The sequence below is a fragment of the Camellia sinensis genome, chromosome 15 (genome assembly GCF_055761805.1).
Source record: "Camellia sinensis isolate YWXY chromosome 15, ASM5576180v1, whole genome shotgun sequence".
Lineage (NCBI taxonomy): Eukaryota > Viridiplantae > Streptophyta > Magnoliopsida > Ericales > Theaceae > Camellia > Camellia sinensis.
Window position 1 is genome coordinate 46,864,676 of NC_138975.1, and position 60,948 is coordinate 46,925,623.

At 38.7% G+C, this 60,948-nt stretch overlaps 2 protein-coding genes across 2 annotated transcripts; both read left to right on the forward strand.

Moving 5' to 3' along the window:
* The first annotated feature begins 28,931 nt into the window (after positions 1 to 28,931).
* On the forward strand, positions 28,932 to 47,594 carry LOC114255948 (uncharacterized). Its single transcript, XM_028195485.2, has 9 exons — positions 28,932 to 28,991; positions 29,515 to 29,566; positions 29,888 to 31,269; positions 37,091 to 37,180; positions 38,104 to 38,388; positions 39,092 to 39,142; positions 39,264 to 39,326; positions 39,418 to 39,672; positions 47,017 to 47,594. Exons 3-9 carry the CDS (start codon positions 29,901 to 29,903, stop codon positions 47,235 to 47,237), a joined length of 2,334 nt encoding a protein of 777 aa, XP_028051286.2. The 5' UTR covers positions 28,932 to 28,991; positions 29,515 to 29,566; positions 29,888 to 29,900; the 3' UTR covers positions 47,238 to 47,594.
* Positions 47,595 to 59,313: 11,719 nt separating this feature from the next.
* Positions 59,314 to 59,787, forward strand: LOC114255955 (uncharacterized). The gene has a single exon (XM_028195489.2). It carries the CDS (start codon positions 59,314 to 59,316, stop codon positions 59,785 to 59,787), a length of 474 nt encoding a protein of 157 aa, XP_028051290.2.
* The last annotated feature ends 1,161 nt before the right edge of the window (positions 59,788 to 60,948 follow it).

Here is a 60,948-nt window from a genome sequence, read left to right on the forward strand (position 1 = left end):
ACTAGGGGCAAGGGCCATAAGCTCTCTCGTCCTCCAGGCAGTGAGGTACCTAGCCAGGTGTGAAGCACAAATCAGGAATGAAGTTAGGTATTCTACCCCCTCCTCTGGGCAGATTTAATCATGTCCAAACTGGCATCTAAATTAGAAGAAAAGGTAGAACACGCAGTGCGTGAGGCTAATCAACTGTATGCCAGGCTGCTAAGTCATGTTGTAACTCATCTTAGTCAAATTAAGCCAGGGGCAACACCAAGCTATGTCAGCTGCAGACCTACTGCACATCCAGTTGCACCACATCCCTCATTGGGAAAGTCCACTAGTCATTGGCGGAAGAAATAAGCTCGAGCTGAATACTCGAGGCAAGGGTCCACCACTTTCAGCTTATCCATGAGCCAAACTTGGAAAGGGATGAAAAATAAGAGAGATTAAATAATAGAGAGACGTGCGTGGAGAGAAAAGTAAAGAAAGGGTTTGGAGAGAAAATAGAGCATAAGTGTCGAGTGATGTTCGAGGCATATATCAGAAATGGTGGGAAATAATACCTGAAGAAGTAGTGGACTCCCTGCAAATCTGGTGGTCTCTCGCCGATGAAAAGTATCTAATTCCATCAGGGTCTCGGCCAATGATACAACTCTTGCCCTCTTTCAGGCATTGGGCCACTTCGATCAACTGAATGCTAGTTCCACCGTAACTAGGGGCAAGAAAGAAATGCGTGAGCATACATAAACAGAGGGCATGTTGTCGAAAACCTCGCTAGAGAGGGTCTCTTCTGTCATTGATGTCAGAAAACCGATGAATCAAGCTGGGTATATCTAGTTCTCAGTCATGGGCTAAAGATCGAGTTTCGTACAAAGTGAGCCCACATAACCATCTCAAAGCCTGGGCGTGGCCAAAATGGGGCTGAGGCGTGATTTCCTCATCGCACCGGGTTTCCATCAATGCCCGAAATTCTGCAAGAGTCGGGCACATTTCCTGTGTTCCGAAGCGAAATACATGCATAATTAGGTCCTAGCATTGGGCTACGGCATAGAGAAACGGCAAGCAAAGCAGAGTATGGCTCAACAAAAAAAGTGTGCTTATGCTGAAAGCTCGCAAATTTACCTTTTTCGTGTCATTTATAGTGGTTATCTAATCTGTGAGCTTCTCATCAAGAAATATCTCCATTTGTGGAAGAAACAACAGCAAAAATGAGGTTCTGGTGAAGAAATCACAAAAAAAGACCTTTTGTAGAAGATAAGGCTGTGAGTGGAGGCTAGTTGTCAGTTGTCTGATGGATTCATCATAAGTGGCCAACAACCCACTTTTAGTGGTCGCCAACCCACCTTTTGTGGCCGACAACCCACATTTTCTAGCCTGCCGTCCACTTGTGGGTCTGGCAGGTTGGGTAGTCTAGTTTTGTCATGGTCTTTGTGTTTTGAGGTCTTGTTTTGAGTTTTTTGATTTTAGCAAGTGTGCATATCTGTGTTTAAGTTGTTTTTGCTTTGTTTTGCTTTATTTATCGAGTTGTATTTTGTATTTTGGTCGTCGGTCGGCTCATTAGCCAATTATGAACATCGTGCCAATACAAGTTTTTATTTTTGGTTTCAAATTCAACTCCATTTTTTTTTTTTTACTTTTCAGACGCACCTAACATAAATACACCTAAAAAGTAAAAAAATTGTAAAAAAAATCTTTTAAAAATTCACTAAATACCAAAAATACAAAAAAAATACAATAATTTAGTATATTTTTTGTATTTTTATGTATTTATTAATTTTTAAAAATATTTTTTCACAATTTTTTATTTTTTAGATACATCTAAGTAAGGTGCATCTAAAAAAGTAAAAAAAAATGTTTAAAATTTTAAAATATCCACTAAAAACAAAAAAAACACGAAAATAAAAAAACTCAATTTTCAAAAGCTTTAATCCAGAAAACTCAAACCAAACATACTGAATAACTTTTTTCATAAAACTACAGGGTTTTTCCCCAGTCATAGTTTTTTTACAAAAGAGAGCACAAGTTGTCAAAAGAAAAATAAAAGCATATCTGAAGCTATACATGTGCTAAACTATGCAAAAAAGTACAAAAATCGGCGCCAGTCATCTCAGTCTCGAGAGGTCCTCTTCGTCCTCTTCCTCAGAGGGGACTCAGGGGCACTGTCTTCGTCAGCACTGCTATTAGAACCAAACTCTGAACCAGAACTAGTCTCATCATCTCTGCTCCCTTTCTCAGAGCCAGCCTCGGCGTCATCTCCACTCATTGACCCCGAGCAAGCATCATTGTCTCCGTCCTCGGACTCAGAATGTTGGCTCACTGCCTCGCTCTCCTCAGAGTCGCGAGTCTCGGTATCATCCCTGCTCAACGTGGGCTCGGACTCGCTGCTCTGGCTCCAAGCACCCTTGCCTCTTCCTCGACCTCGACCTTGGCACTCATGTCAGCCACGTGCTGGGACTTGTCTACCTCTTATTCCTGTCGCCAGAGAGGGTGTCGCTGCTGCTGGCGTCCTTGGTACAAATGGGATCTGGAAAACAAGTGTCGACATATCAGATACAGTGTATGTATGCGGAATGAGTGCAAAAGGTACAATATAAGTACAATGTGTGAGTACAAAGTGTCCATACAGTGAATCAGTGCGGTGTGGAGTGGTGTGAATGTTACGGTATGTGTATTAGTGGATCAGTAGGAATGTGATAATGTGGTGCACAACAGTATGAGGTAAGAGTGAAATGTATACGGAAAGTAGAAAAAAATACTTGGATGCCGTGGAGATCAAGCAATGTCTCTCTTCTCTGTACTATGCCAATCAGAGAAGCAACCAGCTAGAGCAGGCCCTCTATATACTCCGTCGGTGCCTGCAAGTGCATTTGAATGATTAATATTGGGCATAATTAATATCTGGAAAGAGAGAGTTCAGTTACAAGCTGTAAAGTGTGGTCCACACCTGAGATACAGCACAGGCTCTGACATATACATGCCCAGCCTCAGGTAGCTCTATAGGGATTTGATAGGCTGACTCGGTCGGCTGCCAACATGTAAGCGCAGTCAGAATCACTGGCCAACCATCCGCCTACACAACGGGAGGGGCTTCTCTAACACCGACCTCGGCCTCCTGAGCAACCTCACCTGCTAAAGTAGCACCTGCTGCATCGCCTACGCGAACGCCCAACAGAGGGGCATGAGATAAATCTGGATGCAAGTCGGATAATCGCCCTCTGCTCTGAAGTAATCGGCATCCAACCCCACCATAAACTGAATAACAGGCCCAGTCGAGAGGCTATCTGCTGTCCTCATGGATGCCGGAGGTGGCATAAGAACGACTGGTATGGGTGAGCCCAAGATCTGGCGTATAAAATGCTTACCCAAAAACCAGGCTCGGCAAACTTGGCCCTCTAACAAAATCTGGAATCGGGATGTGGCCCCAGCCTCGGCGTACTAGTCCCTCACTCCAGCCGGCATCGTCGCCTAAGACTGCCACATAATCTGCAAACAGAGAATGTACAGATTGTTAGTTGTTTTAGTTATCGAAGTATGAATCAGAATTGTAGTAAAGCAAAAATGACTGTGAGTTTCGGATTTCCTCGTCAGCAACCACCGTATCGAAGTATCGGCAGTAAAAGGTGAAAGTCATGTCATCACGGCCCTGAAGCCGTCACCGGCTGTCGTATCGCTGTAAGTAAGGCACTATAGGGGGGGATTTCATCTGCAGGCTCTGGAGCCAGAGCTGGAAAATAGGCATAAACCCATAACTGCAAGAAAAGGACAACAGTGTTATCAACAATACATGAACATATATAAAGCAGAAAACACAATGCATGAACAGATATAAAACAGAAAGTGCAAAGCAAAAAGCACAAGTTGTGAACAGATGTTGAATAGAAAGTACAAAAGCAGAAAGGTGTGGTGCATACCTCTCAGGCTCTCCATTAGCCTCCAACCCGCTCTCTCCTTATGCGGGAAGTAGAGCTCATATAGCCATAGAGTGTGGCGAGGCCAGCTCCACCCCAGTCGTAGAACTGAACTAGAGGCAATGTCACGAGGGCGCTCAGAAAGTACAAGCTTATGGTGTTCCACCTGTTCACAAACAAGGTGGTACCGAGTAAGAACATCAAAAAGCCCCGAACATACTACTTTACCTCCTCTGGTGTCTCGAGCTCACTCCTGCGAAAATGCTTGGAGAACTAGCTGTACCTTACCATCGCGGGCCTGTATAGAGGTGGGCGTGCTCCCAACAGGTGGATCCAAGTCACCTCCCACTCGTCCACGTCCACGTCGAAGGGGATCGGATCACCCCATACTCCTAAGCCTGTGAGCATGGAGAAGTCAAATGGAGTAATCGTCATCTCTCCAACAGAAGAGAGGTGGAAAGAGTTAATGGTGTCCCACTACCTCTCTACCAGCGCCTCGAGTAGAGACCGACTCGCCAGGTGTCAGGAAAGTCCGATGCAGAATAGACCAAAGCCAACCTCGTCGACGAGGTTGCGAACCTTGGGAGGGAGCTCATAATACCAATCTCTTGCTGTCAAGGCTTCGCACCCCTTGTGTGAATGGGAGTTTCCTTGTGGCAAAGAAAAAGTGAATTAGATGAAAGACAGTGATAAAAAGCATTCAGATGAAAGGCAATGTGAGAAATACAATCAAATGAAAGGCAGGAATACATGCAAAATAAAGTTTGTACCGCAGAAGTGCCACAGAAAAGGTGGGAGTGAGGCTCTCTCAACAAGACGTCCTCCGGCACACCACCAGCAAAATCGTCAAAGCGCCTGATGCCTCTAGGCGGTATCATATGTGTGCGAGGGTGATAAGTCACGGGATCAAATGGTCGTATCCTCAATGGAAATGGCTTAGGCTTGAGTCCTGGAGCGAACTCTAACTCAAAGTCAGTCGCAATGCCCTCTGCTGCCTCACCGGCTCCTCAACCTTAACAGGGAGTGATAGTGGAGGTGGAACCTCAAGGGAGCACCATCATGTGGAATATCATCTGCCATCTGGAAAGTAGGTGAAAAATGGGTGAAAAATGAAGAAAAATGGAGAAAATAGGGAAAACTTGGAAAACGTCAACCTTAGGAGAGAGAAAATGAGAGAAAAAGTTAAAACCCAGGAAAGTTCGCTAAACCCGAGAGAAACTCGAGGGAAAGAAGGCCAAAGTGATGAAAATGCAAAAAGATCAACGAAAACAAAATCTGATCGGTTCAAAGTGTAGAGAATCAAAGAGGGTTTACAAAAAAAAGTTTGCGTGGGGCGTTGGAAAACACGTATAAAGCACAAATCTAGAGAGATGAAGCGCTTAAAGAGAGAGAATGAAGGATTTCAGTCTTAGGTGAGTGAGGAAATAAAGTGTGGAGGTGTGAATATAAAGACCCGAGGCAAAAAGACAATTTTGCCCCGATTTTTGCATTAGTGGCTGGCAGGCCACTAATGGTGCCCGGCAGTCTTCATTGGTGGCCTAGTTCTATTGTGTGCCTCTTTTGCCCAAGCAGTGTATGGGAGGTTCTCTTTTGGGGTCTAGATTGGTCTTTGAGGAGCTTGAAACTGTGTTCCGATTACGTCGTTTCCAATACTCGTTGTATTCTGGAGCGCAAATGTTCTCCACTTGCCATTATGAACAGGGTGTATCCTTTTTGAGCATGTTGCGAAGCCTCTGAGGAGTAGATCGGGGGTTTTTGCTGAATATCATTTTTATTCGTTCTGTTAAATTACATATTTGTCCTCTTCTGTTGCATAGAATGTGCATTTTCATATACACTTATGTTGCATGCGTGTCCTGTATTGTTCATGACTCATGCATAGAATATGCTTTTAATTTCGCATAGAAGATGCTTTGTTTCTTGCATGGAACATGCTTTCGATTAACATTATACGTCGGTTATCAATCTTGCATGGAACATGTGTTGTCACTGTATTGATTTGTAATCTTGTTCATTTTGATTTGTAATCTTGTTCACTTGTTCAGTTTGTGCATCTATCGCACTTGTTCACTTTGTGTATCTATCGCACTTGCTCACTTTGTGCATTTATCGCACTTGTTCACGTTGTGCATCTATCGTACACTTTCACTACATTGTGTTTATTATGTAATCTCATTACCTTTTTAGAGTATCTCAAGACACGTGTAACGCAACCCTGGGCGGGCTTTATCTTGGGACACATGAAACGCAACCCCGGGTGGGTTTTCTACTCTTTGCACGATTTTAGCATAATAAGAGTATCTCAAGACGCGTGAAACACAACCTTGGGTGGGCTTTATCTCGAGACACGCAAAACCTGACCCCAGGCGATTTTTCTCATCTTCTCATGATTTTATCGTGATTAAAGTATCTCTGGATGCATGAAATACGACCTTAAGAGGGCTTTATCTTGGGATGCGTGAAACGCGACCCCTGGCGGGTTTTCTACTCTTCTTACGATTTCAGCGTGATTAGAGTATCTCAGGATGCATGAAACGCGACCCTGGACAGGCTTTATCTCAGGATGCGTGAAACATGACCCCGAGCGATTTTCTCTTATTCTCACAATTTCAGCGTAATTAGAGTATCTCAGGACGCGTGAAACGCGACCCTGAGCGGTGTTTTTCTCTAATCTTTTCATGGTTTCGGCATGGTTAGAGTGTGCATTTAGTTTTTCCCGTGTGAAACCTATTTCGATTTAAGCCTGAGGAACCTTCATATATTGTTATCTTGTTATTACTTATTGCATCTGTTATTGCTTATTGCATTATTCTGCATGATCATGAGTTTTGAAAATAGCCGGCTTTGCGAGGCGTGTGAGTCCAGCTTTCAAAGTTTTTTTCATGCATATCATTTGCATCCTGCCCCAGAACTACGTTGGTTTGATTCCCTGCAAAGGGATACGTAGGCAGTTTGTGAGCTCAACAAATTTTATTTATGTCTTGATTGTTTGCCCAAGTCTTACGGCCTTGTCAAAATGGGTCGTCTTTGGGCTTTGTCATTCACTCACATCATGTCATGACTTTGAGTTTTGTCAAAGAAGGGGAACTGTAGACACCCCATTTTTGACCGCTCTTAAGACTTGGGTGTCACTGATGATCACTCAATGATGAATGTGTGCACTCACCAAATGCTCGAAGTCTTCAGCAGAATGCCTCAGCTTTGAGCCTCAAAACCTTATGAATCTCTTGCCTTGTTTTTGGACCAGAACAGCATATTTTCGAGCCTAAACATCCTGTGACTTGCAGACTCACTAGTGTGGACTGCTGACCACTATTGTGGACTGCCGGCCACTTATGTGTTTTTTAAGATATGTTCTGCCAGCTATCCCCCCATGTGCATGCACCATTCCAGCTGTATGTATACAGATATTTCAGAGATAGATACATGATTTTCTATATATAGATGACCTCCCCTCTTGGTTTCAAGGTTGGAAAAAGTGAAGAGTAAGAAAATATTTTTGGAAGAGCAAAATTCTCGCTCTCTCTCTATAATTCTCTCTCTCTCTTGCAACTTACAAAGCCTTTGCTCAAACACTCTAAACCAAACCTAGAGAGTTCCTTACTGAGGTGTTTGGGCTTGAATTTGAGCTCTTGAGGAACTTGAGAGTGTGCGATTGGTGGTTTATAACTCAAGGGTTCATTCTTCTTTAAGAGGTATACCTTCTAGTGTTTTTTGTACCATCTTTACACTACTTGTTTTCTATCATTTCTTGTTGTTTTTGAGCTATTTAAAACCTGTATTTTTGGGTTGAAACTTGTGGTTTAATGCCATTAAAGGTAGAAGGGTTGATGACCCTTCTTTGAACCTTACTTCTAAGGCCTTTGCTCTTGTGTTTCCCACATTCTCATCAACTTTTTTTGAGCTTTTTACCATTGATTTTCAGAGGCAGAAATCATGTTTTGAAGTCCCAAAAGTGGAGGGGTTATCCTCCCCTCCTTGTGCTTGTGTGCTAGTATTAATTCCTCAATATTTTAGCTTATTGTTTTAGCCTTTTTTTTTTCTGTCTCCATTCCAGCACTTTTTTGGACTATTTTAGGACCATTTTTACTTGTTCATTGTATTTGGGCTTTGTGTAGCATACTTAGAGTGTAATGGTGTAGACATCTCATTTTTTACGGTCCTTACAACTTGGACACCATTGCATGCACACCCGATGATGAATTTACATGCACGCCAAGTACTCGAAGTCCTCAGCAGAAAACCGTAGCTCTGAGCCTTTCAAACCCTACGCCCCTATTACCTCATTTTTTGAACCAAGCCTTGGTCTTTTAAGCCTGTAGCTCCTGGTGGCCTACCGGCCACCTTTTGAGGCTGCTGGTCATCACTGTTAGACTGCCGGCCACCAGTGATTGACGGCTGGCCGCCAGTGTATTTTGCATATATTTTATGTCAGCTGTGCCAACTGTTTGCACAGATGCATGCATCTATCCCCACGTGTAGGGCTGGATCTCCTTGAGGGAATTTCATATTTTCTATATATAGGGACCCTTTCTCTCTTGTAGCAAGGTTAGAAAATTTTGAACTCAAAATTTTTTCTCTCTCTCTACAAATTCTCTACACTTTTGCCTACAATTCCTTAACCTTTGCCTATACACCCTCAACCAAATCTCACCATCTTTGAGCTGAGGTATTTTTAAGCTTGGTTTGAGCTCTAGAGGGTGTTGTTTGCTTGGTTTTGTTGCTTGGAGTTGCTCTTCTCTTCAAAGGTATAAGGCTTTATTTGTAACTTTGTTTTATTTGCTTCTATTCCTACTATTTTTCCATTGTTTTGGGCTATTAAAACTTTGTGTGTTTTGAGTTGAAGCTTGGGTTTAAGGCTATTAAAGGTTGAGGGGTTGATAGCCCTTCCTTGCACTTTGTTTTGGAGGCCTTTGCCCTTGTGTTTCCCACCCTTTTACTATTTTTTTCCAAGATTTTAAACACTAATTTTCAGAGCTATTTCAGTGGCCAAAATCATGTTTTGAAATCCAAATTTGAAGGGGTTAGCCTCCCCTCCTTGTGTCTTATTTGCTAGCCTAGTTAGCTTTATGTGTTAGCTTATTTTTCTAGTCATTTGTAGCTTAATTCTAGCATGTTTAGGCTCTGATTTGGACTATTTTAAATTTTTTTTGGGTTGGTTAAGTCATTTGAGTCTTATATTGCATGCTTATAGTGTAAGTGTCCTCACAAGCTTGGTGTTTTAGGCCTTTAGACAACACTTGTTTGAGTTGATTACATGCTTTAGTGTTTTTCTCACTTAATTTTAGCAAGCATAATCTCTGCAACCTCCCTCATTTCTTCACTCTTTGTTTGCTTTGATGCTTGTTTCAACCTTAGGATTGTTTAAGCTTGAGATTGAGGTTCATGCTTAATGGTTTAATCCTCTTTGGGGGGTTCATTATCAACAGCATGACACCTTTCTCTTGCCTTAAATACCCTTTCTTTGACACTTCCTTCTCTTTTAGAGGACTTAACTCACCAATGGACTTAATTGGTTAAAGAATGGTTGGTAAATTAAAATGAGTAACTAAAAGTTGAAACTAAAAGTGAGCAAGATAATAACTTGTTGTGTTCAATCGGACGTTAATTGAACACATGGAAGCTTGAGCCATTTCATACTTATTAGTGATGAAATGATTCAAGGTTCCCAGGTCAACTTTTTCCCTTGATCATTTATGAAAGAGAGGAGGTTTGTGTCTTGTTTTGCATTTATTGACCTTGCACACTTGGTTTCACAAGCCATCATGTAATGAAATTGCATCCATTGATAGCGTGTGAACCAAAGCTTGCTACTCCTTTGATTTTCCCATGAAAATGAGGGGTAGGTTATGCAAACAAACCCTTGAAATACCCTGTATATGCTCTGTTTGCCCTCTGTTGTAGGAAGATGAACCTATGCATCAATGGCCGGCATGCCACATTTCATAGCTGACAGACAACCATCCACGGCTGGCAACCTTCAACCATGGCCAGCTAGTGGCCGGCAACCTTTACCAGTGGCCGGCCAGCCACTGATGCAAAGCTCAAAAATGTGTTGGTAAGGTGGAGCAGATTTGTTCTGGAAGTGTTCAACTGTGCAAATAGAGGCATTCGGAAGCAAAACGGTGGTCTTTCGGGTGGCATCCGAGCATGCGCATGCACATCCCTCGTTTCCTGAGGCATAGTAGTTAGTTGTTTAGTTTAATTACTTATCTTAATCATACCTGCGTTGTAATTATTTAATCATTTAATTAGTTAGTTAACTAGTTAATTAATTCAAGTGTTGTAATAATTAGCTTAATTAGCTTAGCTTGGTTAGCCAGTTATCTTAATTTATTCCGACTCTCCTTCGTAAGAGCGCAATGTTATAATAATGTGTTTGTCTTCTAACCCCATGTCTTTCTCCCTTTTATTTACCAGCCTATGATGGTTAGATTAAGGACATCACGTTTCAATTAGCATATCGCATGTTTGCATCCATTCATTTGTCTTACATACACCGAGGCTCAGTTCATCATTCAAATGTGCATTGTCGTTTATTACCTCGTTGAATACGTGTTTAAACGCATGCTATGAAATTGTTGCAAATAACATGTTAAGTAGCCGAGCCTATTTTAGTTGCATTTTTGCATGCGTTACATTAGCCATCTTGTATAGTTAGGTATCATGCATATTTTTTTAACTCTTTTGTTTTATCTTAGCTTGGAGTACTAGGTGAGTTTTTAGTACTTTAGCATACTTGCATGAGTGTGAGTGACTGCCATGAGGCTAAGTGCTTACTTGTTAAACTGTGTTGAGTGTCTGTGGATGAAAGCTTGTTGCTTGAATTGAATGATTCGATATATGTACATTTAAGACCATTTTGTCAAAGGGAAAATTCATAAGCTTTTAGCCCACTTTGTTAAGTGGCAAACTCAAATCCTTTTCGAAAAACAAACATGAAATTGAATTGTTCCAATTCGGGCAAACTAGTCTCTACCTTGTGTGCACGCATCACATAGTAAATGCTAGCCTAATAAACCGGAACAAGAGCATATAATGAACATAAGATTCATATTGTGATTAGTAAAGACCGATCTTTGATCAAGCGAGCGGGGGTGCTCAAATGTATTCATGACCTTCCCCTCTCGTACCTAAGTTCTCGGGCCGAGACAATCTTGGTGATGACGGACACGTGGCATTTGGCACGAGTCATGGGTTTCCTAAATTTCCCAAAATATTTAGGTAGCGACTCTGTATCTGGCAAAGCAGTCCATTTTTGACAATTTGATTCAAAATCGATTTTCTAAAAGATTTGTCAGATTTGGACTGTTTAGTGTTTATCAATTTCACATTGCACTTGTGAGATTAGATTCAGAACCGCAGGAGTCTGAACTGTAGGGCCTATATTTCGAACTTCTGAAAGGGGGCGCGAAAAAGACGAGCTACAAATGGTCCTCATATGTTTGGTGGTTTAGGCCTTAGCTACTAACTTATTTGAGTTAATAGTGTTTATTTCTTGTTTTCCATACTTGTTTTCACCTCTACTCACCTCTGCAACCTCCCTCATTTCTTGGCTTTTTCTTTATTTTGAAAGTTGTTTCAAACTAGTTGCTTGTTTAAGCTTAAGATTGAGGTTGTTGTGCTTAATGGTTTAATCCCTTTGGGGGTTTATTACCAACAATTAATGATTTGCGAATCAAAGCCTACCCTTCCTTTGACCTGTTTTCTGATAAGGAGAGACAGTGTGGACAAACATCCCCTGAGAATACTCTGGTTTGTGCTCTGTTGCTGCAGGAAAGAATCAACACCAATGGCCGGCAAACCACTTTTTCTGGATGGCAACCCACTATTAGTGGCCTGCCAGCCACTACTTTTGGGTTGTCAGCCACTTTTTCCAGGCAGGCAATGCCCTTTTTCCAACAGAGCAGAGTAGAAGCGGAGGCGAAAAACAGTGCATTTTTTCCAACTGTACAATAGAGGCATTCCAGTAGCAAAACGGAGAGCATTATCAGATGGAAATTTGCATCCATGCATGAGCCCTCCCTCAATCCTTGGGATCCGCGAAGTGATGTTGTAATAATATCAGTGTTGTGTTTGAAGTAGTAAGTTTGCAATTAATTAGTTAGAATAGCTATGTGTTGTACTTATTTAATTAGCTAAAATAGTTAGTTAAATTTTGTTATTGTAATAATTAGTTAAGTAGCTTAGCTAGTGTAGCTAATTTATTAATTTAGGTTTGTAATAGTTAATTAATTCGTAGTAATTAGCTAGGCTATTCATTCAGACTCTCTTGCGCGAGGGCAAACTTGTAATAATATCTATGTCTTCCAACCCTATGTCTTTCTCCCTTTTATTTATTTGTTTATAATGGGTAGTTTTGAAGATTATGTTTTTTTTACCATACTCCATGATTTGCATCCACTTGTCTTGCATAAATCGAGGCTCGGTTCATCATTCTAACAAGGTATTGTCGTTTACATACTTTGTTGACTACATGTTTAGAACGCATATGTAGACGCGCCCGCGTGAGGCCTTCGTGCTACAGTTCGAACTCGTCTTGTGTCACGGTTCTTAATCTGAACCAAAGAGTCCAAATCCGGCAAATCATTTTGAGAAACAAATTTTTGAAAAGAAGTGCCAAACATGGACTGCTTTGCCAGATACAGAGTCGCCACCTAAATATTTTTTAAGGGGAAATTTAGGAAACCCTGACTCGGTGCCAAAGGCCACGTATCCGTCATCACCAAAGTTGCCTCGGCTCGGGAACTTGGGTACGATTGGGGAAGGTCAGCTATGAGCACCCCCTCTCGCCCGATCCGAAGATCGGCCTCTACTAACCGTGATATCCGTTTTTGAAAACGTTATGTGTTCTTATTCCGATTATTAGCCTAGAATTACTATGTTATGCGCACAGTAAACAAGTATAGACTAGATTGCCTAATTTGGAAATAAGCATTGCATATCCGTTTGCTTTGGAAAAATGTTTTAGAATTTGCTACTCGCAAGTAGGCTAAAACACGGATTTCAATGAGCCATTCCAACTCAGACAATCCAACCTTCACCCACAGGCATTCAAGCAGTTTATATCACATAAGCAGCTAGCCTCATGGTAATCATGCTATCATGGCAACACTCACACACATGCAAGGATGCTAAAGCATAAATACTTACATCGTACTCCGTGCCAAAACAAAGAACTCGTTAGCAATCAATGCATGATCCAAGTCCATGTTTACATGTCTAATGCAACACATACGGAATGTCACTAGAGTAGGCTCGGCTATTCTATGAATGACATGTGAAAATGCACAAGTAGCATGTATTCAAGTTAGATTTGAAGTACTAATGCAGTTAGCATGATGCGCCGAGCCCGGTGCATGCAATACTGATGAATGATGCACGCATGCATAGCATAAGGTATGCTAAATTAAACATGTCCTAATACTAACCATCAAAGCGGGTAAGTAAGAGGGAGAAAGAAATGGAGGTTGGGAGACATACACACACTCACCCACACTTATTACAAATTCGCCCTCGTTCGGAGGGACCAAAAGAATAATACAAATTAACTATCTCACAAGCTAATTAATCATTACAAATCAAACATGCATGCAAATGATCTCCAACACTTCAAGCATTAAAGAGCAATTCTCAAGCACACTTAAGAGGATGCAAACATGGACATATAGCATGCAAATTAAGCTCTAAAAATCATGCTATAAGAGGTGCCAAACCAACTTAAACAAAACAAACATTATCATGCAAATGGTCCAAGCATTTAAAGCAAGTCAAAGGGGACTTAAACCATGGCTAAGCCAACCAAGCCTCACAAGGCCAAGAAGGCTTAAAACAAGTCCAAGGCAGGCCTAGACCATGCAAAGGGACCCCCTAGATGGCATCTAAGTGGCTGAAATTCAAAGGGTATGCACAATGACCAAAACATGGAGCATGCAAGACAAGTTTTCAAAGCTTCAAAGAGGCATCCAAGGCAAGCATACAAGCATGTTAGAGGGACTGATATAACATGGCAAATGGTCCCAACCTACTAAATTAAGGCAAGGATGCATACTATACATTCACACACTTAAGGCCAACAAACCAAAAATGCAAAGGGGCTATATGATGCATGCCATGGTCAACCAAAATGGCTAAGGACAGACCTTAAACATGGCAAAATAAACAAGAAAGCTTCACAAATCTAGGCCTAAAACATGCTAGAACAATGGTTTACAACCTAAGGCATGTTAAGGCCTAAACATGGCATTGCAAGGTAGGTATGCTAAGCATGCATGGTGTACCAAAACCAACATACAACAATGCTATTTCATGGCAAAATAAGCATAAATAACAGCCAAGGCATGGTCAACATGAGGCTTAGCTAGGTGCTCATTCAAGAGGCAAAAATGGCCATTTTCAAGGACAATAAGGAGAGGGGGTGGCCCTCCCCTTTTTGGGACTTCAAGGCACCATCCTTACCACTGAAATCCCTCAAGATTTCAGTGGTGAGGAGGCCCAAACACCAAAGTCCCGGAGCTCACTCAAAATAGCACAAAATGGAGGCTTACAAGGCTTAAGAGGGGTCAAACAACCCCAAACCACAAAACACTCTAAACAAACTATTTAGAGGGCCTAAAAACAGAACTTTTATGTGTTATATGCAAAGCTGAAAAACAGTTGCAAGGTAGGTAAAAATACAATGCAAAAATGGAGAATAAAGGGACAAACTTCTTACCCTTGAAGACCTTCTTCACAAATGGTGGACCAGCTGTTTCCTTGAGCTTAAACCAGCCCCAATACTCCAAGAACAGACCTCTGGCCCTTCAAGAACCAAGAAAAGGTGTAACACTATGTGTTTGTGTGCAATAGTAAGCCTAAACACACACACTAAACACAAGAGGAAGAGAGATATAGAGCTAGGATATAGACAAACCCTAACCCTAGAACTCAAACCCTAAAATGGCTATCTAAAATGTCTAACCCCTTCAACAAGAGAGAAGACCTCTCTTTATAGAGCTTTTTGTCTTGTAAAGCTTACAAGACAAGCTTCTAAAGAGAGAGATCCCTGTGTATGGAGGGGAGCCAAATGCAAGACAGCTGTATTAAAATATCTGCAAAAGCAGATGAACAGTAGTCGGCTGCTCAAAATTGCCATTTTGACAAAATGGACTGCCGACCGGCAACAAAGAATGCCGACCAGCAATGTACATTGCCGATGGCAACAAAACACTAGCCGGTGGCCTCTGGCCATGGCCGGTGATGTGTGGGGATGCCTCACAAGGCATTCCCTGCCCCTCCAAGGCTAAACACAAGTGTTTGGTGCAAAACCAGACACTAAACAGTCGAGTTCGGAGATCCTGAGGCAAGGCGCGTAGCCGAGACCTCCGGGAACTCCAAACGAACACAAACATGGATGATCACCGGGTGTTCAAACGGTGACGTCCAAGTCTTGAGGACGGTAAAAAATGGGGTGTCTACAGCATACTATCAAATTGATGCACATGTCATAATTAGTAGCCGAGCCTATTAGTTGTATCATTGCATGTGTTGCGTTAGTCATGTTTTCTAACTCTTTTGCTTGTTTTGGCTCGCCTCGAAGTACTAGGTGAGTATTTTTGTGTTTTAGCATATCGCATGAGTGTGGTTGTTTCCATGACTAACATGCTTACCATGAGGCTAATTGCTTAATTGATAAATTGCTTAAATGCTTGTGGCTGAAGGCTAATTGCTTAAATTGAAATAATTGAAATAATGTTTATATGCGATCACTTTTTCAAGTGGTACATATTCAAACACTTTTCAAAATAAATATGAAATCAAAGTGTTTTAATTTTTTTGCAAATTAGTCTATACTTGTGTACGCATCACTTAGTAAGTTAGCCTAATAATCAGAATAAAAGTATATAATGTAAATAAGATTCACATCATGATTAGTAGAGGCCGATCTTTGATCGGGTGAGTAGGAGTGCTCAATTTATGACATTTTCCTCTCGTACCTAAGTTCCCGAGCTGAGACAATCTTGGTGATAACAAACACGCGGCCTTTGGCACGAGTCATGGGTTTGCTAAATTTCCCAAAAATATTTAGGTGGTGACTCTGTATTTGGTAATACAGTCAATTTTTGACATTTTGATTCAAAATTGATTTTGCAAAAGATTTGTCAGATTTGGATTCTTTTGTGCTTATCTATTTCACATTATACTTATGGAATCAGATTTAGAACTACGGGAGTTCGAACTGTAAGGCTATCGTATTCGAAAGGAGCACAAAAAGTCGAGCTACACTAGGTCTCAGTATATATATACGGATCACCTGGAAAACAAATCTCCTATTAGAAAAATTATTCAATACTCCTAGAGTGCTTAGAGCGTCACATGTTCATATTTTAAAATTAATTATCATATATCATAACCTCATAACTCTTTATATTCTTCAATCCCGGTAAAAAATTATTTGTTTCTAATTTTTTGAAAATACTTTTTAGAAAATTTTACTTTTTGTTTTCTGTACGAGGAGGAAATAATTCTCCTCGTATAATCCTGTTGACCAAGTCCACGCTCCTCCGTACGACGTCGCTTTGTCACCTGAAAACACAAACGTGAGCTAGCCGGCGGGTGTGTGCCGGAAACCTCTCCGATGCCTAAGTCAGTAAGCTTGACAAATAGACAAAGTTTTTTGCTCTCAGAAAGAATTATGTTCAATTACCTCCTCCAAGGTGATGTTTGTGGGCTTTTATAAGTTTCCCGTGGCACAATCCTAGTAGGACTTGTATTTCTACTTGCAGAGTCTTCCTAGGATTCATACTCCTAAGGATAATGCTTATCCTTTTACAGTCTCCCCCACTGCTTAAACCAAGTGGGATGGTTTTCTCCATGGCCGAACTACCATTTGACCGAAGCAAAGTAGGCCGAACTATCCTTAGTTCGGCCCTTCCCTTTACTCTTCCGTATATCGGTTTCTCATCTGTTCAACCCATGGTGTGTTTGGACCGAACCAACGACTCTCGACCGGTATAACTCCCAAACCGGTATACCTCTAAGGTTGATACAACTTCAAGGCCGGTCTAACTTCAAGTTGCTCCCAAACCGAAGTACATTTACAATCCTCTAACCGAAGTAACTTTATCATTTGTGAGCCGAAGTAATTTCACCTCCTTGGGCCGGAGTAACTTTGTCTCTCCAAGGCCGGAGTAACCTTGCTCTCCTGGGCTGAAGTATCCATTACGGCCTTTTTATTTAGTCCTTCGCGTTTTGGGCCTCAAAGCCCAACTCGCAGCTCGGCCCAATTTTTCCCAAAAATTACCCTCTCAATTGCCCCTTAATTCCATCTGCACAACATGATTGGGATTACCAGTCCACTGGCCGAGCTAGAGTTTATTAAGCCTTTTCAGCCGAGCTAAAAACCCTTTAGCCTCTCCAGCCGAGTGAAAAACCGTCGGGCTCTCCAACCGAGCTAATTTTACTTCGGGATTCACTATGTCCGGTCAAAACGTCTCTTCAATCACAGCGACTATAAGCTTCCCTTTCCAATGACACGTGGCAGATCCTGATAGGCTGAGGACGGCTGTCACGCCGTCTTTCGTACTTCGTGAATTTTGAACAGTCCCGCCCAAATTTTGGGCTTTCTAACAAAAACAATCCCTGAGGCTAGGGTCCCTTCACTTTTGCTATTCCTTCATCTTTTCTCCCTGCTCTCTTGCTGTTCGTGTTCTTCTTTTTACTGCAACAGATTTTCAACTTCAGTCCCTTCTTCTTTAACCTGGTAAGCAAATCCACTTTCCCTTCATGTTTTTTTTGCTTTCACATTTGTTTTATGCACCTGTATATCTTGTTTCGTATGTTTTTTGCAAACATTTTGTCCATTTCTGGTTTGCTTCTGTATTTTCATGAAAAAATCATAGAACTTGTACGTGTATGAACTGTTATGTAGAAAAACCAGTCTTAGATCCAAAATCACATAGCAACCGAACTAGGATCCTGTTTGCCCCAAATACGTAGATCTCTGTAGTCAATAACTGAACTAGAACTTAAAAGTTTCAAAGGGTTACCAGAGCCTGACTCACTTTAGCCGAAATAAGATCATCGAGTTTTGAATATAGCAAACTAGGAACCTCGGTTGTCAACCGAACTAAGCTTTTGGGGCCAAGCCGGCTTTCTTGGTTCCTAAACCGAACTCAGAAAGCCGCCCCTAGAGGCTTAACCGAAGTAACTCTATTCACACTGCAACCGATTTAGGCCTTGGGGCTAAACCAGCTTTCTTAGTTTTTTAGACCGAACTAAGAAAGCTGCCCCTAGACGTTAAACCGGTCTACCGAGCAAACTGCTCAAACCGAGCTACCAAACCTTTTGTTGAACCGAGATAGAACTAGTTTTTTGAGGCCGAAGTAGGGCTTTTATACCTTGCTTTTAAATTGTAGCACGGTCCGTTGATCAGTGCTTTAACCCCCTCTGTTTTTTACTTTGCAGACTTAGGTTACCCAGGCACTCCTGCGTGCGCTCAACCGAGCTACTGAGCACGATTTTTGCACCGATATAAATTATAAGTAAATTATTCATCAGATGGGTAAGTATAGGTATCTAGTTGAGACCCCTGGTGGCATGGCCGAATTTAGGAAAGATTACCAAATTCCTGATGACGTCCATCTGACGTTGGCCAAAAAAGATGTTATTCCTTGGGAAAATGAAGGCTTCGTCCCTTTTACCCTTCAATCCATAATAGAAACCGGACTACGGTTTCCTGTCCAACCGTTGATCTGCGAATTTCTTAGGCAGACTAGGTTATGCCCCACTCAACTGTCCACCAATACATACCGCATTATTATGGGAATAGCCGCACTAAACCACCAAACTGGACAAAACCTCGGCCTGGCCGAAATTTTCCATCAATACTCCATAGGCTCAAAAGATGCTGGGTGGGTCTATTACCTTAGGATTCGCCGCCGCCGAGAGAAGATAGTTAAACATACACCGGACAAAGATCTTAATGATGATGATTTCTTCTGGGTCTCTGGGAACTTTGAGGATTTTCAAGCCCAAATTCCTAGCCGACCTATAAATTGGAAAAAGGGAGAGCCTGGTAATTTAACTTCGGTCTTCTTTCTTGTCAGTTATCTCGGTTTTTTTAGTCTATTGACCGAACTAACACTTCTCTTTTTTGCAGATTTCGCCCACCTCCGTTCCCTATATAGCTATCCCAACCTTGCGATTTTGCGAGCCGCACTACGGTGTCAAGAAAGGAGTTGGGCTAAGCTTCTAAACTTCGAGCCGACCTATCGGTATAGCGGTCGCCGAAAAGCAAGAGTAACCGATTTCCTTCTTGAGGAAGCACCAGAACCGGACCCAACCTTACCAGAAATACGACTTGTTCCATTAACTGTTGAAGAAGAGATGGCAAAGAAAAGCAGAGTTAGGGCTCTTCTGACCGCAACCACCAGAGCCGAAGTACCACCAACGATTGAGGCGCAGCCTGCCGTTGTGGCCCTCCCTTCTCAACGGCCTTCTTCATCTCGCCCTTCAAAACGCGCCCGATCTACATCGACCGAACAACAACTTGTCGATGAGGTTGAATCCATCCCCCAGAGTCCTCAGCCTTCCCCCCAACCGGAGCAAACTGTCCGAGCTGAATCTCCGAAGTGGGCTCCGCCGCTGTCCTTCAACGACCGAGACATCAAAGCTACTGACTCGGTCGTGGCTGAAAAAGATCACCAATTGGCTTTTAACCTGGCCAAAAGTGTGTGCCTCCCCAAGGACATGGAGCACCACTTGAAGCAATTGAACACCGAAATGAAGTCAATTCGGTCTGCTTCCAAGTCCATGATTTTGGTAAATAGTTCTGTCCATTTTTTCTTGTTTGAATTTTTCAACTTTTACTTCGGCTTAAGAGAAGTCTCTGTTTTGCCAGGCCTTACAGAAGAACAACATCACTTACAGGAAAGTCCAAGAACTCCGAAAAGCCACAAGGCAGGCAATGGCTGAAGCCGAAGCAAAAGCGGCCGAGCTAGAAGAAGTCGAAAAGAAAATGGCCGAGCTACAAGCGGAGAACGGCCGTCTTGCCGATCTGGTTAGTTCGGCCGAGGCAGAAAGGCAGAAAACGGCCATTGTGATGAAAGACAAATATCTGCGTGAGCTGCTAAAGCTAGAAAAGAGAAAGGATACCGAAATAAGCCAACTAAAAAAGAGTGTGGAGGGAGCCGAAAAGCAGGGTTACAAGCAGGGCTATAAGAAGGCAGAGAAAGCCTATGTGAAACAATGCGATGCTGCCAAGGAGTTGTTCTTCAAATGTGGCTGGAGGGCGGCTGTTGAGCAGCTTGGTCATGATCAACAGACCGAGGTCTTCAACCCTCCAGACTACTTTATACCGAAGTCCCTCGCAGAGTATGCCGATACCCTGCAGCAAGAGTTTCTGGAAGACTCAGATTCCGATGACTCCTCTTCTGAAGATACTCCGGTCGATAATGTGGACCAGCCAGTTCGGTCGGTGCCCACTGTTGAAGACCTAACTGTTGATCTTCCCAGTGAAACCGTGGTTCCAGCCGAAGCGACTCTCACTATTGTGAATGAGCTCCCTCTAGAAACCGGTCTTCAAGTTGGTGGTGATGCAGGTTTTGATGCTGATATTGAAGAACTTTTTTCCTGATTTTGTACTTTTTTTTTTTTTTTTTTTTCTTCTTCTTCTTCTTCTTTGTAACCGAACTATGCCCCTTTGTAATGACTTTTCTTTGAATGAAAATTCTACTCAACTCTTACTCCGGTTTTGATGTGTATGCTTGCACTTGTAATGTCTTCTATTTACTTCAAGTGTTATTTCAGTTTTGGCTGGTTAAACTATGCTTACTAGCCAACCACTCCTTAGCTGATATAATCACTTCGGCTGAGGAGTATAAAGTGTTGGTTTATTCCAGCCAACCACTCTTCAGCCATGCACTTACTTCGGCTGAAGAGTAACAAGAGTTGGTTTATTCCAGCCAACCACTCTTCAGCCATACCCTTACTTCGGCTGAAGAGTAACAAGTGTTGGTTTATTCCAGCCAACCACTCTTCAGCCATGCACTTACTTCGGCTGAGGAGTTAACAAGTGTTGGTTTATTCCAGTCAACCACTCTTCAGCCATACCCTTACTTCGGCTGAAGAGTAACAAGTGTTGGTTTATTCCAGCCAACCACTCTTCAGCCATACCTTTACTTCGGCTAAAGAGTAACAAGTGTTGGTTTATTCCAGCCAACCACTCTTCAGCCATGCACTTACTTCGGCTGAAGAGTTAACAAGTGTTGGTTTATTCCAGCCAACCATCGAAGTTAGTTTTTCCAGCTAACTTATAGTATTTGGTTATTCCGACCAAATGTCCTGCAGCCTGGATCCTTATCCTGGGCTTAGGAAGGGTGTTGGTTTATTCCAGCCAACCCCTAAGTTAGTTTTTCCGGCTAACTTAGTATAAAATGCTTGCAATGCGCCTAATCTTTACTAAAGCTAACTTTTACAAGGAACAACTTCTGCTAAAAAGAATTTCTCATTTTATTGAAGGGAGAGAAAAGTACATATGTTTGAAAAAAAAACTAAAAGTAAAATAACTTGAGATTGGCCGTATTCTATGGCCTAGGGATTGCCTTGCCATCCTTGTCTTCTAGGTGGTATGCCCCTTTGCCTGCTAACCCAACCACCTTATAAGGACCTTCCCAATTTGGGCCTAACTTGCCGTCTCCTGGGATCAAGGTGTTTCCCATTACTTTGCGTAGTACCCAATCCCCAATCTTAAATTGTCTTAGATGCACCTTTTTGCTGTACTTTCTGATTAACTCTCGTTGGTATGAGGCGATGTGGACTAGTGCTCTTTCTCTTCTTTCTTCTGCAAGGTTGAGTTCTAAGGCTATGGCTTCTCCATTTAAGTCTGGATCAAAATTTTCGCTTCGAATTGTGGGGAGGCCAACTTCTAGTGGGATCACTGCTTCCATTCCATAGGCCAAGGAGAATGGTGTTTCTCAAGTTGATCGCCGAGGCGTGGTGCGGTAAGCCCATAAGACGTGAGGAAGTTCATCTGCCCACTTGCCTTTTGCTTTCTCTAGCCTTTTCTTTAGTCCATCCAAGACGAGTTTATTTGATGCTTCAGCCTGCCCATTTGCTTGAGGATATGCCGGTGTGGAATTGTAGAACTCTATCTTGTATTCTTCACAAAAGCTTCTAAAGATTCTGCCGTCGAACTGAGTTCCATTGTCTGAGATCAGTGCTTTTGGTATGCCAAACCGAGTGATAATATTCTGCCAAACAAACTTCTTCACATCTTTTTCTTTGATTGACGCCAATGCTTCTGCTTCCACCCACTTTGTGAAGTAGTCTGTTGCTGCGAGAAAGAATTTTCTGCCCCCGGGTGCTGTTGGAAGTGGTCCTACTATGTCCAAGCCCCACATTGCGAAAGGCCATGGGCTAGTTAATGGTAGGAGTTCTCTTGCTGGTTGATGTATTTGGTGTGCGAATTTTTGGCATTTCTCACACTTCTTCACATATTTCTCTGAGTCTGCTTGCATATATGGCCACCAATATCCTTGCGAAATAGCCCTGTAAGCGAGCGACCTTCCCCCTTGATAACTTCCACACACCCCTTCGTGTATTTCGAACAAGAATGCTTCTACTTTGCTGGGATGAACGCACTTGAGGTAAGGCCCAGAGAATGACTTCTTGTATAATGCCAAAGATGGAGATAGCCAAAATCACTGCGACTTTGCCCTTATTTTGTTGGCTTCTTTTTTCTCTTCTGGTAGGATGCCGTCTTTTAGGAACAGGATGATGGGATCCATCCATGAAGGGCCTAATTCTGTGCAACATACTTCTTCTGCTTCGGGGTCTTCTATGCTTGGTCTTGGTAAGAAGTCGATGAGTAGTGGATGAGGGATTGTTGTATCTGCTATTGAGGCAAGGCCTGCTAGTTCGTCCGCTCGGCTGTTTTCCTCCCTGCCAATTTGTTCTATCCTTACTACATCAAACTTCTTGATCTCTGTTCTGACTAACTCTTGGTACTTGGCCATTCTGTCATCCTTTGCTTCGTATTCGCCAGAAATTTGGTTTACCACCAGCAGAGAGTCACTATATACCATTAGTTCGGTTGCCTTCATGAAGTGTGCTGACTTGAGTCCTGCGAGAAGCGCCTCATACTCCGCTTCATTATTGGATGCTGGGAAGCCAAGGTTGATTGCTTGCTCAATAACCAGGCCATCTGGAGAGATGAGGACTATGCCAAGCCCTGCACCATGTCGGTTGGATGCTCCATCCACAAAGAGCTTCCACATCTCTCCAACGAATAGTTTCCAGCAAGTGGAAGGATCAGATGATGTCGTGAGGTCAAGAATGGTGTTTTCTTCAAGGTCCATGTTGGCTGTCTGTCCTTCGCCCTCTGTTTGAACTGTTGGTGAGCCTTTGTTTGTCTCTTCCTTGTTGTCCGTAATATGGTCTGCCTTGGTGCTTGATTGACTACCTTCTGCTAGGGGTTGCGCTATTCCGGCGTCAACTTCCGTCCCTAGTTCGGTTGTGTCAGTTAGGTCGACTGGGCAGATATGATGACTTCCAGGAGTAAACTCTGCGACGAAGTCTGCCAAAGATTGGGCTTTTATTGCGGTCTTGGGTTGGAATTTGATGTCGAATTGTCCCAACTCTACTACCCACTTCAAAATTTGCCCACTAAAGTTCGCCCTTTCAAACAGAGCTTTTAGTGGAAAGGCTGTGAGGACGACTATGGTATGGGCGTGAAAGTAGTGCGCCAATTTTCTGGATGCCATCATTAATGCTAATGCTAGTTTCTCCAAGGGCAAGTACCTTGTTTCGGCTCCCAACAATGTCTTGCTGACATAAAAGATGGGCAGGTGTTGTATTCCTTCTGCACGAACCAACACTGCGCTGACTGCGTGCTGAGAGACTGCCAGGTACAAAAAGAGTTCTTCACCAGGTACCGGAGTAACAAGTAGTGGTGGGGAAGACATGTACTCCTTCAAGCTTTCCAGAGCTCGGTCGCATTCTTCATCCCACTCAAACTTGGCTTTTAAGGCTTGGAAGAATGGTCGTAGTCTGTCTGATGACCTGCTTATAAACCGGTTGAGTGCAGCCGCCATACCAGTGAGATGCTGCACTTCTTTGACTGAGTTTGGTCTCTCCAACTCCTGGATTGCTTTAATCTGAGAGGGATCTGCTTCTATACCTCGGTTGGTCACCAAGAAGCCCAAGAATTTGCCAGATCCAACTCCGAATGCGCATTTGGATGCATTGAGGCGCAACTTGTGTTTCTTCAGGATCTGGAACATCTCGCCTAGATCTTTAAGATGGTCATTCTCATCCTTGCTTTTGACCACCATGTCGTCGATGTAAGCCTCCATTGTTCTGCCTAACAATGGTTCGAACATCTTGGTGACCATCCTTTGGAATGTCGCCCCTGCGTTCTTTAGGCCAAAGGGCATGACCTTGTAGCAATATAACCCCCTTGGTGTTGTGAAGGATGTGACCTCCTGGTCTGGTTCATGCATGGCGATCTGGTGGTAGCCTCTGTATGCATCCAGAAAGCTAAGTCGGTTATGCCCTGCCGTTAAGTCCACCAGTTGATCTATCCTTGGTAGAGGAAAGCTATCTTTTGGGCATGCCTTGTTGACTGTTTTGTAGTCGACGCAGACACGCCATTTACCATTCTTTTTTGGTACTACAACTGTGTTGGAGATCCATCTTGGGTAGTGCACTTCTCTAATTGCTCTTGCCTCCAGCAGGTTGCCTACTTCTTCTGCCACTATTTCGGCGTGGTGGAGTGCCGATCTGCGTGTGCGTTGGATGACTGGTCTGGCAGATGGGTGGACATTGAGTTGGTGACTGATGAAGTTTGGGTCAATACCTGGCATGTCGTAGGGCGTCCAGGCAAACACTTCGATATTAGAGGTCAAGAATTCCAAGACCTCTAATCTCTCAGTGCTGGACAACGATGAGCCAAGCAAGAAGAACTTATCTGGGTTCTTCTCATCTATTTTTACCTCCACCAAGTCCTCTACCGCTTTCTGATCAGCCTCTTTGCCGACGTCCGCGAATAGTTTATTACTTTCTGGTTCTTCCACCGAATAAACGTATCCTTTGGCAGCTCGGCTTCCATTCGCTGTGGCGAAGCATTGTTTTGACATGATCTAATCGCCATAGACTTCTTCAATTATGCCGGTTTCGTTGGGGAACCGCATTACCTGATGGTAAAATGACGCTACCGAACGCATGGCATGTAGCCATGTTCTGCCCAAGATGATGTTGTATGTGGAGGGGACCTTCAATACCCAGAACTCCACTTGTTTTGTTACACTTCCTGCTCTGACTGGAAGGATTATTTTGCCGACAGGCCACTCTGGCATGGAGTTGAATCCAATCAGGGGAGAAACTGCAGGCGCCAAGTCTTTGTCTTGCAGCTTCAGCTGCTTGAATGTGTCGTAGTACATGATCTCACATGAACTACCCTGGTCAATCAGAATCCGCTTGACATCAAAATCCTTGACTCGGAGAGTGACGACCAGCGCATCATTGTGAGGACAGTATATTCGATCCAAGTCCTTATCCGAAAAGGACATGACATTCGTTGCCTCTGTCTTCCCCTTTTTGGCGGCAGGTTGGGTACTTAATACTTCCCTAAAGTGTTCAGCCTTCTTGATTGATCCCTTGAGCTCGCATACACGCTCAGGTTCAAAGACTCCATGTATTACATTGATGATGCCTTGTGGTGGGGCGTCGATTGGTATTCTGTTGGGATGGTTATTATGATCTTGGGGGGCCGGTTGCGTTCCTCCTTCGATGTATTCGTCCAAGTGGCCTGCTGCCACCAATTCTTCCAAGTGCTGTCTCAGTGGCATGCAATTCTCAGTTCTGTGCCCCTTTTCTTGGTGGAAGGTGCACCGTGATCTGTCGTCGTAATTTTTCTGAGCTTCCCCTAGCTTGGCTGGCCACTTGACAAAAGGCTCATCTTTTATTTCGCTCAGAATCCGATATATTGGTTTTTTGAACACCGTTGTTATGGCAGTGCGGATTCTCAACCATCTTTTGTCTGGGTCTTCTCTGTTATCTCGTCTGCTACGCCCGTTTTTATTCTGCCGATCTACTGTATTGACCTTTGCTGAGGTCTTCTTTTCTGGTATTGTGGTTGTACTAGATTTTGCTTTTGCACGTGCGCCATCTTCTTCTACCCTGATGTGCTGATGCACTCTTTCCATCAGGGCCTCCATGGTGAGGGGTGGCGTCATGGTAATCGAATCCCTTAGTCTGTTCCCTACTGGAAGGCCTCTTTTATATTGCGCAATGGCTAGATTGGTGGGGCAGTCTCCAATCTGGTTGAATGTCTCCCAGTAGCGACTGTTGTAAGATCTGAGGGTCTCTTTTTCATCCATGTCGATGGAGAGTAACTGGTCTATCTCCACCGGCGTTTTAGTGTTTGTTCGAAACCTCGTTACGAACACTTCTGCCAATTGGGCCCAGGAGGCTATGCTGCCCTCTGGGAGTTTTTCGAACCAAGTCAAGCCTAGGTCGCCAAGGCTTGACGGGAAGAGTATGCACATTAAGGCCTCGTTTCGCCTGTACACAGCCATGACTTGGCGAAAGTGGCTCAGGTGTGAATACGGGTCCGTCTTCCCTTCATAGGTAGTGAATTTCGGCTGAAGGAAGCCTGATGGTAGGGGCGCGTTTTCGATTGCTGGAACAAACGGCGAAGTCTGTAGTCTTGCCAATGCTTTGTCCGTTGGTTCGTAGGCCGGTTGTGGTATTGGCATTCCAACCTCGACGCTTCCATGCGTCCGAGGAGCCAACCGTTGTAAGGCCGAAACTCGGTGTGGATCCCTTGCCCTGGCATCCTCCTTACATCGTGCTTTTTCTTCGAGCACGGTTCGTAAGTCGGATGACCTGGGCAGCTCTGTTTGTCTAGATCTGGTTCGGTGTGAATGTGAAGGCCAATACGTGCTTCCTTCAGTGTATGATCTTTCGGATCTCGTCCTCTCAGACCTTGAGTGACGAGTCCTGGAAGATAAGGAATGAGTGTCGCCTGTCCTGAGGCTTCTGCTCTCTCCTTGGGAGGGTGTAGTATTCCTACTACGATTCTCTGAGTGGCGAGAGGGCGTCTTGTGCTTGCGCCCCTCTCCTGTCGCCACATCTTTAGTCTTCATCTGGCGTTTTAATGCTTCCATGTCCGCCGCCATCTTCCGAATTAGTTCATCTTGTTCCTTTACGCGATCTTCCAGGGCTTGAGGATCAATCCTCCTCCTTTGCCTGTCAGGACTTTGGGAGTGACGAGGGCTGCTATTCCGCCTTCCCCTGCCACTCCTCCTGGAGTTATGTTGTTGGGGCTCCAGATCTGCCATAGGAGGGACAGAGGGTAATCCTTCACGCCTTGCGCCCCCATCTGGAGTTAGTCCGTCGACGGCGGACTGCGGTAGTTCTTCAATGTGTGCCATTGATTTGAGAGAAAGGAGAAGCTTAGTCAAGAGGTTTTTGTTCTTGTCTATTCTTCCCACAGACAGCGCCAATTGTACGGGGAGGAAATAATTCTCCTCGTATAATCCTGTTGACCAAGTCCACGCTCCTCCGTACGACGTCGCTTTGTCACCTGAAAACACAAACGTGAGCTAGCCGGCAGGTGTGTGCCGGAAACCTCTCCGATGCCTAAGTCAGTAAGCTTGACAAATAGACAAAGTTTTTTGCTCTCAGAAAGAATTATGTTCAATTACCTCCTCCAAGGTGATGTTTGTGGGCTTTTATAAGTTTCCCGTGGCACAATCCTAGTAGGACTTGTATTTCTACTTGCAGAGTCTTCCTAGGATTCATACTCCTAAGGATAATGTTATCCTTTTACACTCTCCCCCACTGCTTAAACCAAGTGGGATGGTTTTCTCCATGGCCGAACTACCATTTGACCGAAGCAAAGTAGGCCGAACTATCCTTAGTTCGGCCCTTCCCTTTACTCTTCCTTATATCGGTTTCTCATCTGTTCAACCTATGGTGTGTTTGGACCGAACCAACGACTCTCGACCGGTATAACTCCCAAACCGGTATACCTCTAAGGTCGATACAACTTCAAGGCCGGTCTAACTTCAAGTTGCTCCCAGACCGAAGTACATTTACAATCCTCTAACCGAAGTAACTTTATCATTTGTGAGCCGAAGTAATTTCACCTCCTTGGGCCGAAGTAACTTTGTCTCTCCAAGGCCGGAGTAACCTTGCTCTCCTGGGCCGGAGTATCCATTACGGCCTTTTTATTTAGTCCTTCGCGTTTTGGGCCTCAAAGCCCAACTCGCAGCTCGGCCCAATTTTTCCCAAAAATTACCCTCTCATTTTCCATATTTTTTTTGTTTTTATTGAATTTTTTTAATATTTTAAGTAATTTTTTTAATTTTTAAACACATCTAACATAAATACACTTAAAAAGTATAATTTTTGTGATTTTTTTAAAAGATTCACTAATACCAAAAATACAAAAATACCAAAAAAAATGAAAATTCAATATATTTTCTTATTTTTGTGTATTTATTAATTTTTTAAAATATTTTTTTACAAATAATTTACTTTTTAAATACATCTAAATAAAGTAAATTTAAAAAATTTTAAAAAATATTTAAAATTTTAAAAATATTCACTAAAAATTAAAAAATACAAAAAAAATTTAATTTAAAAAAAATTAAATTCAAACTGAAATTAAATACATTAGTTAGGGTTGGTTTGGGATGTTCTAAAAAAGTGCATTTTTTGACTTATTGGCTTATATGGGTTGGGTTTGGATTGGGTTTGATGTGATGTGTTAGAGAGGTGATGTGATTTAAATAAGATGATGTGACTTAAATAGAATAGTTACTTTTTAACTTTTTGTATTATTTAGTTGATGCCAAACTTGGCCTTAATATTATTTTTTTCATCAATTACTTGAAACACGTGATCGTATGCTAAGAACACCCAATAATCATTCCACACGTCAGCAGAGCAACTCATGCTCCCAAGGCGCCCTGTGACGCGCACGTGGCACTATGATGGGTCCCATACCGAACCCTTTAAAACTCTCGATAGTGCCCTAAGCGCCAAAAGACACCTCTTTCTCTCTCTTCTCTTCTCTCTCTCTCTCTGCTTTTGAATCTTCTCCGATCAAAAGCATCACTGGTAAGACCTCTTCTAAACCCATATATATAGATAGATAGATATAGTGAGAATTGTATCTAAAACCCCCAAATGTTTCGCCTCTTGATTGCATTGATTGATGTGTGAAAACAAAAAACGGTTTTGCTTCTTCAATTCTATTCGATTATATTTCTTTGTACTGTGCATTTTAGGTGTTTGATTCTTTGTTTTTCGATTTTTTTTTTTTTTTTTTTTTAAATATTGTGAAGTGTGTGGGTGGGTCAGTGGGTTGGTTTGTTTGTTGATCTTTGCTTGTCTTCAAGCTGAGTAAAAGACAAAAGAAACATTTTTTTTTTTTTTTTGCGTGAAAAATGAGTTCATGTTCTTATCTTTCTTGTACCGCTTTAAAACTAGATGATGTCTCATGGGTTTTACGTTTCTTCCTGAATTTTCTTGTTTGGGGTTGTTGATATCTATGCAGCTTGATCATTGATCTTCTCTTTTCTGGGTATTTCTTCTTTTATCTGTTAATTGGGTTTAAAAGTTTTCTTTGTTAATTTTTTAGGACATAGATGGCTTCACTCTTCTGCATTTCTAGCAATTCGACTAATTAGAAGGTCCTCTGAACATGCAATTCTTCAATTCTTTAGAAATTTTGTTTTGAGTTAAGTTTAGGGTTTATAATTCAGCCACTGAAAAGTTCAAAAGAGGACTGAATATAAACACACACAGACACACATGAATTGATATTCAATAATCTCTCTCTTTATATATATATATGTGTGTGTGTGTGTGTGTGAATAAAATTAGAACATTTACAGACCAATTACAAAGGGGAGAATTTGCTAATCTTTTTTTTTTGATGCTCCATAAATTAGTGTTTGCAAGTGGAACGGAATATTTTGAATGAATTGTTTTACTTCTATCTTTTTGTTCAGAATTGACCAAGTAATGGAAAGTGACAAGTTAAACAATGGGGAGAACACACCTGCCTCAAATTTTCTTGTGCAAGAGAACGATGAATTTGCTTTCACCAATAGGCAGAATGCTGCTGCTGACTGCACTGGGATTTTTCATAATGGTAGCATTGCTAGAGATGATCCTATGTCCTTCCCATACGCACCATTTCCAGTTGCTCCTTTTCCTTGGAAACACATTCATGGGACACATCAACCTTACACACATAGCATTCCTGAGACCTGTGGAAATTTGATGGTTGATCTCAATCAGCTCCATAACTTGCAAAATCCCCTGATTGACCTGAATTCGATGAATGTCAGTAGTTACAGACCCAGCCTGTATAGGCAAGATTTACCTTTTCCCGAAGGTCATGTGAAGGGGGTATCAAACTTTCACAATAAAATTGGGGCTGCTGATACCATGCTGAATGGTTCACCCTATTTTAATAGCCTCAACAACCCTGAGATTAATTTCACGCTGATTGGAGGTAATGCTGGTGGAGGTTATGAAATGACTGGGCACGGTAGAGAAGCAGATGGTAGTCATATGCATAGGCCACAGATGAAGAATTTTGTTGGCTTAGGAAGTAGCAAAACTACATTGTCCCATCCCCAGAATAGTGGAGAAATGAATATTGATAACCATGACCAGGTCAATGCAGCTCGATTTGGTTGTCCAAAAAGAATTGATGGGAGTTTTCTTTCTCTTGGTATTGGAGGTAAGACAGATGCCAAATCTAAATTTGATCTCAACAGCAGAGAGATTACTGGTAATTTAGACGTAGCTTTTTCTCCCCAGTTAAATACTTCCCATGTTCAACAAGCCACTGGAATCTCCTTGAATCCAGGTCACAACTTTGTTGGTGGGTTTTCAAGCTTTCAAAATAATATTGGTGGATTCCCAAATCTGGGGTATAATGCGGGAAGCTGGACCCCATCTAACAATAATGTTGGAGTTGTGTGTGATACTACTACTGATCTAAATTCAAGCCCATTCCATATTTTGCAAAGACCGCAAGCTGATATGCAACTTGGTGTTCCTCAATTGAGTAACAGGAACGTAGATTTTGTAGGTAACAGAGATTCAAGACATGCTACTTCAGATCCTTATAAAGGTTTCATAGGTGAGCTGGCTGCATCTTCAGGACCATTTAGCAGCTGCTCAGCTGGGTGGCTTGATTCTGGACAAACTTGGAAATCTGGGTTAGTATCGGAATCTGAAAAGTTTACCTGGACCACCACTCAACCAACTTCTGACCAACTACATCAACGGTTTATGGAAACAGCTGTGCCAACAGAGTCTTCTGTGGTTTCTCCTTCTGTTGGGTTCAAAGGAAGCTCCATCAGGAAAGAACATTCAGGTGAGCAATGCCAATCATTCCACATCCCTTCCACATATGAATATAAGAAGATATGAAATATTTGGTTTTGTAGTTCAGGATTTCTTGCCCTGTCTAATTTTTGGTGGTGGGATGGGGTCCTGGGGATGTTTGTTTATGGCATGTTACACTTTATTTAGCAGTATTCTATATTGATCTCTGTTGTTTGTTTCTTGCTAAAATGTTAGAATTCTTTATCAAATTAGGGGTTTCTCAACCTCATTTATGTTTAAATGTTTGTGAGATGTTGGAGCTTGAAATTTGTATTTTCTGAAACATACCTAGCACAGTAAGTTATGGGGTTGCATTCTCTCTCACTGCCAGGAAATGATGAGCAAGTTCCTGCCTGAATTTTGGTAACTCTATTGTATGTCACATGAGAATGATATCACATTTGACTGGTAATACAATGATATCAACATAATCTTTGGAATTTTATTTGGAGGCTTATTTTAGTATTTATTCAAGAGTAAGGATAAGAAGGCTTTATGATCCAAAAGCAGTCATTGGTGTCCTCATCATTGAGATAAATAATTAAAACGATATAGGAGAAGAGGAAATTTAGTTTGTTAATGGTTTCTTTTGGGCTTCATTTAGTTTCTTCTCTAGAACTGGAAGTGAGCTAGTTAATAAAAAGAGTAGGGGCAAAGCTGGGACTCAGTAAAAAATCTAGTAGAACATGGACGGTTGGACTCTGAAACTCCTCAACGGGTTATGGAATAATTTCTTGACACTTCAATTGTCCTCATGAACTGATGTATGATGTTGCAAGGGAAAGTACATGTATGATATTCAATGTGACAGGAACTTAATTTGTAAACCTTTACACTATTAGTATAATTTATGATGATAAGCATAGAACCAGTAACCAGATGATGTGGACAATGTGATAGTCTTTATGCCTATCACCTTCAATAGGGTGAAAAAAAAGTGCTAGGGCCACCACTGACTTGAAAGACATGCACTCTTATACCAAGTTGGTTGTTTTGTCATCATTGTTTAAGTGTCTAACCTGATGCAGCCAAGCAACTGGTGTGTGGAGAATTTTCCATTTTTTCCAAGTGAGTAAGCAATTTTTTCTACAGCGAGTCTTAGCAGTGGCAATTTCTTGCTTCAGGGATGTTCACTTGTTATAATTGATGATCAGGCTCTTAAAGTTCACAATTTGTATTTTTATGTTATTTCCCATCCGTTGAGCTACAATAGGCTTGCCAAACCTTGTATAGTGACCCAATCCAAAACTAAATGACTCTTGTTGCCCGTGAATCAGTGTTGCCAAAGGTAGGTGGCTTGCATACCTTTTCTTAGATACTTTAAAGAGAACCAAGTAGTTGGAGTTTGGGATTACATAGTTTAATTGATTTAGCATTTGATCTTAATTGGGTCTCACTCCTTAGTTCTCATTTCTTGTTTCTTTATCCAAGTGTGACAATGAGTTCTTTGATCATAGTGCAACATTGTTTTTTATTTATATTTTTGTTTATTTGATATACTCATCTACCCTTGAGATTGATGTGCACAATTGCTCTGTGAGCAGCTGCAGGGTTTGGTTTTTAATCATATCTCTGGGCCATATGAATATTTGTTTTACTTATTTCTTCTATACATAAAAAATTTAGGGCTTGTTTGGTTTGTGTTTGTAGAGTAGTTTTTGAGATAAAAAGTACGAAAACTTGTTTGGTTTGCCTTTTTTTAGAAATGGTTTTGGAAAATTGTTTTGGGGAGAGAGTTTTAAAAAAAGTGATTGATTTGATGTGTGAGAGAGAGAGTGATTTTGGAAAGAAGCAAACCAAAAAAAATTTTGAGATTTTTTTTGGAAAAATTTGTTTGGTTTGATTATTCTTGAAAATTTGTTTGCAGATAATTTTTTCCAAAATTTTTTCCCAAAAACAAACCAAACAAGCCCTTAGAATCTAATTTTACAGAAATTATTTAGCTAGCAACGTTAATTATATTTTCTTGTCTATCCATGCTGAATCCATTTATGCTGTTGAAGAACATTTGGCCCTGATTGATTGTCCAGATTGGATATAAGGATTTCAGGAGGATATGTAATACGTAAGGATAAAGATGGGATATAATGGCCTTGTTTGGTTTGTGTTTCTCAAAAAATTTTGGGAAAAATTCTCTACAAATAAGTTTTCAAAAGTAATCAAACCAAATAAATTTTTTCAAATTTTTTTTCCAAAACTTGTTTGGTTTACAAGTTTTCCAAACAAATCTCTGTCTCATACACATCAAATCAATCACTTTTTCCAAAACTCTCTCTCAAAATAATTTTTCAAAACATCTTTTGAAAAAAAACCAAACTAAACAAATTTTCGTACTTTTTATCTCAAAACATATTTCTCAAATACAAACCAAACAAGCCCAATATGTTATAGGATATAAGATGGATTATATATATTGTGAGGTCACTTATACTATGTTTGATTAAGATAGGATATATGATGATTATTTTTGACCTTTGGATGAAAGATGAGCTATATTCGACAGTGAGGGATATACAATACTATGGGGGGGGGTATTGCATATCCCCCTTTTGCATCATATACTATCCGGACTCCCTATATTTGGAGCAACCAAACACGGGATATAAGGAGACAAAAAAAATATGGGACCCACCCTAAGAAGTACGGACACTTCTAAGAAGGTGACGTATCTGTGTCGTGTCCGTGTCGGATACCGACACTCTTTAGACACTCTTAGGACACGTGTTCGACACTCTTCAAAACGTGTCCTAATTTTTAAATTTTTTTAAAGACCCGGACACTCTTTGAACACTTGGAGGACACAATGTCAATCACATAAACACATGTGTCTATCGATTGAACACATGTGAAACTAATTATAAGTTTAAACAAAATAACTTAAGATACAATAATAAAACAAAAATCATATAAATTTATAGGAATTAGTGTTATATTGTATTTTTTATTATCTTTGAATGATATATTAATATATATAACATATAATAAATATATAAAATTACATATTTCATGCGTGTCCCCCACATGTCGTGTCCTTCATTTTTTGAAAATTAACGTGTCAGTGTGTCCATGTCGTATCCGTGCCGTGTCACGTGTCTGTGTCCATGCTTCTTAGGACCCACCTCATATTATATCCGGTCCCACACCCATATCCAGCCTTTATATCCGGTAAGCAAACAGGGATATACTCCAGTAATTTTTGTTAGTTATTGTGCCTGTGAACAAATTATGAGCAATGATATAGAATATTTGAGTAATGAAGAATATGTTTTGCTGAAATCTGTTGTCTGAAGTGTCAAATCATACTGGCTTTGGGTAGAAATATACGTATTCTTATTATACTGAAAAAAACATTTCAAATATGGATATACCTCAAATAATGTATTTCATGTCTTTAAAAGAGGGAGAGGCTTGAGTTGTAGTTATCTTTTAACATAAAAAAGTACACCCATTGGATTGGAGTTTGGGAGGGGTAGATTGGGTACAAACCTAAAGTTTAGCATAATTTGCACAAAATGGTTGCCCTTAGGTTCAAACCCACAACCTTAAGATTGGTAGCCCAAGTTTTGACCACTGAACCAATTTTAGCGTAAAGAAGAAAATTGTGGAATTGCATTTTAGTTACTTAAACTATAGTAGCTTGGAATCCTAGCAGGATTAGTAATAAAAACCCATTCATCAAAAATAATTTAAATGACAAAAAAAATCTAGAAAAAAACTTAGGCCTTGTTGGGGAACATGTTATTTTAGTAACTTTTTTTTTACGAAAAGCTGTGCTGAAAAGTAGAGAGAGTGATGTGACAACTTATAGTGACTTTTTGACTAAACTGTATAGTTGACAAACAAGGCCTTAGGAGTTGTTTGGGATGTCCTAAATAAGTGCACTTTTTGGACTAAAAAGTTGAGAAAAAAAATATAGACATTTGGGTTAACTTTTTGTCTTTTTACGAAAAAATATGTAATAAAAAATTATATAAATAAAGTGTATAGGAGAAGAAAGTTGAGTAGGTTGTATGGCTACCCTGCTGGGGCAGCGTGTCTTACACAACAAATTATTGCCTCCTTCGGGGCAAAATGTTTGGATGGTGATGGTCGGTCCATGGGGGCCACCACGGGTCCCGTTTTAATAATTTGAACCGTTGAATATGTACAACTCGTCTATGATTATATGCCTGTAAAAAATCACATTGATCGGATATCGATAGCCATATGATCGAATTAGTTTTTTTTCAACAGTTAACTATCACACCATCCGTTTTGTTTATACAAAAATGATTTGATCATATAGTTAACGATATCCGATCAACGTGATTTTTTACAGACATATAGTACTCGACGAATTCTACATATTTAGCGGTTTGGATTATCAAAACGGAACCCTTAGTAGGCCCCCAAGGGCCCAACATTACCATCAAACTTTGTGGCTTTACATATGTAATTTTTTTTCCCAAAAATGTATGACCTGCCTTCCTACTGGGACAGTACGGCTGACAGTGTAATGAAAACTTTTGTATTACAAAAATGTATAAAATATTTTTTAATATTTTTTATTTGTGAATAGTAATGACTTTTTTGCTTTTTGTGTAACTTTTTTGACTTTTTGAATTTTTTGGGGCTTGCCAAACCTAGCCTTAGTAGCCTTAAAATTATGTGGCTTCTTGAGTGGGCTTTCATTAATTTCCATGTGATAACTCTCACAAAGTACAAAACTATTTCTTAAGTCTTGTGCTCTCATTTAAAAAATAAAAATTAAAAAGAGGAAAAAGGAGTTGTACCTATTGCGGAGGGCCTCACTTACACTGGGTATGGGAGAGGTTGTTTGTATAAAGAATTACCCCCCACTTCTTTTGTGGAGAGGCTGATTTCTTTGACTTGAATCTATTCCACAACCTTTTCTTTATTTCTTTTATTTTTTCATAGTTATAGAAAAGAAAAAAATGCACCGTGACCAAGGACATGGAAAACGATTTTCTAGTATCCTATGGCCTCAGCCCGTGCTGGCCCCCCTCCCTTATCAATCTGCCCCTTGTACTTCATGACTTAGATTCATTTGGTGAATTTTCAAAAAAACCCATTAAAATTTCAAGTTTTAAATTTTAAATATCTTTTGTTTGTGCGTGCATGTGTTTTTGTGTTAGCGAGAGAAGGATTTCAATACTGCCTTGTCACCCATTAATGATTGTCTACTATTAGATTAAGATGAAGGGGGTGTTTGGTGCGGTTTTTTTTAGCCAATTTATGGCTTCTGGCTTTTAAAAAATTATTTTGGACTGTTTGGTTAAACTTATTTCAAACTGTTTCTGATTCTAACAACTTATTTTAAGTCAAAAAAGCTAATTCTGAGAAGCTACTCACCCCTTCTTTCTGATTATCAGCTTCTGCTATAGACATGTTAATTCACGGTTATACTCTTAGAATTTTTTATTTTATTTTTAAAAAAAAATAGAAAAAGACCCAAATGGACTATAAAATATTATTATTATTTTTTATGAGAAATGTAGACAAATAGTGAATAATAAAAAATAAAAGTTAATTGAAAAAGTTACTTCATAGCTTACTTAACAAACATTACTCAGCAACTTAAATCTATAATCCAACAGTTACACCAAACAGATTAACAACTTCTGATTAAAGTCATAATTTACAATCTGTTAAGGTATAATCTATAATTTGTTAAGGTATAATCTATAATCTGTTTTAACAGCTATACCAAACAACACCGAAGTCTTGGCATACTTGGTAAAATATCAGTATTTGATATTTACAGATATATAATTTTCTCTCTGTACTCACTCTTTGCACTTCTTTTGCAGGGCATTTATTTTCAGCTCTGAAGGATAGTGCAGCTCAAGCTGTTGATGAAAGTGCTCAACTTCTTAAGAGGAAGCGTGTTCAACCAACCGGTGAGGGCATAACTCACTTCTCACCCATGTGATTTTTGTCAAATCATGAATCAGAAGATTCATTTTATTTAGCTTAATATATAATTTATAATATGTGTATACATATATATATATATATATATAAAATACACGTTTAAAATAAATTAATATCAACATAACTAAATTGTGTACATATTTGTAAATATAAGACCACATTTATCAGTATAATTAATTGATTATCCTTTTTTTGTTTTGCGAATAACAACTGTTTCATGTATTATGCAAACAAAACCTAACCGCAATGAATTATAGTGAATCACAATTGAATTGTACGATTCACTCAATTTAAGATTCAACATCATGAATGGAATTGTTTTGCTTGAAATTTGTATGGAATCATATGAATCAAACTGTGAATTGTTAATGTCAACAAAACCATATCTCAACTGCTTAAAATCTGGCAACACCTTCAACTAGAACTAAACTACTATTCGTTATTGGTGCTGTCATTGGTTTATGCGTGCACACAATTAATCTGTGTTTTCTTACTTTCTGCTAATTGGATTTGTAATCAAGCTGGTGTTGTTAACTTGCTATATTTTCTTCATTAGAATTTTGAGAACCTCACTATCTTGCAACCAAAAACTCTCATCCATTAATTTTTGAATATATCCAGAAGAACAATGATACTGTGGCTAGGCAAAATATAAATTGCAAAACTATAACACAAATTTGAAAGGAGGATTTGCTAATACTTTGCTTGACTGTAAACACATTGCAACAATGTTTTAACATGTACCAGAACTGGAGTTGCTGCGGTTAAATTATAGTGTGTTGCAATGACTGTTCACAACAACACACACACACAAATTCTGAATTTAAATGATAAGAGGTTTATGCATTCTCTGATAAATAACTTCTTCACTAAATGATTCTCTTTACAGGGCAGCGATATTCTGCTAATGCTGGTAGTTCCCGCTATGCTGCCGGGGGTGGTCTGTTTCCCAAGAGGGTAGGTGTTCAATTTGCCAAGGATAGTGCTGCTCAAGCTGCTGGAAGTGGCCTTTTTCCCCAGAGGCTAGGAGTTCAAGTTCATGAGCATTCTGCTACTCAAGCTGTTGGAGATGGCCTGTTTCCCAACATTACGGGCACTCGAGTTGATGACAGTCGTGTTGTTTATGCTGCTGAACATGGATTGTATCCCAAGGAGATAGGGCTTCAGACAGCAAGTAAGGGCATTCCCTTCACACCTTTGGATATGTGTTACTAGAAAGATCTCTTATCTTTTTTCACTGGGATTCAGTTCTCAGTTGAGGATAAAGATTTTGTGACTTTATTGAATGAGTCAAACATTTTCAAAATTTAAATTGTCCAATCTTGTTAAAAGCCTCAAACATGCTTATATGTAGGATGAGTTTTTTCACTGCAAGATGGTTGGCCCAGGCACATGTAGTATACTGAGATGGAAACTTTAAATGGCTTAGTTTATCATGCAAGTCATCTTGTTCATTGTTGTGGATGCATCTGTACTAAGGTTTTGCTGATTCTACTGTAGTAAAACTTGATCAACCTCAAGAGCATACCAGTAGAATTTCTAAAAAAATTCTCGAACCTACTTTTTCTATATACCATTCAAATTTGCTGGCTTAGGTTATCATGGAAGTCATCTTTTCATTGCTGTGGATGCATCTGTAATAAGGCTTGGTGATTGTTCTTGGGTAAACTTGATCAACTCAAGAGCATACAAGTTCAATTTCTAAAAATTTTCTTGAACCTGCTTTTGCTATTGTATATACTATTCAGTTCCTTCACTCATAATATATTTTTTGTGTCAGCATGGTAAATACAGAGTTTTCAGTGTGCACTTTCTTACAATTATGGTAGTTATCTTGCACTCATAATATTTCTGATGCTCACTTTGATGTAAACTAGGGCGGCCTGAACTGTTTTCTACAGATCTTCGTGGTCCCCACTTTACTACTGGTATTTATACTTCAGCTTTTGAGTTGATACTTCTAACTTCTATTATTCTTTTCTCATGATTATAATTTATTTAATGTCCTTGCCTATGTACTATATTTTGATGATTGCCTTCATGCAATAGGCGTCTCTCAAGGTCTGCCTGCTCATTATTCCAATGATATTGTTCGACCGACTTCTACTACAGGTATTACTTAATTACTATATTAGCCTACACTTTATATAAGTTTCAGTGAGTATTTTCTTTTGTTTATGGTAGCAATTTGTACAACTCACAGGCCAAGTAATTTCGACTGCAAAAGGTTATGGCCTCTCTCAGGCTTCCGATGTTCTTCGTAGACCATCTTTTAAAAGGGGGGGAATTCTACCCCCTCCAACTGCTCCCCGGATTCAACGCAGGAAGATATCACTTCAACCTCCCATTCATCCATCTGTGCCATCCCCACCACGGACTGCTCCTGCTGGTGCTATCCGTATTCCTCCTCCTCCTGCTATCCCTATTCCTGCTGCTGTTCCTTATATAAAATGGCAAGGTATTTCTTGTGGCTTCTCTTGATATATTTTGATCATAAATATTTTCTTTATTTTTGAATTCCTGCCCTCATTATTTATTTTTTACAATATACATTGTTGTCAAATCACGAATTGAATCTTGAATTATTTAGCTAAAATAGTGAATCGTGAATCGTAAGATTCATTTTATTTAATATAATGTATAATTCTATATATTTATATAGGATTATTTACACAGAGACCTCCTAAACCGTTGAGAAGTGTCACTTTGCCCCCCCTCCCCCCCAAAAAAAAACTATAAAAAAGTACAAATGGATCCCCTAAACTATTGGCGTGTTTTACTTTGACATCTTCCGTTAACGGTTCAATTTGTACGTTTTTATAATTTAGGAACATTTGTACGCATTTGTAGTTTAGAGGGCAAAATGATATTTCTCAATAGTTTAGGAGGTCTTAGTGTAAATAACCTTATTTATATACATATAAAAATACAGTGTTTAAAATAAAGTAAATTATCAATATGATCAAATTATATGTATGTGTATACATATAAAATCACGAATATTTTTATATGGCGAAAATGATGTTTTATGCATTATGTAAACAAGAATAGAAATAGAATTGAATCGTGTGAATCGTAAATTGAATCGTACGATTCACTCAATTTCCGATTTAACACCACGATTCGAGTCATTTTTGTTAAAACTTTGTATCGAATCGTAATCATGCGATTCTAACAACCTTGAACATAGCATTAATCTTTCATGTCATAACTGTTAAGTCACCAATTTTCTCAAAAGCCTAAACTGTTAGGAAATGTGCCCAACAATGTATGTCAAGCTATCTAACAATAACATGGTTATCCTGGAGTTTATGACAATGTCATCAATGATTCCATAATTTTTTTTGGTCCAACAGTTCTCTTCATAATGTCAAAGTGCATGCTCTTCATTGCACTAAAGTCACTTGATGATGGCCCATTATATTAAATCTCTTATCTAGTTGAGGTCGTATCTAGACTTTGTTTACTTATGTTTAGGGGTGTAATACGAGTCAAGCAACTTTTGTTCTGCTTGTGTTTGGCTAGAATTATGGCTCGATTAAATCAAGCTCGATGGATAAATGAACAAAATTCAAACACAAAATAAGGCTCATCAAAAAATTGATCCAAGCCTAAGTATTATGTGCTCAACTTGCTAGGCTTGCAAGCAAGTGCAAAATACGAGCTAAGGTGCATATAAAGAAACCCTTTTGCAAGGGAGGTTTCTAGTCAACCAAACCTGGTCTCTTTTTTTTTTTTTTTTTTGTTGAGAAAAAGACAATTATGCCCAAGAGAGAACCTTAACATGCTTATAATCACTTTTCCCCCCTAATTGATGCCTTTACCAATTAAAAAAAAAGGAATTAAAAAATTATTAGCAATATGCACTTATAAGCTGTAATTAGTTGTAGGTAGACAATCATAGGCTCATCTTTAAGTTGCTTGTGAACTTAACAAAAGCCTAAGCTCCAATATCTTGGACTTCTCAAGATCGTTCTATTATTTCAAGTCAAGAGAGTTCATCTTGAACAAAGTCAAGTGAGCAGTCTTGAGCCAAGCTCGATCTCACATTCAAAAACTCAATTTGAGCTCAAGCCAAACTTGCAATCTTCCAAGTGAAACGAGCCAAGATTGAGCATCCTGGAACTTCGCTTGACTTGGGTCGATTACACCTTACTTGGCCTTGTGTCTCAATCAAGTAGAATCTGTTACATGAATTCTTTTCGCCATTCTGCTTTATTAAGTGTTGTATGCTTAGTTAAAACTAATAAATTCATATATTTCTTTACTAGTGCATCCCATGCCAATATAATATAGGTCTTCTCCCTCAAACATTTTCATTTATGGTGATCATATCGCCCTTCCTTACCATTGCTTCTGTAGGTTTTTATTGTACATAACTAAACCGTCTTAGCCTGATGTAGAAGAGAGAGAATAATTCAAAAATGACCACAGCATCTCAAAATCTCAATATTATTATTCCAAAATGCATATTATAATCAAATCCTAGTAACCTAACTAAAATAGGAAACCTAATAAACTAATCTCTTAGTGATTTTTATTTAATTAAATTTAACTAAACAATACAATAATAATATGCTACCAATTACATCACTGGGATCAAAATGATTTCGGGCCCACAGGCTTCAGTCTAGGCTTCCAAATGTTATAATTTGTTATGATCTGAACTCGCCCCTAGAGGTTTGGATCATAACCGGCTAGTAATCATGAGATTATTTATAGTCTCAGAATACAGACATAATTAATAATAAGGGGCTAGAAGCACAAACAGATTAACAAAAATTTTATCCAATGAGCTATGCATAAATGGCATAAACAGAAACTTCTCATATATTAATAACTCACACTCATGCAGACTTAATTAAGATTCTATATATCCAAGATCTTTCAAGCATCATTGTCATACAAACTAGAACTTATACACTGGAACGGTAGATTATGACCAACAAAAGAAAGAAACAGAAAACCAAAATATCAAAGAAACTATAGCCTTGCTCGTGAGGCGCTCATGATAGACTTCGCAAAACTTGGGTTCCTTTACGAGTTCACTAAGGCTGGAGCTGGACATTCCGCTGCTCACCTACATACATATAAATACAAAGTAAGCTAACGCCTAATGAATAACATCAGAGTAAAGGGTTTATGTGAATGAGTTCTAGTAATTGACATAAGCATTTATATATATATGTCACAAGCAATACGTAACAAAACGACCTTGGGTTCAACAGATAACAGAACGACCTTGGGTCTATCAAGTGTACAGAATGGAATTGATCATATCATAACAGAACGACCTCGGGTCCAATCATTTACAGCTGTATAATGACCATTTGGTCTACTCATAACAGATAGTTAGACTTATCAGATGTTCAGAACGACCTTGGGTCCATCTTATCAAATGTACGAAACGACCTTGGGCCCAATTCAGATATAAAAAACGACCTTTGGGTCCGTCATACACATTTGTGTCACATCGATCACGTTTACAGATATCACAATGATCAGACAGATAGAAACTCATTCACTTTTGCAAATTCACAGTTTTAGAAAGTTTACCACAGTAGGATAGACAGAAAATAGAGTAATTAAGAAAATATCTTTACTAAGATATTATTCACAGTGATTTAGTTGTTGATTCGTTCTTGCAAATGATCCTACACAATTCATCGACATATACACGTTGAATCACATTGTTCAATCAGATTGTTCTTTAACTCATTTAATTCTCTTAGGCTTCATTATACCCCTTTAATTTATTTGGAATGTTCAATTCATGCCTAAGAATGTTCAAAAAGGAATGAGAATGCACATTTGATTAGTATATGTCTTTTCAAAATTTGCTGAAACAGAGTACTTCGCTCGAGCGTAACTTTGGTCACTCGAGTGGACCACGTGGTCTGCAAAAGTACTGGATGGTCCAAATTTAGGCTTGATGTTCACTCGAGCTGAGGTGCCGAGTAAAAAGTAGTCGCTCGAGCAATCACTTGGTCGCTCGAGCCAACTGTAAATGCCTGCAAAAATATTAGATGCATGCAATGCGCCCTTGAGTGACAAATTGTTCGCTCAAGCGGTGCGACAGAATTTTGGAATTTCCAGAACAGAGTTGAGCTTCAAAGCTTGCAATTCAAATACAAACTCTTGCATGGCTTGTAAATCACTTCTCAAAGACTTAAAACTCTTCCAAAAACGTGAATTCAAGACCAAATTGCAAAATCAAAGCTTAATACTTTAAGAATTCTTCAAAAAGAAACCTAATGCTTCATGCATGTTGATTTTAAATTTCAAACTCTATTCTAAAGCTTCAAAAATATGCAATTCACTGTCAAAACCTTGTAATTCATGCATGCATGTACATTTCATCTTTCAAATTCAACATGGGTGAGATAATTATGTTAAAAAATGTAAAACTTAACCAAACTATGCATGCATGTATGAATTGCCTCTAAATTCAACAATCTTGGCTTAATTCTTGCACTCAATCACGTAGTTCTCTTTATTTCATATGTGAAAGAACTTAACTCCATGACTTAGGGTTCAAAAGCTTACCTAGGGTCTTTAATTGAGCTCAAATTAGCAAATTCTTGAGTTGTACTTCACAATTCTTCAATTCTCTTAGCAAATTCTTCAAATTCAAGCTCCTCTCTCTCTACAAATTGAGTTCTCTCTCTCTAAATCTCTCTATCTCAGAATTTTTGAGTTCAATTTATGATTAAGGCTTCAAGCTTCTAATTATAACATATTTATACTTGAGGATTAGATTAGGGTGTTAATATAGGCTTAATATTAACTAATTACACTTAGTTCTAATTAGTTTAATCTAATTAATTTAGACTGAATCAAATTTTTGTTAAACTTTCTAATAGGCTCTTAAAATTATGTTGATCACAATAAATTAACCAATTTCGGTTTCTGATGCCATTAAGGCCTTCAATTTTCAGATCAAAACAGAAATCATAACAGATTTTCCTACGATCAACGGATGTAAAGTTAAAACCACATTAACAACATAATTATCATTCAAATTCACACTTAGCACATAAACACATGCACAATTAAAGAATTAAAAGCATAATGCAGAACGGAGTTGTCACATAATTGGCCTCTAACTGGTCAAGGCTGTGCGATCATAGCCTATTCTCTCTCAATATATCTTCAATTGGTGCAAATCCTACCATTTCACAAATTTATTCATTTATAATTCTATATTTCGTAGTCTTATCATACATCCATGTAAGTTTTCTAATCTTAGGTACACTTACATGTTGTCCAACTTACTTTAGGAACACATTTCTTAATTGCCCAACATTTTGCCCTGTAAAACACCTTTGGTCTTATAGCTATTGTATGAAAAATTTCTTTCAATTTTGCTGTTATTCATCAATTACATAATATGCCAAACACACTCTACTTACACCATGCCACTTTGATTTGATGGATCACATCATCTCCAACCTGACCATCCTTATCAATAATCAAATCTAGATAATGAAAATGTAAACTATTTATTATCTCCTTGTTTCAATCTTCACTTCTCCATTGCCCTGCCCAACATTTTGTCCTGTAAAACACCTTTGGCCTTATAGCTGTTATATAAAAAATTTCTTTCAATTTTGCCGGTATTCATCAATTACATAATATGCCAAACACACTACTTACACCAAGCCACTTCGATTTGATGGATCACATCATCTCCAACTTGGCCAACCTTATCAATAATCGAATGTAGATAATGAAAATGTAAACTATTTGTTATCTCCTGGTTCCGATCTTCACTTCTCCAATATTTCTACTTCTACTGTTACTAAGGTTATGTTCCATATATATCGTTTTGTTTTTACTAATTTTAAACTCTTTTGGCTCAAATGCTTCTCTCCACATTTCTAATTTAGTATAATTCATTTCTTAGAACATTATCATTTGCAAACAAAATACACCGGGGCACATCATCCAAGAAGAAAATTGCAATGGATAAAAAAAATGTATTAGCAATATGCACTACTATAGTAAGTTGTAGACAATCAAAGGTTTGTCTTTAAGGTGCTTGTGACCTTAGCAAAAGCCTAAGCTCCAATACATTGAGCTTCTTAAGCTCATTTTATTATTTTGTGTCTAGAGAGTCCATCTTGAGCAAAGTGAGCAATCTCAAGCGAGCTTGATCTCATATTCAAAAACTCAATTCGAGTTTGAGTTGAACTTGAGTAATAATATTCCTAGATAAATGAGCCAAGATTGGGCAGCCCGGAACTTTCTTGACTTGGGTTGATTACACCTTAGTTAGAGAATCCACACCAAACTCTTCAAATTTTTAGTCAAATTAAAGCTATATCATTATTTTAGCTAGTCACCTTTTAGCACCTACCGCATCAAACTCTTTATTCTAACTTATTCTTATTAAATATTATTTTTTTATAGTGTTTGTTAGTCTTTTCTTTTTTTATTAAATTGATAAGTTACCAGCCAAACAATTCTTAAAAAAGCAAAAAAAAAATAATAAATGCCGTTGACTGGTTGACCGGCCGGACTTCCCGGCAGACATCCGGTAACACACAAGTAGCGATGAACCGTGCCTCACTTGTTGTAACGAGTTACTGTAGCCATCATAAATTTTGATGAGCTGCAAGTGAGTTTGATGAAGTTGATTTTTTGAAACTTTTAGCCAAAAAATGATTTTAAAGAGCTTGTTGAGGATGCTCTTATGTTGAGAAACAATATTTGCTTCATCAATTCCTTCCATGCTGGCCTGTTGTATAACTTCTATAGGCCTCAAGCATGTCAGGCTAAGAAGCATGGACACGTGACACGACACGGACACGCTGACACGTTAATTTTCAAAAAATGTAGGACACGACACGTGAGGGACACGCATGAAATATGTAATTTTATATATTTATTATATGTTATATATATGAATATATCATTAAAAAGATAATAAAAAATACAATATGATACTAATTCCTATAAATTTATATAGTTTTTGTTTTATTATTGTATCTTAAGTTGTTTTGTTCAAACTTATAATTAATTTCACATATGTTTAATCGTTAGACACTTGTATTTAAGCGATGGGCACGTATGTTCTTCAAGTGTCCAAAGAGTGTCCAAGTCTTTAAAAAAATTTAAAAAATAGGACACGTTTTGAAGAGTGTCGGACACGTGTCCTGAGAGTGTCCAAAGAGTATCGGTGTCCGACACGGATACGACACGAATACGTCACCTTCTTAGAAGTGTCCGTGCTTCTTAGATGTCAGGATTACAGCTAAATGGTTTAAATTGACTAGCCTTGATTCTTGGCTGTGGTTTGGCCTTACTGAAGCTTTTGAAGATTGTCCCTTTCCCTTCATCCTTCTCAGAGACTTGTCTGAATAATGTACTTCCAATATTTTGCTTGGCTGCAGCCACTTAAGTTTTTGTAGCAGCTTATAAGGCCTGCTTATAGTTTCTTCTGTTTTTATTTATTTTGGAATCTAAATATGTTTGGTACAGTTTATGCTTACAACTTATAAGACAAAAATAGCTTTTGTAAGCTGGAAAAAAAAAGAAAAAAAAAAAAAGAAGATTATCTGGTAGTTGAGGAAAGGGGTGCTTTAACTTCTACTATCTGACTATCAATTTTCAGTTTGAGAAAAGTTACACCAAACAGGTCCAATATTGCTTGGCACTAAATTATTGTGCAACTATGGATCTTTAGCTCAGAGGAACAGTTGTTTTACTCGAATTGATATCTGTATGTGCTTGTAATATTAAACATCCTTGCAAGTTGTAACAATACAAGCAGTGACCCTGTGAATTTTGTGGTGTGCAGATTCTGAGGGACTTCCTCAACCAACCGGACAGAAATGTATGCTATGTAAGAGAGATCTTTCATTCACACCAGAAGGCCCTGTATACCAGCCGGCCGTATCACCACCTGTTGCTGTTCTTCCATGTGGCCACACCTTTCATGACCGCTGCTTGCAACTTATCACTCCCGAAGACCAATCTAAGAATCCCCCATGCATTCCTTGCGCCATTGGCGAGACGTAGCGTTCCTTTACCCTCTTTTTTGCAATTTCCTCAAAACAGTTTTTTAATCTAAATTTCTGCAGCATTTATCAAAGGAAGAGAGGAAGAAAAGGAAAGAAAGAAAAATGAAAGTTCTTTTAGAGGAATTGCAGATAGTATGTAAAATTCAAAAAACTGTACATACAGGAAATGAGGGCACATAGATGGTCCCAAAAGATGGTGAGTGGCCAGGGCCTCTGAAGGTGGGGCATATAATAACTGTAACCACCCTTTTTGTCAATACATTAATTTTAGCTAACTGGGGAAGCATATTAACCTCTTTTTTTGTATTTTTTTTTTTTGTTTTAATGATTCAAGAGTTGGCATTGAATTCTTCTACCTTGATCTTTACTGTGGAAAGTTCTTAGTAAGTTTATGTCTGTTGCTTTGCATTCATTTTATATTTCAGTTATGATAGGGCTGTTACTTTGCTCTTTTTTATTAGGGGGGGGGGAGCTACGCTATGAACACATACGTGCCTTGTTTGGGAAGTTGTCTATTTTAATAGGTTATTTTAATAATTGACTATTTTAATAGGCTAAAATATTTATGTTTGGGAAGAGTGTTGGATTTTTTTGTAGTTAGATGTGATGTTTATGAGAGAAAAAGTGAAATGATGACGGATTTAATGTGATATTTTATCTTATTGACTATTTTAACTAAAAAGTTACTAAAATAGTTTGTTTCAAACGAGACTGTAGCACAAAAAAAAGTCAATTTTTGGCTTCCCAAACATGCCCATTATGGGAGGCTGGTTTAAGACAAGTGTGAGACTCCACTTTTTATCTCCCATTCTGTGAAAACTTTTTGTCCACTCTTTCTCAAAGACAACAATTAGATACTTGTCTCAAATTAGCAATCCACTCATCTTGCTTGATCCTTGCTATATTGTAGGGGAAGGGCTATCATATCAAGATTGAACCTTCTCCCTTCCTCTTTCCCTAACATCCTCCATCTCCAAATTGGCCATGTGTTCTGGAGTATTTTTATTTTATGCTAAAAGCTTGTGGAGGGCCTTCTTAGCTTTTTATCAACTAATTTTAAGCGTTAAAAAGTTATACTTAATTAATGAAGTACAAAATTATTATGTGTTTCCACATGGTATTGCTTATTGGGTTGAACCTGGAAGCATTGTTTGTTGCTATCAAAGTTTTAACGGCAAAGCCAATTTCCATGTTCTTATTAGTCGAAGCATACTTGGACCTACATTTTCCCCCTACAAAAGTCTTTTAGAAGAGTCATGTACCAATTTGATACTGCATTGTTGTATCTGAGTTTGCTAATAAGGGTCGTTTGGATGGATGTGAATTAACACTATTAAAAAGTTAATTATTACAAGCAGAGAGAAGAATTGCTGAAAAGAAGATATATTGAGGTAAAAGATTGTTATAGTTAGATGAGAATCCTTGACATCATTTTTAAATTCACAGATAAATAAATAAATATAATGATTAAGTTATGAGCGAATTACATTAATGGTTCTTGTAATTTGGGATTTGTGTCATCTTTATCCCGATATTTTAATTGTAATATATTTGACTCTGAATTTTGAATCTCGTTTTAAATAAGGACAATTGAAGATATTTTTGTTCTATTTTAAGGACAAAATTGTCAATTTTATAAAATATAAACTAGTTTGATAAAAATAAATATCAAAAAATTATTTTTAAATTTTAAAAAATTATTTCTACTCATCAAAGATAAAATTATATAAAATGATAAATCTTTTAAATTTTTATTTTTTTGTCAAATTAATTTTTTATGTGTTTGGATGATTATCATATAATGAGTGGTTGTTTTTGTTAATATTTTTATATGTAATAGATGGTTCTATTTGTTATTAACAAATATTTTTGGATGGTTATTAGGTTTTTAATGTGTAATCAATGTGTTTAATATATATATTTTTTTAGTTTTGAATTTTTTGATTTAATGGATTGGTTTAATAATGACATCAAAGTTGTTACTATGTTTGACTTTGAAAAACTATAAACTAATTTAACGAAAATAAATATCAAAAAAATTTATTTCTACCCTCCGAAAATAAAAAATTATAAAAAATGATGTGTTTTTAATTTTTATTTTATCATTTAATTTTTAGTTTCTTAGAAAAAATATATGAAAGTAAATTCTGAAAACCAAACCAAATAGAACTTTATAGCCAAGAAAGTTCCAACATTATTTATTAAAAAAAAGGCATTACATTTCAAATAACATACAAATTAACCAATACAAAATAAGTTGTAGAACGACTGTACCCTTGAAATAAACCATTTGAAAAGGAAACATTTTTAATTGTCTTTATTTGAAACAAAATTCAAAATTCAAGATCAAATGCATCACGATTAAAAAAATTAGAAACTAAAGTAATATAAGTCCCAAACTACATGGACTATTAGTGAAATTCATCCTTAAGTTATTTGTTTTAAACAATTAATTTAAAAAATTTATATAGGGCGAATTACATCAACAGTTCCTATAGTTTGGGGCTTATGTCACTTTGATTCCTGACTTTTCAATTGTGACATATTTTATCATGAATTTTGAATCTTGTTACAAATAAAGATAATTAAAGATACCATTACTTAATTTCAAAGGCAAAATCACCAATTTGATAAAATATAAACTAATTTGACAAAAATAAATGTCAATTTTTTTAAAAAAAAATTTTAAAATTATTTCTATCCACCAAAGATAAGTTATATAAAATTGATAAATTTTTTAGACATTTATTTTATTTTTTTTACCAAATTAATTTTTAGGGTAAATTATACTGACACCCCCTGAGGTTTGGTCCGATTACATTCCACCCCCTGACGTTATAGAAATTACATTCTCAACCTTGTGATTAACAGTCACATTTCACAAATCCCTTTACTTATATAAAATGCAACAACTCTCGCTAGAAAAACAGAAGAAATTATATTGAAAAAAAAAGGAAAGGAAAGGAAAAATATATATATATATATAGGAGAAGTAAAGTAAAGTAAGAAAAAAGAGAGTGTATGAATTCAATATTTTTTTGATACTGACGTTAATTCTGTCTAAATAATTACAATGACAAGGGATTAGTGCAATTTTCCAAACGTCATGGGGTGATATTTATTAAACCCAAATCTCGGGGGTGTAAGTGTAATTTATCCTAATATTTATTAGTATGTGTTTGGATGATGATCAAGTAATGGGTGGTTATTACAATTTTAATATGTAATCAATATATTTAATATATGAAATATTTTTAGTTTTAGATTTTTGTGATTTAATGGATTGGTTTAATAATAATATCAAAGTTGTCGCCATATTTGACTTTTGAAAAATAGAAACTAATTTAATGAAAATAAAAACAACCACTCATTACATGATCATCATCTAAACACAAAATAAAAATTGTTTTGGTAAAATAAATAAATGTCTAAAAAATTTATCAATTTTACATAATTTTATCTTTAATAGACAAATAATTTTTAAAAATTTAAAAATATTTTTTTGACATTGATTTTTGTCAAATAAGTTTATATTTTATCAAATTGATGATTTTGCCCTTAAAATTAAGCAATAGTATCTTCAATTGTCCTTATTTGAAATAAGATTCAAAATTTAAAGTCAAATGTGTCACTATTAAAAAATTAAAGACTAAAATAACACAAATTTCAAATTATAAAGATCATTAGTGTAATTCGCCCATTTATATATTTCGAATTCACATTCATCCAAACCAAGAAATGTATTTGTAAGAGTCCAGACTAGTTGGGTCTTTATTTCAAATTATGTATAAATCTTTATATCTAAATTTTTTATTTATATATCATCACTCTTTTTATGCTATTGTACAATGTCAAGTCTCAAAAGAACATAAGTTAACCGAATAATAAAATTTTATCTTCGGTGATTCTAGTTATATACTACTAATACTCTTAATACACACCATTACTTAGTAAACATACAAAATAATTTTTAGGGTTTAAAAATATTTTATTTTACATCTTAGCTTTCTATTACTAACTTTTTCATTAATAATCATATATTAACACACCACTAACTATTTGAATACACACCATTACACACACCCAAATGTCTTTATCTTCACCACTACACACAACAAAAATCCTATAATCTTCAGAATAAAGACCATTTTCATCGGTCTTGATCTCCATTGCCGGCGAAGATTCACTTGGCCTCCATTTTCGCCAGTGTTAATTTTCATTGTCAGTGTTGAACTTTCGTCTCTCGTCATCGTTTTAGATTGTCATTCTCATCCTCGATTCACACCGTCCATTCCAACAATCAGTTTCAACATTGCTACATTGAGTAGGTAAAGAATTTTGTAAAAAATTTAACAAGTTTATCAAATTAGTCAGGTTCAAGAATACAGAGTTGAACAAACTTAATGTATTCAAAAATTTATATTTGAACAACAAATAAAAGTTTAATTTATTTTAACTGAACAAACTTAAAATATTTAATTTTTTATGTATGAACATTTAATATTTGGTCAATCTTAACAATTTGAACAAAATTGTGTTGTTTAAATATAAATAATCGAACATTGTGTAAAAGTTCAATTCTGGTTATCCAAACATGACGAACAAACTCATATTTCCAACATATGAATGAGATAAATAAAAAATCAAAAAGTTAAGTCATAAACTAACATTTTCAATGTTCAAATCAACGTTTTTAATGTTTATATCGGAATCAGCCATCTCAATGTCATCTATGGTGCGCAAATCTTCAAAACTAATTGATTTAAATATTCTTAAACTCTAAATCTTCAAAGGCAGTAATGTTTTGAGTTTGAAAAATAAGTATAATGGAGAAGAAAATAAAGTGAGCTAATTAATAATGAATGATATCATGAGTATATATTAATGGTGAAGATGATGAAAAAAATACAATGCTTATATGTTAAAATCCTAAACCCTATAGGGATAATGGTATGTGAAGAGTATTTTGTGTTTTTAACTATGAAATTTTTGAATGAGTAGAATACACTCATGTTATCCTTAACGTTGTGTTTGATTTGAGAATTTGGGAAGGGATTTAGAAAAGAAAAGAGAAAATGTGTGTGAAACTAGGTGAAATATAGGTATATTTTATTTACGTTTTACCTACATTTTTCTTTTCTCTTTCTAAATCCCTTCCTAAACCTCCCAACCAAATACAACGTAATGGTCATTTCAATGAAAGATATTATTGAAATATAAATTTAATCTATTAATAGTGTATAGTAAGAGTATAATGGTGTGTAAATAGAATCACCTTGTTATTTTGCATATCATTTTAATTTGTAGTAATTTTAGTATTTACTACTACAGCTTAAGCAACATACTAGGTTATCAACTTGAATTGAGGGGCTACCAATATAAACCAAAAGTAAGTTTAAGCCCAAGTGAAAAGTACGCCTCTCCAACCAATATGAATTTCAAGACTTCAAAGAGATTCGCAAGATAGCACACCGCGCAAGGGCACATGTGAAACCCAAGTTGTTAGCACACCTCGCTGAGCAATATATGATTTCATGACTCCAAAGAGATTCACAAATTAGTACGTTTCAATTCAAGTAATCCAACCTTCACTCACAGGCATTCAGACAGTTATATCAAATAAACAATTAGCCTCATGGCAAGCATGCTTTCATGGCAATCAATAACACACATGCAGTATGCTAAAGCATAAACACTCACAGTGTACTCCGAGCCAAAACAGAGAACTAGTTACAAATCATGCATGATCCTAGTTCATGTTAAGATGGCTAATGCAACACATGCGAGAATGCAACTAAAATAGGCTCGGCTATTCTAATCATGTCATGTGAAATGCAACTTGGTAACATGCTGTTGAACACGTATTCAAGTAAATGTATTGAAAATACAACGTAGTTAGTATGATGCGCCGAGCCCGGTGCATGCAATACAGATGAATGATGCATGCATGCAAGCATAAGGTATGCTAATCGAAATATGTCCTAAAACTAACCATTGTAAGCGATTAAGTAAAAAGGAGAAAGAAATGGAGGTTGAAAGACAGGCATCACACACACACGCACGCTTATTACAACATTTGGCCCTCTTGACGGAGGGACTGAATAAGAAGCTAACTAGCTAATCTAAGCTAATTAAACTACTTATTACAAGTTAACTAATTAACTAATCCTAGTTAACTAATTATTACAAAACAAGCTAATTAACTAACAAGTTAACTAACTAGCTATTACAACACAAATAAGTAGCTAAACGCATTAACTACTTAACGTACAAAACCAAAGCATAAACTAGCTAAGGAAAGCAGTAAACAGAGGTTCTCGAGAAGAGGAGTGCATGCATGCTCGGTCGCCTCGTTCGGAAATCCAATGCAATGCCCCGATTTGCCTTTGTTTTCATTTGTTCTCAGAACCTTGCACCAAGCTCTAGAAGGCTTCAACTCCACCTTGGGAACTTGAGGGAGGGTGGCCGACCACCTATCTTTGTTGTAGAACAAAAAAAGTGGTCGGCCAGCTAGTTTTTCTGGCTGGCCGACCAGTTGTTGTTGCCAGACTGCAATTTGCTGCAACAGAGAGCAAGAAAGGGCATGTCAATGTATTTGCAAAATATCTATGCACAACCACCCTCCCTATCATTTCATGAGCTCAAGGGAGTGTGGTTCTCGACCCTCGGGCCACCAATCGCGTATTTCAATGCATGATGACCGAGAGACGAAGTTGCACAATTTAATATGAAATGAATGCACACATAAACACATAAGGCCTAAAACTCTATCATGTATGATCAAGAGCGTCGGCGACCGAGAATTGAGACACGTTTCATCACTTTAAGTATGAAACATCCCTCATTTCCCGTGTTTGGACTAACACCTATTCCAAACACAATGCAAGCAAATAACATGGCATACACAATGCAACAACAACTGACATACGCAATGCAATGTAAGATGAACAACCTAACAAGGCTAATGGCATACACAATGCACAATGCTAAGAACGACATGGCATACTCAATGCGATGAACTACATGGCATACACAATGCTCAATGGACTTAAACCAAAATGGACATACCTCAGCCATATCCAAAACAGAGGCCATAATGTTAGAATAAAGGCACAAAAGGGCAAGGCAAACATGCACAAGTATTGGCCCATCAACTAGGCCTAAGAACACAACTCTCAAGCATGATGAAGAAGCAATAAATATGTAAGTGTGACAACACTAAAGGCTCTGAAATCAAGTGTGAAATGATGCCAAATCATTCAAACAACACAAGTAAAGCATGCGAGAGGGCTTAAGGCACAAAGCCATTAAAGGGACTACACAAAGGGCATGCAATACATGGCACAAATGATTGAACCAATCATGGACAGAGTTAAATTAGGTCTAAACAAAGACCAAAACATGCTAAGATGGGGGCTCAAAGACCTAAGCATGCAAGCATATACACTAGGCCAAAACAAGGCAACAAATGCATAACCCTTAAAGGCACTCAAAGGGTGAATGAAATCGGAACATGACAATGCTACATGCTCTGAAATGAAGTATTAAATGATGCCAAATCATCTAAATAGCTCAAAAATAGCATGCAAGAAGCATCAAAACACAAGGCTAACAAGGCCCATTGCACTACAGCTATGCAATTCATGAAGCATATGGAAAATACAATCCAAAACAGTCCTAGAACATGTCAAAATGATACTAAAACATGTATGGAAGGAAGCCAAAACAAGCTAGCATGAAGGGCATAAGGTATAGATAGTGCAAGGCAAGTAAGGTGGATTACACTACACTTACCAAAACCAAGCATGAGATGGCTTAACCAACAAAAATCAGAGTTATATCATAGAAAAATAACCCCAAATAAACACTGAAATAATAGCTCGCAAGCTTAGGCATGAAGGCATACGCGATGGCTCATGTTAAGGCATAAAGGGGCAAACCCTCCAACGTATTGAATGAATGATAAATGCAAGTGCATGAACATGAAACATGGATTGAAATCACATTACGAATGATTCCAAATCACTCAAATAGTCCAAGTAATGCATGCTAGTGGACTTGATACACAAAGCTAACAAGCTAAATCGAACCATGGCTATACAAAGCAATTCATGCATGGCTAAAACAATACAAATCAGAGCTAGAGCATGCTAAAACATGGACAAAAGCTTCTTGAAGTTAAGCCTAAAGTATGCTAGAATGACATGTTAAAGCATGATGCATGTTAGGTTATTTCATGGAATTGCACTACAAGTGCATGAGGCATGCAAGAGGTGACCAAACCAAACCCTAACAGAGGTATGACATGGCAAAACATCACCAAAAACATGCTGAAATGGAAACAAAACAAGCTAAAATGATATGCTACTTCATGAAGCATACAAAGCTAGTTTATGAGCAATACACTACAAGTGTATTAGGCATGCATGGAGTGACAAAACCCAGTAAAAACAGTGGCATGCCATGCTAAAATAAGCCCAAATACAAGCTAAGATATGGCCAACATAAGCTTAACAAACATGCTCAAACATGAGGCAAAAGAAGCAAGTATTCAAGACACAAGGAGAGGGGATGACCCTCTCCTTTTTGGGACCTCAAAACACCCTTCCCACCACTGAAATTCCTCTGAGTTTCAGTGATGAGAAGGCCAAAACAAGGTAGTCCCAAAGGCTTAAAAAGAAGGCACAAAAGCAAGGCCAAACAAAGCCTAGGAGGGGGTAAACAACCCCCAACACAAAAGTGACCTTAAACAAAGATCTTAAGCATACAAAATTAGAACTTTTTGTAGTTTAGAGTTAAGCTTAAAACAATATGCAAGTAAGGCTAAAAGCTTAAGCAAGAATGGGGGTTTAAGGAGTTAAAAGCTCATCCTTGAAGACTACCTTCAAAACCACAACTCCAGCAGTTTTTTCAAGCTCAAACCAAACCAACAACACCAAAACCAGCTCTTAAGCACCTCAGCAACCAAAGGATAGTGTTTGAGTGTGTGTTTGTGTGTTAAAGTATGACAAAACTACACTTTTGAAGCACAAAAATGAAGTAAAGGGCAAGATAGATACAATGGTGTATCTATAACTCTCAAGGCAATTTTTCTGAACCTCGAGGAGGGAGGAGGAGGTTCTCTTATATAGAGAACAAAAGTGTAAGCTTCTTGAGGAAGCTAAGGATCCAAGGCCATCCCTCCATACACGTGTATGGAAGATGGTTTTAGTGACCTCCAGTTGTGTTAGCTAGAAGAAAATATCTCCAAGAATGAGCTGGAAAGTGGCCGACCAGTTGAAGTGGTCGGCCAGCTACTTCTATTGGTCGGCTGACCAGTTGAAGTGGTCGGCCAGAAGAAAAAGTGGTCGGCCACTGTGCAAAGGTGGTCTACACATTGAAAGCAAGGTGATGGTGTGGTAGCCGACCAGAAAAGGTGGCCCAAAGACCAAAAAAACCAGTTGTCTGACTAGAAAATCGACTGGTGGGAAGAAAAGTGGTCTCCAAGGGGAAATACTGGTCTCCCACCCTTGTATCACCTTCCAAACAAGGAAAACAAAGTTTGTACCAAAAACAAACCAAAATGGATGCAAGACAAAAGTTCGGAAGGCGAAATGCGCAGCTAGAAGCCTCGAAAACTAGTCTACTGGCACCAAAAGTGGTCTCCCGGATCACAGTGTCCCTCTAGGCAGGGGCAACAAGGCATGGTTCAAAAATCAAGCCAAACGGAGAACGTTAAGCGGTCCCGAGACAAGGCACACGGCCGAAGGCTCCGAAAACCGGAAACTAGTCTCCAAGCGCGAAAAGGGGTCTACGACCATAGAGAGGTGGTTTACAGACCACTCCCTCCCTTCAGGGAAGAGAAACAAGGCTTGGTCCACAAACCGAGCCAAAGCACAAAGAGTTCAGAGGCCCGGAGGCAAGGCTCTCAGCCAAAACTCCAGAAACCCCAGAACGAGCACAACATGCACAATCACCGAGCGCTCAATCGATGACGTCTGAGTCTTAAGGTTGGTCAAAAATGGGGTGTTTACACCAGGACATGAGGCAAAGCTGGAAGAATAAAGACAAATCAGCATAATGAGTGGGCCCAAGCTATCCCATTCTAGATATGTAGTAAAAATATGGGCCACGAAAAAACAATGATAAGAGGCTACCATAAAGAAAATATCTATAAGGATGGCTATAAAAGGAGGGGAAGAGGGAAGAGGAAGGCAAGATAACACACCCACACTTTGATAAATAAAAATTATGCTTTTTTCTTCTCTCATTCTTTAAGGATCTAACTTGCTCATCGGAGTACTAATTTTGGCACCACCAACCAGAGTATTTTTTCTGTTTCAGTTATCAGAGCGAGGGTCTCCTGAGGGCTCATTTGGGACGGAGAAATATTGTAAAACCACCCCTCACGATTGGTGCCGTCTGTGGGAATACTCATACTCGTCCATGGCGAACCTAAATTAAGATCCTCTAGTCACCGGAGTTGATAATGTTATAACAAGAGTAACTTTTGGCCCAGAAGAAACCTCTACAAGGAAGTCTCTGAATTTTGATCTGGTAATCCCATATCAACCTTCATGATCCACAGAGGATGCCATGCAGACCTTAATGAATCAAATACAACGTAATGAACAGCATTTTGAGGCCATGACAGTGAAGAATGAGCGTCTGTGTCAGGAGCTGGTACAGTCCTAACAAATGCCACATCACCGTGAATGAGGTCGGTCGCTAGGTGGGTGAAAGACGTGATAACATTAGCATCAAAAGCACGATAGCAGCACTTTAGATTTATCTTGTTTCGAACCTAGGAAATCAACCCGAGTTGATGACTTCAGTTCATCTGATGGAGGAGATTCTTTGCGGGCTCGACACATGCAAAAGAAGGAAGACCCTGATTCAAAAACCAGGCACAACTTCTTTGTTCGATGAATTACAAAGGCTATTTTGCCTAAAAAGTTTAAGGTTCTGTCATTCACTCTATACGATGGAAAGTTGGACTCCACAGATCACGTTCGTCATTACAAGCAAGCAATAAAACTGCATATAGATGATGAAGCGCTCATGTGCCGAATATTCCCTAGCAGTTTGGGACTGCTTGCCGTTAAATGGTATTACAAGCTTGAACCGGCTTCAATTGAGAGTTTCCATCAACTCCAAAAATCCTTCTAGGCTAAATTCATGACCAATAAGACTCAACCAAAACAAGTGGACTCCTTGTGGGCAATGAAAATCAAATTGAACGAGACTTTGTGCACGTATTCGGCATGATATTGGGAATGCTTCAATTTGGTGGGTGATGATTGCAACGATTCTATGGAAATTATTGCATTCAAGATGGGATTACATCTCGATAGCCCATTTAGGAGCTCATTGACTCAAAGGCCCCCCCAAGACGGTCTGGACCCTAATGAAGAGGGTCGAAGAATATTATAAAGTGGAAGGTGATGCAATTTGAGTTAAAGCTAGACTACAAGTCACAGAATCGGCAACACTTGTTCTAGTACAGTCGTTAACTACTATACCACCAAATAGAACCCCACCAAGGAGGAGCTCAAAGTCAAGAGGCTAGTCTAAAAGAGAAAACTGTCGGGATTCATGCAGACAGAATGAATAATATTAGGTGGATGACAGGCGCTCTAGACAGTCGGACAAAATATACACAGAACTCTCTGAGCCAATCAAGAATATACTGCCAAAAATCTAACATCTGGCTTTCTTTAAATGGCTGACTAAGATGTTTGAGCCCTATGATATGAGGCAGAGAGACTAGAGACGCGAGTATCACAAAGACCATGGGCACGTGACCAACAAATGTTATGCTCTTAAAGATCATTTGGAAGACTTTGTCCGGGACGGTCGCCTAACTGAGTACCTCCGAAAAAATGGCTGACCCACCAAATGCACTAACTGTACACCCCGATTCACCTCCACTCAGAATAATTCACATGATATACAGCTTACACCCCCCAAATAGGGTGAATACGATTTGGTTGCAATAATCCTCCCAATCCAACTCTGAGTCCAGTATATCTTCTAAACGACAGTGGCTATTGAATAAAATTAGTTTGTCTGAAGCCAATCTTGAAAGGGTCACCATGCCTCATGATGATGCTCTCATTATCGAGTTACGAGTAAATAAGTTTGCCATTAAGCGTATTCTGGTCGATCAAGGAAGCACATCTAAAATAATGTATTACAAAACGTTCCTCAAGCTCGGCCTCAAGGATGCAGATCTCATGCCGACTGATTACCCTCTTTTCACCTTTAATGCCAAACCAGAATACCCTATGGGTAAGATCGTATTACTAGTGCATGTAGGCACCAAGACGCTAGAAGTTGAATTCCTAGTCGTCAAGCTTTCATCACCCTATAATATGGTCATGGGTCAAACATGGCTCCATGCAATGAAGGTCGTACCGAGTACTTACCATAAGCTCTTTCGTTATCTGAGTCAGTGTGGCATTAAGCAAATATGTGGTTCACAGAGGTCAACAAATGATTATTATCTCACAGCCTTGGTGAAGAAGTCAAAGGATCTGGAAGTGAATTCAATTACAGTTTCGGACTAGAAGAGTCATGAAGATGTTGGGAAAACTGCAGCCGAGAAAGTAACAGAGGATTAGATCGAGTAGAAATTAATGATGATCCTGAGAAATTCTTTTTGGTCGGCAGAAGTCTTAGTGCCACCAAGTGATGAGATCTGGTTTTTGTCCTTCTTGGCAATATCAATGTTTTTGTATGGACACCTCATGATATATCAAGAGTAGACCTAGCCATCACTTTGCATAGCCTGAATGTCGACCCTAAAGTTAAGTCAGTTATTCAGAAAAGTCATCGTTCAGCTGTTGTACATGTCATAGTTGTAGTTGATGAAGTCGACAAGTTATTGGAAGTTGGGAAAATTCATGAAGTTACTTATCCCACATAGTTGTCCAATGTTGTTGTGGTGAAGAAGAAGAAAACAAGATCGTGGCGTGTCTGCGTAGATTTTATAGATTTAAACAAAGCCTGCCCCAAGGATTGCTTCCATTTATCTCGAATCGACCAACTTGTGATTACAACTAGCCAACATCAACACATGATCTTCCTAGACACGTGTAGGGGGTATCACCAAATTGCCATGGATCCTGACCAAGACAAAGCATCATTTCTCACTCCAAGGGAAATCTATTGTTACAAAGTCATGCACTTTGGACTGAAAAATGTCGGGGCAACATATCAAAGATTGGTCACTACCATGTTCAAAGATCAAATCGAAAAAACTATGGAAGTTTACATCGACGATATGGTGGTGAAGTCCAAAGAAAAGGGTGTACACTTAACCGATCTCGCTGCAACTTTTGATGTTCTTTGAAAATACAAAATGAAGTTAAACGCCTCAAAATGTACATTTGGCATTGGATCAGGAAAATTCCTCGGCTATGTTGTAAATCATCATGGAATAAAAGCTAACCCAAAGCAAATCAAGGCCATCATAGAACTCGGCTCACGAGGGTCGGTCAAAGAAGTTAAGAAGTTAATAAGTATGGCCGCAACACTTAATAGATTTATCAGCCAATCCTTAGATTGGTGTAGGTCATTCTTTCACATATTTTGACAGAGCAAATCATTTAAATGGACCCCAGAATGTCAAACTACTTTCGAAAGGTTGAAAATCTATCTCAATTATGTCCCTCTTTTGTCTACTCCCTCGCTAGACGACGTACTTATCTTATATTTGGTCGTGTCGG

What these genes read in the sequence shown, in the direction of transcription:
- LOC114255948 (XM_028195485.2), top strand. Translation starts at nt 29,901, where the DNA reads ATGGAAAGTGACAAGTTAAACAATGGGGAGAACACACCTGCCTCAAAT. An exon ending in GATAGGGCTTCAGACAGCAA is followed by an intron (nt 38,389 to 39,091) that starts GTAAGGGCATTC and finishes GATGTAAACTAG; the next exon opens with GGCGGCCTGAACTGTTTTCT. An exon ending in TGGTCCCCACTTTACTACTG is followed by an intron (nt 39,143 to 39,263) that starts GTATTTATACTT and finishes TTCATGCAATAG; the next exon opens with GCGTCTCTCAAGGTCTGCCT.
- LOC114255955 (XM_028195489.2), top strand. Translation starts at nt 59,314, where the DNA reads ATGCCTCATGATGATGCTCTCATTATCGAGTTACGAGTAAATAAGTTT.